Source organism: Lepeophtheirus salmonis, chromosome 9 (genome assembly GCF_016086655.4).
Source record: "Lepeophtheirus salmonis chromosome 9, UVic_Lsal_1.4, whole genome shotgun sequence".
NCBI lineage: Eukaryota > Metazoa > Arthropoda > Copepoda > Siphonostomatoida > Caligidae > Lepeophtheirus > Lepeophtheirus salmonis.
In genome coordinates, this window is record NC_052139.2 from 12,444,300 (window position 1) to 12,516,388 (window position 72,089).

The window sequence follows — 72,089 nt, forward strand, 5'->3', positions numbered from 1 at the left end:
TCACATAAATATAAATAATGGTTCAGTGGTTTTCAACACAATCTGTGTCTATATAATTGAATATTTATTGTTATAAATATCTAGTTATTAACAGACCTCCAAGGAGGTAAGCTATCAGCCCATTTTTACTTTTATACTTGGTTTGTCAACGTCAGTTCAGTGAATTACATATATTATACACATGGCACAGCAGTTCAAAGGAAACTATTGTAATAAAAAGATCTTCAGGCCATTTCTTGCAAGAAAAGTCTGTTGACTGATAAATTTAAATTACTGTGTCAAAAAATAAATGGAACAATCAAATTCATCAAACTTTCTAAGTGTTCAATCCATACTCAGCCATTATATTAACCAATTTATATTCTATTTGCTTTCTAACAGCCTACATTATCAATTTGTTCAGTAATATGAACAAGCACTGATTGAAAGAACCAAAATGCCAATTTAGACAGCAAAATTGTAGTGTTCTACAAACACCATCAACAGACGGAAGTAACGGACCGGAGTAAAGCCAATAAGAAGCCCTTTTGATTTGGGGTACAATCATACACTAAATATAAATTCCGTAAGGGATTACACTTAAAAGGATGTACATAGACATATCTATTAAAATATATCAGCACGTAAAACAAAATACACATTACTATCTATTTAAAACAAACTCCTACATCCCCAATCTTCCAGCTATCCACTTGGGCTGGCAAAAGCTGTACCAACGGCACCACATGGCCATTTTGATTTTAAATTTTTTCCGTTCGTGATGAAGGAGGAGACGGAAGGTATCCATCCAATCGCGTACAAATACGGCGTGTGCCCAACAGCTCAGCTGGCGTGCTCCCACACTCCAACGGCGTTGCCCTGTGGGCAAATAAGATTTCCTCAAGTGATACTTATATATTTTTCTTTATCCTATTTTTAATAATCCTCTTTCAGCTTGCCCATCGAACTGCAGTTGATATTGGGGAGAGAAGGAATAGATTACCCCCCCATTCGAACATCTTTGCTTTGAAAAAATCACTTACGAATTGTGAACCATTGTCCGAATGTACTTTCCTCACAAATCCAAAACGCGAAAACCACGCAAAAACTTGCCTAAGCGTATCCTCTGACGATGTATTCGTCATGTACGCCGCTTCTATCCACTTGGATGCAGCATCCATTAGTATTAAAAAATATTTGCCCTTTATCTTGCCATAATCCATGTGGACTCTCTCCCATACATTCGCAGGTAAGAAGGGAGTGAATTATGACGCCGGGTCGGAGCACTCGCCTGACATGTGCGACAAGCTGATACAAAATCCTCAACATCATTATCGAAGCCAGGCCACCCAATCCCAATTCGAGTCACAGACTTCATCTTTACAACGCCTTGATGCGTCAAATGCAACTTTTCCATAAACTTTCTTCTCAAGGGAAGAGGGACGATGAGGCGGACACCCCAAAACAACAAGCCATTCTTGAGGGACAAACAATTCTTCCTTTGGGAGTAGGCCCTGTGGATGCCACTGTCCCATACACCTGCAAAGCTCTTGATCCTCCTGTAAGGCGGATAGGAGGGACAATTCAGAAGAGCGTGAGCTAGAGATAGCTCTACATTGTAATAATTCTGTGAAATTGTCCAGACACGGAGTATTTTAGACAAGTACGAGGGAAAAAGCATCTGTGTGGGAATGGTCGATGCCTCTCTCATGTTTGATTGACTAATCAAACGTCGACAACAGCATTGAAAATCTAGCGAGACGGGCAGAGACGACACTTGGCAAGTCTTTACTAGGTTGATAATATAATGGAGTGGTTTGTTGTCCGCCTTGATCTTGAAATGACGACCAATCAATTTGTGAGTAGTTAGCTTCGCTCTTTGATAGCTTTCTTGAAGAAAACGCCACCGGGCGCTCCATACCATTTTCCAACTGTGCTAGAACGGCCCAAGACCAATAGGTGAGGCATCATTCGACAACACCAACGGCAGAGACGGGTCATAATGAGTGAGAACATGTGAGTTTGTTATAGCAGGGTTTATATTTTGAAAACTCAGCTATCTTTTTTTTGACCACGAGAAGACTATGTCCTTTTTCATCAGTTTGTGGAGGGGAGAAGCTTCCTCTGATAGAGGCGGTATAAAATGCCCATAGTATTGTACAACGAAACGAATTCACCTCAGTACACGATGCAGGAACAGGAAAGTCCAGAACTGGTCGAATCAACTCTGGATCCAGGGATCGGCCACTTTGGGATATGTTAAACCCTAAATAAGTTAACTCCTCACCCATCAAGATACACTTGCCAGGCTTCAGAGGACCTCCATTATTCGAAATTCGACTGAACACTTCATTTAAAATACGAAAGTGTTCCTCCATATTTCTGGAGAATATGAGGGCATCATCTATATAAACCTTGACACCCCGAATACCACTCAGTAGCCTCTCGTGAGCTGCCTGCACAATAGCACGAGCCGAGGCCAGACCATAAGGTAAGACGTTATATCTATAAAGTCCTAACTGTGTATTTATAATTAAAAACTCTTTTGATTTTTCTTCCAATTCATATTGTTCATAACACCTCGAGAAATCCAATTTGGAGAAGACCTGGCCTTAAGCAAGGTCTGCAAACAATTCATCTGGATGAGGGAGTGGGTCCAACATCTTGTTTACAACTGGAGAGATGGTTTGAGTAAAGTCGGCACAAACCCGAACACTTCCATCTGGTTTGAGGACTGAAACGATTGGAGAGGCCCATTCTGACGAATCAAACTTGGAAATGGTACTGCACTTCTCCATCTCTCGGATCTCCACAGCGACCTTCTCACAGAGTGCGAGTGGCACTGAACGTGCTCTGATGTAACGGGGACAAGCATTATCTTGCAGGTGGATCACTGGTTGCGTATGTTTCATTGTGTTTCCTTTAAAGTCATCGAATATAATGTAATGTTTCTTCTTTAAAATTTCCATACGGGATGCCGTAGAATCGCCAGCCGTACATGCATTGGTGGAATTGCTCAGCTTCACCAACAATAAATCTAGGCAATCACTAAAACCAAGGATTGGCTGCATTGGCTGCCCAATAGGAGAGACAATAAACTTACGAAGCACCGGGTCCGAACCATTTAATGCAACCAAAAACCTGATATAGCCTAGAGACTTGACCTTTCCCCCCACCATAAACCTCTATTAGACCCATATTCTTGATCACCTTTGACATATCAACCAGATGTTACGGTAAGATATTCACGTTGGATCCAAGGTCGATTAACAGTTTAACTCTTCTCCCATTTATCCTCAGGAAGGCATATGCCCCATCCCCTACTCCATCCTTCAACTGGAAAGAGATGGATGAACTAGACGGTGCAGATGACGGACAGCATACTCTAAAATGGCCCATCTTCCCACACCAGGAACACTCCTTGCCAAACGCAGGGCATTTTTACTTCTGGAAGACTTGGTTTCTTCCACAAAACTTGCAGTTCCCTCTGTCCATCTTTGGATTAGCCTTTTGCATCGACCACGTCCCTTTGGAGGGACAAAGACCTTTTGGCCCCTTATACTCTGATGCCATTACAGTTTCACTCAATCCCATTTATTTGGCGTGGTTGATGGAGGTTTCCAATGCGATGGATAATGGCAACACATCGGTCAATTTGGTCCTGCCTCTCTTGAAGACAGTTTGACGGAGCTGTAAGGACCACGTGTTCTTAACGTCGAGAATAATTTCGTCTTGCAACGAAACTTTGCAGCTTCCACACGCAATGCGACCAAAGTTTGCCTGGCCACGCAACCGAGTCACTTAATCATCCACAGGCTCCCTGTTTCATCTCAGACACCCGGATGCGTTCAAACAAAAGATTTTCTGTTGGGGAAAAAGCATCCAAAATTGACCTTACCGTCAATGTGAATATATTCTCCTCAAGCAAAGCAACATTTTGTATGGTGTTGAACCATTGTTGGACTTCTGTCCTAGCACAGTGAAGCAGGAGAGATTTTTTAAGTTTCCGGAGACAATTCCCCAAACAAGGACACGTATATATTGAATTTGTCCCAACATAACGACCATCTATGGCCCCTTCGTGCACCATCCATAACGAATGGAGAGGGCTGCCGTGCCCCCAGCTGTCCCGTCGTACTTGAAGCACCATCTCCAGAGGCTTGAGCCCCATCGTTGAAATTGAAGGACTTGGGATCACAGCCACAACCCTTCGATGTACTATCTCACCAATGACATCAGATCCATTTTCTTTTTACCCTTCAACTTGTCCTCGCTTCCAAGTTCCAACCTGGAACATTTGCATCTCAGCTCAGCGAGCGTGAGCTTCGGTAGTAGTTTCACTCCAACAGACGGAAGTAGTGGACTGGAGTAAAGCCAATAAGAAGACTGATTTTGATTGGGGGTACAATCATACACTAAATATATATTCTATATGGGATTACACTTAAAAGGATGTACATAGACATAACTATTAAAATATATGAACACGTTAAACAAAAGGTATATATCTATTTAAAACAAATCCCCACGTCATGAGCTAAAAGACAAAACATAACAAAAATATACTATGCTAAGGAATGAATGCTAATTAGAGATATCACATTGATGATGGGCCCCTTTAAGAACCTTTGGGTATGGTAAAAAAATTACCACTGTTACCCCTCTCTCTGAACCTCCTGAAATTACTCAGATGTTGATCTTTAATTTTTGTAAGAGTCCACAAAGTACTTACACTTATAACTCCTGATTGAACCCTCATAATTACTTTCAATCTTTAACGAGCACATTTAAAAGTTATTACATTATACTTAGTTGTTCTGTAGTAAAAAATTAAATAATAACGATAACAGTTTATGGAGAAAAATAAAAACCTTTTTCAGATTATCAAATAGAAAAACCAACTTCTAGGAGATATCTCAGACACGTATTTTAATACCATATCTCACTGAAATACTGTTTTATTAGTTCAAAACGAATAATTTTAATGTTACTTACGTTAATTAATTACTTATTGAATTGTTTACTACGAGACTTTTCCATACTTGATGAATTACAGTAGCAATTTAAATTATAAAATATATGCACCCATAATGATGTAATTTAGTATTAATGTCTACAAAATTTACAATTCATCACCAGGTGTTGCTTTTTCTTTCTTTTAAATATCACACATAAGAAAAACATATGGTAGTCGTTGTTGACAACCTATGTTATTGAATTATACGAAATTAATATTGTTTAAAACAAATAAAAACAACTTTACTTGATATTAAAGATCAAATAAAAGAATATTATATTGAATATCATGAATCAAATTTATTATATATTATGTTGCCACTCATACTTGTTTTAGAAAAACCGTTCATATGACGATTCCCAATATATATGAATAAAAATATTTTATTATCAGCAGTTTTGTTGGCTCGTTATAATAAAAGTATGCTAAAATGTTATGTTTTTTTCTCAAAATTGGTTAGGGATTATAACTGCATTCTTTGACGAATTATCAACATTTCTTAGAAACAAATTATACTAAATTAACCTTATGGATTATTGCAAAATATACTTAAAGTAGGTAAAATTTATCATTACAATGAAATAATAATATGTTTTATTTGAAAGGAACCATAATAGGCCAAATATATGTACCTAAAATCAACTAAAAAGCAAAATAAATACAATTGAACCAGAAATTATAATGATAAAAATTATTAAAATTATAAGAATGAGTGAATTTATTTTACAAATTTAATAAGAAGTATTCTTTTAAAACTATATTTTTCTAATTACGGGAATAAAAAAAAAAGTCGACAAACTTAGATGTTCATAGATTTATTATAACTGTCTTAGACACAAATATGACATAGTCAATTGTTTTACCATCTTTGCATCCCTTAGTTACGGTTCTAATATGCTTACTCATCCTACCTACATTAATACATAGTCATCCAGAGGCTCTTCATCTTTGGGACATGCTGCAGATATGAGTACAACTTGACGCAACTCTCTGATATAACTTCTATTGTATTTTCGAGTTCCTTTTATACCATTAAACATTAATTCTTGATTTGAATGATTTATTTGTTAAACATTAGGATTTTCACGTAGGTATGGTAGCAATAAGCAAATCTATCATCATCCAAATTGAAATCCTTAGAGTTGACATGTTTGTGAGAAATAAAGGAGAACAAGGAGCAGGTGGGAGTGAAACATATGGTTCTACTGAAAGACTCTTTTTCATATCAGCTGTTTTTTATATAACTTTTGGGGAGAAAATGGAAGACTCCTATAAAGAGGACAACTTTCTATATTAAAAATAGCATTAGTATATGGAAAATATTGTAATTTTATTTTAATTTATTTTATTAATCATTTTTAAAACAATTACCACAAGAGATAGGAGAGCGTGCTTACTTCAAAGGAGGAGTTATTACGACGATGATCACTTATATAATAAACAAAAAAGAAGATAGAGCATATATTTTTCTTTATTAATTTCTTACAAAGGTTATAAAACTATTGGCTCTCATAATGACCGCTCTAATACAAAAGTTGCAATAAGGAAGATGTCTATAATTTACATTGTAATAGTCAAGTGTATTACTAGATCATTTGAATATCATTTATATTTTTATTTAATGGATCATATATTTTTATTCTTTATTGACTAAATTTAGCTTGCAAATTGTGTTTTTTTTTATAAAATTTGACAAAGTCTTGCAAAACTTAATTCAAAACCTTGAGTAATCTGTTTTTTTTTGTTTTCAATTAAAGAAATAGGAACTCACAAAGAGTAACAAAAGATTTTTGTTTCCCAATGTAATTCGTTTAGAACATTTTTGAAAATTAAAAAATAATTAATATATTTACGTGTTTATTTGTTTTAGAATGGTGCTACTTTATACACACAAAAATATTGACTAAATTTGGTTATCAACCATCGATTTTCTTGCTTTTGGTCTAAATTGCAATTAGTTTAATATTATTTAACATTTTATCAAGTTATTTTTTAATAATTTTTATCTCCCATGGCTAACCCATGTTCCTCAATACTCAATTGTATGATAGTAAATGACAGAATTTCCAAGAAAAATTAAAAATATTGTCTCTTACATGAAACCACGCCCTCCCCAATACCCCTTCTACAACCTTATTGCCAATGGTAGGGAAAATTTCACATGATAAAAATAATATAACTGAATTTTTTTATTTTAATAAAAAAGTCTGGACATTGTACACTCCAGCTGACTTTAATATGTCAAACCTATTTTTTTTGTATTTGAAAAAGCGAATGAAAATAATATTAAAAAAAGTACCTTAGTATGTAAGTAATCCTCAATCCAAATTATATTATAATAATATTATTAAAAATCAAATCATCTCTATGTTATAAATGAAACAAATGTCACTTTTTTAAGAAATGGATGTGTTAAAATGCAAATATCATTAAATTATTATATATCTATTTATTAAAGTAGCTACATATTTTTTTACCTCAACAATGGCCAAGGTACATCATAACAGTAGATTAAATATTGTATGAATCATGATACAAAGGCAAGATGAAATTCACAACTTAAGACTCTCGGGGTTTCCTTTATACATATATGCTGTCTAACAAAAAGAGTGCGTTGATTTTTTTTTTAGAAGTTATTTCTAATTATTACCATTGTTGTGTATGTCAACCATCTCCTATAAATACAGGTGATTTTGCAATTCAGCATAGACATTTGTGTTTCTACTGTAAAGAAGGTAAGATGATCCATTTTATGCGTTAAAGCAAACTTGCTTTATAATCTTTGTAAATTTTTTTGTAGTCCACAATGAGAGGAACGTTTTTAAATATAGCCTTTATGGCAGTCTGCTTTTCCCTTACTCAAGCAACACTAATTCTTCCAGCTATCACAATCGGTGGTGGAGCTCTTGCAGGATTAGCTCTTCTCAAAGCAGCTGCCATTAAGGGTGGTATTATTGGAGCTATTATCGCTCGTGGAAGTGGACGAGGAGGTAGACGTGGAGGTAGACATAGACATTACGGCAAACGTTCCATCGATGAATTTGAATCTGTTTTACTCTCTGCCTCTCAACGCGATGCTTCTGACTGTGCTAAAAAATTAGTCTGTGAAGTGAGTGGACTTACTTTGGAGGATATGAACTCTGAGGAAACCATGATCGCTCGTCTATTCAATCCTGATCATTTGGACGTCACGAAAGCTACAGTTGAATTCGATTTAGCTGCTCAAATTGGAAAACGTGTTGGAATCCAACAATGCTCAGTCATCTATGAAAGATGTCCTCACAGCAGACGTCAATTAATTGACATTTTCAGAGATCCCCGATTGGGAAATGAATTCTAAGTATTAGATGTGCCATGTCCAACCTTTATACCAAATTTTTATGTATCCTCATGTAAATCAAATTTATAGATAAATCTATAACAAAACAAATATATCTACTATTTACCATTTAAAATTGTCTTTTCTTTCTAACGGACTAGTTAAAAACCTTATAGAAATATCAAACATATTTTAAATATAGGATCTATGACATGAAAATCTATAAATTATCAACGGGGTTTATCCTCTTCCCCTTCACGTGCTGTAACACAAAGGTTCTTTGTAATGCAACTCCAACATATGATTATGGAATACAGTAGATTTTATTCGTAAGAATCTTGGAAAGAAATCTTTTTTTAAGAATTTACGGTACCCTGTATCTTTAGAAGACGAGGCACTCACAAGAAATCAGCTAACTATGCATGATATTTGTATTCCCCTTGTTGTGTTATGTACCGGGAACTTTACTTTCCTCATATGAAACATACATGCTAAACATTTGGCCCGTTCCTTGGCATTTCAAAATAATTTTTTGTAATTAAAAAAAAGACTTTTGGTTGTCAAGTTGTGATGAATGGATTAAGGAAAGAATTTATCTAGTAATTGGATACATAGGGTTATGTCATCTATTTCCCGAATAGCTGATCGAAGAAAATTCAGGGCTCATATTCAAATAGCCACGGGAATTATGTTTTTGGGACTTCATGTAAAGATTGTGGTATATTATTCAAGACTAATAGACGTGCTTTTTCGGAAGGTCCTCTGATTATTTATTAATTTACACCTGAGGGCTCTAGAGAAAAAAACCATTTGTATAATTACGGCTTGAAGACCAAACTATTTTTAATTGTTTTGATGAAGGATGCGTAAGGAATGTAATATATTGCTTGAGAGGGTGCTATTGATTTGAAATGTATAAGACGTGAGAGCCTTACCAAGATGTAGGAGATGGGGTCGGGGGAGCAATATTGCCAAATCCCACAAAAAATGTTAGAAAAACATGGGAAATTAATTTGCTATGCTCGGGTAATTAAAAAAAAGTAATAGCCCGAAATGTTTATTGAACTAGTTTTTAACATTTGTGTAAATCTCTTCCATGATTATCATCTATTAGGTTTACCCCTACATTGAATAAGTAAATCAATGTGTTAATTTTCAGACAATGAGTGAAAGAAGCAAATGGAGTAAACCATATTAATAATCAATATATGTGGCCTGTAAACACAAAACCAAGCAAAAATTATTATTCTCAAAATTGAGTTTGAATTACATAGCATTTTATACACATTACCTTTAATGTCTATTCTTTAATTAACCTTATTAACCATTCAGAGGCATCGCAAGTTGCATTAAAATCAGGCAAAATTGGTCACCACAATAAAAGAATGAGAAATTGACAGTTTTTATTTGAAAGACCATATTGTCGTCAAATAAGGTTTCAAAAATCACTAAAAGGTACTAAATTACATCTGAAATTCTTGGCTATCTGAACCTATCCCACAAGTTAAAAAACAAAGCCAATTATATATTCAAATTTGGCTTTGAAATATTGAGTTGAATTTATATTTGAACTAAAACAAATAAATTGGGAATTTTTTCTTTTCTTGATTCAAGATTGTTTTTTTGTTGACGCGCTACATATGTACATTGGTTTTCGATTAAACAATCGTTGGTAAATACAAAAAAAAATTATGTGAGTTTAGCAAAAAGGAAAAATATTATGATTTAGCATATTCATCAAATATCAAAACCTGTTTGAATATTTGGGTTCCGTTATTTGTTTGGAAATAATTCCCTTTTAAAATACTAATAACTAGTTATGAACCCTGCAATACATTCATTTTGATTTTTAAAACTGGTCTAGAGTCGGTTTACTTTTTAGAATTATCATGACTCAGAGGATTAGAAGAATACTGCCTTGTTATAGTATATAATTGTTTATTTTTCCCTCAGTATATATATCTTTTTAAGAAAAAAAATGAGACAAAATTAAGACATTTTAAGGCTATGTAACTTATGTAACAGACTTTTTTTCTCAAACATCCAACAAATTATATTAAAGTAACCAAGTATCATGATTCATAATTAATATAGTCGAAACACTCTGAGCTTAGACGAGCACAAGACTTGCTATTGCAACCTAAACAGGTTTTTTTTTTGAAAAAAACTTATATCCTAATTTTTTGAAAAGAGTTATGGATTTTGACATTTTTTTCAAAAAAAAAAAAATATATTTTATTGAATATTCAATTTTTTTTTTCCTCCAAAATATTCAATATTTGAATTTACTTTTTTTTCAATTTTTTCCCCAAAAAAAATGATTTCCTGGAAGAAGTTATGGATTTTGACATATTTTAATATTAGAAAAAATTAATGTGGGATTTTTCTGTAAATAGTTGTAGATTTTTGAATTTTTTTGCAAAATATTTAATTTTTGGATTTTTTTATTCTCCTTCACTATATATCACTATATATATTAATATTTCTTGAATTGGTGAGATCGAGTTGCACAATAAGCATTATATTATTACATTTACTCCATCTGATCTAGGAATCTTTTTGAAGTAAATATATAATAAACATACTTTATAATTCCTTCCCCTGGAACGACTGGGGCGCGAATCTACGTACACTGAGTACAAGAGAATAGTTTTTTCAGAGCGCGTTGTCCATTGAGCTACATTGTTTTATTAGAATTAAAATTTTGGCTAAAATTTAATAACTAAAATTTACCTCTTTTCTCACTAAAAAAAATAAATTTATGTAGAAAAATAAAGACACTCTTAAGCGAATATGAAGAACACGACTAACATAAAATAGATATATATATTTGTCATATTTCCAGATCCGGGGAGGCTTTTAGAGAAAATATTTACATGAATTCAAAATTTCCTCCCTGTTCTTCTTCTTTCTTTTTACATCTCTAATATTAGCATTAGTATTGTAAATTATAAGCATTTTTGTAACTTAAAAAAAGACCGAACTTCTTTAACGGACCGAATAAGTTCGATCAAATAATAGTTATAACTGTCTTAAACTGATGTAGGATTTCAGACCAAATCCCAACCTTAATTTCTACCTTAAGTAGTTATATAATTTACAAGGATTAAAAAATTAAAAAAAGTATGTATATGTAAATTACAGATAACTTCTCGATATATTTATTAGATGTTATCCTATAGAAACTTGAGGAATTTACTCAAGAGGCCAGGAGTTTTAAATAAATATCATTATGCATGAAATCATTTGAGACTGACATAATGTAGATCACTCAGGCAAAGTTATCTGTATGCATGTGTAAGTTAATGTAAAGTGTACACTCTACAATCCCTTTTGAAGTGTCTATGTATCTTTTAAAATTTGAATATTGTAGCATGAATCATCAAAATATAGATTTTTATTTCTTTTGGGAAAATTTATGTTCTGCATTGTAGTTATTTAGCAAACTGTCTGTTCCGTAATGTGTCTGTGCAGGGTTTGACTGTCGCTAACAAACAAATATTGTAGGGGGTAAGTTACAGGTACTTTAACTTCTATTTTAGTTGTTTATAAGAGATAAATACAATATTATTAAAATTATATTATCATAAAAACATATTAAGTATAATTAATAACCAATATTATTCAAATAAATTAGTTATTTCAATCAAAAAAGCTGTACATAGATGTTATCATAACAATAACAACTTTAAAAAAAGAATAAAATTTTGGTATACTTTACTTTATACTTTCTCGAGTAGAAATGAGCTAATATATATCATGTAAGTAGTTACATGTTCATGGAAATGGTGAGGTACACCGATGAATTCGTGAGGAGTTCTCTTCAATATTATTATAAGAAAATTATTATTTTGATCTACACCTAAGTACTCCGGGCAATAACGGTACTACTTCTAGTGTTTTTAAATTGGAGTTATTGAAAGGCTTCAGTAGAATGAGGAATATCTTTGTAATAGTAGTTACTCATTTTGTATAATAAAAAGAAAATTTAACCAGTTTGACTAAAAATTTAATAGTATATGGATAATATGATAGACATCAAAACTTTACTAAATTGTTAAAAATATGCTACAATAACAATAAAATTATTTGTACAAATAGATTGAGTTTTAAGTTTTAAGTATTAACTCAAGTGTGAATGTTTTACGAGTTGTCAATATGATCACTATAGACTGCTTGATAATTCCAAATTTTTTATCTAAGACAAACCCATGTAGTCAATGTGTACCATATATAGTAGTCGTGTAGCATGTATATAATGTTCCCTCATATATACCATAAACATATTTTGATCTAAAAAATAATATATCTGTCGTATTAAAAAATACTAGAGTAAGTTTGCCCGTCGTTTTCCAATACATTAAAAAATTAAAATGAATTCTGAACTCTTCTGCATCATATAAAACAAAAAAATAAAGACTGTGAAATTTTAAGAATTATTCTCGCTGTATGTTTTTATGTATCTTAGCACAATAAAGGCTGATGAAAATCTTTATGAAATAGTTAGTCTTTGTCAAAAAATTGTTTTTGATAAAAAAATATATTTATTGAAAAGTTACCATGGTCTAGATGACGAAGCCTTAAAAAGGAAAAAAAATCAGTAAAATCCATTCATAGGTTTGAGTGTTACTCTTGGACAAACATATACATTGCATTTAATATATAAATTGAAGGTGTGTGCATAAAAAATCGAACATAAATACAGGGAGTACTGTTTTTATTTTTACATAGTCAGCACTTTAGAGAATTACTCCTCAGTGATCACCAATGATGAAATCCAATGTAGAATAGCCTTATAAAAAAACGGAAATCAACATGGTAACCTTGAAAATTTGTAGAATGTTTAAGAGGAGAGAAAAAATAATGCTGATAACGTTTCATTAGGTCAGCTACAATCAGCTGTTACAAGAAAAGATGGAGAAAATGATGTAAAATTGGACATTTACTTGAATTACTCTGATATCGGTCCCCAATTCTACTCCGAGTTTATTTTTCGAATAGTTAATTCTAATTTTTAACATGTTTTTGCGTGTGTCAATCAACTACTATAAATACAAGTGATGTATGAACACATGGAACAAAAATATACTTTTTTGTTGTTATTTAGTCGAGATATGGTTTGAATATTAATGAATAACCTCACCTAGAAAATGTATGTACATACATACATAAATTTACACACTAGAATACTAAAGCTTGCAAATTATGTTTCGACATAAAAATACCGTCTAAATTGTAATAAATACTAAGCAATTGTTATTGTGTAAAGTAAAACGACAAACATTAACTTTTTAAATGTTATTATATACGTAGTGCGTCAACATAAATTTAATCTATAACAAAAACTAAAAAAAAAAAGAGAAAGTCCAATTTTTTTTTTACTTCATATTAACAAATAGTCGAATATTTTACCCAATTACCTCAATAACTAGTCTTTTGAAATCAGAGACAAAAAAATTATTATCAAATCATTTTTATTGACATCAAATTTAAGAATCAAGTGTGAATCGAGCTTATACCAATTTTGTAATGTACGAGAAATTATCCCCTTCTTCCATCAACAAGTAATTCTTATTAGCTCAATGGAGGCGCTGTAAATTACCTTTGAAGTAATCAAAACTGAAAGTCCCAGTAAAAAAATGAGAAATTGATGTGTTATAATTTGAAAGTTCATATAGGGACTAAAATAAATATTTTAATCCAAATAAAGATAACACATGGAACAAAAATATACTTTTTTGTTGCTATTTACTCGAGATATGGTTTGAATATTAACAAATGACCTCACCTAGAAAATATATTTACATACATAAATAACTAAAATTATAGGGTATCTTGAAAAAAATTGAATATGAAGTCACGAAATAAATGTGAATTGTCTACTTTTCTTTATTTGTGTTCAAGATTAATTTCATGTTTTGTAATATTTATTTATCTAGTCAGAGTGATAATTTATGACAGTTTGATAAAATATATACAGCTGTATTTTCCAAGACTTTTTTTAAGTGAGAAAATTAGATAAAAAGAACATAATTTTATAAAAAAATAGAAATGAGATAATTATCTTTTGCTATAAAAAAGTAATTATGATGGGCCAAATTTATTGGCTTTATTCTTTTTAGAAAAAAAAAATATATAAATTACATTTTTTTCCCCCTCAATTTAATGTGAAAGCCTTTGAATAATATTTTTAGCATGCAATTTTTCATGGGTAATTCAGTAGTTCCTATTGAGACTATTTAGATACGTCTAATAGATAAACTTTGTTCTTACCGAATAATTCCATCGATCAATTGAAATTCTGGCATAGTTTAAAGTAACTTGGGTGTTGTAAGATAATTATGACTCTCATCAACATATCCATATATTTATATTTTTGCTTTGTTTCTGAGCAGTGACATCTGGGCAAACAAAAGAAGCAAGGTTTCTTATGACAAAAAATTTAATCGAAACAAAGAATATGAAGGTGTAACTTTCTTTAAAATTTATATATATTAGTTTATATTGTACATACTTATACTTATATGACATGACCCTTGGATATATACAAAATCATCTATGTATATAAATCTGATCTCCTTACAAGTAGGGCTTCATTAATATCGATTCTAATATAATTAACTCAAGTATTACAAGACAACCATTAAAAATAGTATAGTTTATGGAAAATGAGATAAAATGAAAACATCAAAGGAAATACTTTTTCTTTCGGCTGCTCTCTTTAGAGAAGTCTCTGAATGGACTCAAATTCAGTTCAAATAATTTTTACTGGGCCTTCCTTTACTCTACATTGCAAGTAAAGGCAGTGATCTCCAAATTGATTGTTTAGTTGGTTTTTTCACTTGGCCCTTCGGTTTGGGGATTTGGATCTGAAGTGTGATACATCTTTTTAATAGTGACTCATACAATAAAATTATATGATGTAGTATATTATGTTGTGTTTGGGGATCAAAACTCAATACATCTACTGACTGTGCTAAAAAATTAGTCTCTGAAGTGAGTGGACTTACATTGGAGGATATATACTCTGAAGAAACCATGATTGCACGTTTATACAATCCTGATCATTTGGACATCACGAAAGCCACAGTTGAATTTGATTTAGCTGATCAAATTGGAAAACATGTTGGAGTTCAACAACGCTCAGTCATCTATGAAAGATGTCCTCACAGCAGACGTCAATTGATAGACATTTTGAGTGATCACCGGTTGGGAAATGAATTCTAAGTATTAGCTGTACCATGTCCAACCTTTATACCAAATATTGAATTTATCTTCATCGACAAATCAGATTTATTGTTGCGTCTTGACGAGGGAGACACACACACTTATTTATAGTAGGAGAGATCCAGGATGACCGAGAGACAAATGAGAAGAAGAAATGGCGTGGAGGAATAAGATTACACTGTTTATAAGATCATATGTATTGTTTATAATACAAAACCATACTCGTAATTTATTTACAAAATAAGAGACTATTTATAATACGTAAAACACAGTACTTTAATACACTAAAGAACATACAAGAAAATAAGAACAAGAAAGGATGAACTACATAACATTTATATATAGAGAAAATATATTACAAACCAACTAAATTGATATGTTAATTAATTCATTGAAAACAAAATGAAACTCAAGTAAGCCATTAGAAAAATCTATTATACTAAAATATGCATATATTTTTTCTCATACATTTTAAAAAATTTCCAAACTTTTGAATCTTCTATCCCTAGTCTCATTGATAAGAATCTACTTTACATGCTAAATAACAAAAGGTGAGACCTTGTCAAAATTCACATTTGTTTGCCCAATGATAATGCCACAATTTGAACTATCTTAACTCATGATATATTTAAGTTAAAGAAAATCTGAGACTGATTGCAATCTGATCAAATTGAGCGTATATTTTGTAAATGAGAAAATCACCTATCAAAAATATTTTATGCAAAATAACTAAAAATGTATTTTTAGTATCTATATTTACAAAGTAAAGAGTTTTTATCTTTGTTCATAATTTAATCGAGATGTGCAACCTAAAAATGACCTCGTAAGAGAATGCAATTTGGGTATGAAATTTTTATACAAGACCACAAATTTTACCGTTATCAGAATACGTACAAAATTGTAAAAAGAACTGAGATCTACTTATAAGTAGATTGATGACTTTTTTGTTCCAAAGTTGGATGAAACCTTTCAATTGTATCAAAAATAATAAAATAAAAATAATAAAAAAATTCTCGATAACAGATTTGATACAAAATAAAAAATTACAGATTATTAATCAGCAACGTCCAATACAAATGTAATAGAATTAAATATGATCGTAAATGATATTTTATCATCACTTGTGTTTTTTATTCATGAAGTTCTAAGCCTTTTCACACAATGTCGTACATTAACATTTTAAGCTGATAAAGCTTGTAGCTTAAACTACGAAACTTTAGTAGCAATAAATTCTTATATACTAAATTAGTATTTAATGTTTAAGTTACTCATACAAATTAATTGATTTTATCTACAAAATTCTTTTAAAATCTTATTTAGTTGTCTACAACCACAAACAAATATCCTTGTATACGAATTTTAAGTACACCAAAATATGTGTTATTTACTTTGTTTTCTAAATTTGGTATTGAAAACACTTTAGATTTAAAAACCCTTAAAATGTTACGTTTTTTTATCATGAAGTATGTTTCATAATAAATTGTCGAGGCATTATTTTTGGAGTACAATAAACTCCAATTTTCTTTCTTAGCGTTAGACGGTAACCATATGATGATTTCGATTTGATTTTTTAGATGTAGAGAGTTTTTATAATATAGTAGGTCAGAAATTCAAATTTATTCCCTGAATTTATATTCAATTTTTTTTAAGATACCCTAGAATTTTAGCTAATCCAAATTATCCCATTACTCACTCCGACTCTGTCTCCAACAGAATAGGCACCGTCTCCGACATCACAGCCCTGCTTTGTTTAAAAGCTTTAGCTTAGTACAACTGGGTCTAATAATTTTTTTAATCCAACCATCCTCAATAATCTAAGAAAGATGTCCTCACTGTAGATATCAATTAATTGATATATTTTGGAGTCCTTAAAATTCGTATACATAGATGTGGTATGTAGACAAAAAAATCAGATTTGTAGAATTTTGTTGATAAAATCCACCAAGATTAGAAAGATTTTATGATTTTTTTAAAAATATATGCATATTTAGTATACTAGATTTTTCTTATGGCTTAATTGAGTTTCATTTTATTTTCAATGAATTAATGAACATATCAATTTAGTGAGTTTGTAATATATTTTCTCTATATATAAATCTGATTTTCATGAGGATACATACAAAATTTGGTATAAAGGTTGGATATGCTACAATTAATACTTAGAATTCATTTCCCAATCGGGGATCTCTGAAAATGTCAATTAATTGACGTCTACTGTGAGGGCATCTTTCATAGATGATTGAGCATTGTTGGATTCCAACACGTTTTCCAATTTGAGCAGCTAAATCAAATTCAACTGTAGCTTTCGCGACGTCCAAATGATCAGGATTGAATAGACGAGCGATCATGGTTTCCTCAGAGTTAATATCCTCCAAAGTAAGTCCACTCACTTCACAGACTAATTTTTTGGCACAGTCAGAAGCATCGTGTTGAGAGGCAGAGAGTAAAACAGATTCAAAGTCATCGATGGAACGTTTTCCAAAATATCTAAGTGAACCTCCACGTCTACCTCCACGTCCACCACCACGTCTACCTCCACGTCTACCTCCTCGTCCACTTCCACTAGCGATAAGAGCTCCAATAATACCACCCTTAATGGCAGCTACTTTAAGAATAGCTAATCCGGCCAGAGCTCCACCACCGATTGTGAGAGCTGGCAGAATTAATGTTGCTTGAGAAAGTGATAAGCAGGTTGCCATAAAGGCTAGAGTTAAATGTGTTCCTTTCATTATGGACTACAAAATAAATTTACAAAGATAATTAAACAAGTTTGCATTAATATGTAAAATGGATTACTTACCTTCTTTACTGTAAAAACAAAAATGACTTTTCTGAAATTCAAAATCCCCTGTATTTATAGGAGTTGGTTGACACACGCAAAAACATGTTAAAAATTAGAATTTACTCGTCGAAAAAAAAAAAAAAATCAACGCACTCTTTATTGTTACATAATATGGACGATAGAAACTAGAGATGTTCTAACTGTTAATTTTATATATATATATCATTCTTTAAGTTATTAATTTGTATATCGAAACAAACTACCCTCTTTGTGATGTTTGTTTTGTATATATTTATATCGGGTATTTGAAAATTGGTATTTGACCACTTTGATTGTTGTTCAAATAACCTTGTGCAAAAGATCATAATTTAGGTTGTACAGAAAAATTTTAAACTCTTTTTTTTAATTTACATACTGAAGATTATCATTGATGAATTTAATTTCCATCAGCTTACATTACAGCTTCCTGACCAAGTTGTTAGAGTCGACTTTAAAGCCTTTGAACTCAATATGCTACCACATAGTAGCCTCATAAAAACTCACAGGATTGAGATAAGATGACTGGGAAACCAAAATTCTTTGGATCAGAAATTTATGTTTTTATTGGTCTTTCTCCATCCTCCAGAAGCTTTCTGACCTTGTATACAGTACTTTTTCGTACATGTAGTGTTTTCATTTTATGTGTTTGTCAAAAGATATATATTTTTTTTGAAGTTTTCGATGTTTTTCCGTAAAATTTTTATTCATGAAGAAGAATTTGTTTCTCAATGTTGTGTTTTCTCTTAAAAATTTAGTGTACAAATTACATAGAAATGAAATCATATCATCTTATTCTAATAATCCTAATATCTGAAAGTTTCTAAAAATTTAGTGTACAAATTACTTAGAAATAAATTCATACCATCTTCTACTTATAATCTTAATATCGGAAAGTTTTTTAAAAATTTAGTGTACATGAGTACAACCTGAGGCAACTCTCTGATATAACTTCTATTGGATTTTTGAGTCCCTCTTATACCATTAAACATTAATACTTTATTAGAATGATTTATTTGTTAAAAAATATGGCATTCCAGTAGGTATGGTAGCAATAAGTAAATACGTCATCATCCAAATTGAAATGCTTAGAGTTGACATGTTTGAGAGAAATAAAGGCGAACAAGGAGAAGATGGGAGTGAAATATACGGAACTACTGAATGAAGACTCTTTTATATATCAGCTGTTTTTACTATATTCTTTAAGAGAAAATAAAATACTTTTATAAAGAGGATAACCTTCTATATATATGTATATGGAAAATATTGTAATTTTATTTAAATTTATATACATTTATTTTATTGATCATTTTTAAAGCAATTGACACCAGAGATAGGAGAGCGTGCTCACTTCAGAAGGAGGAGTTATTAGCACGATGATCACTTATATAATAAACATTTATTAATTTCTTAGAAAGGTTATAAAACTATTGGCTCTCATAATGACCGCTCTAATACAAAAGTTGCAATAAGGAAGATGTCTATAATTTACATTGTAATATTCAAATGTATTACAAGATCATTTGAATTTCATTTATATTTTTATTATTATTTTATTTAATAGATCATATATTTTTATTCTTGATTGACTAAATTTAGTTTGCAGATTGTATTTTTTTTATAAATTTGATAGTGATGCAAAACTTAATTCAAAACCATAAATAATATTGTTTTGTTTTGTTTTTTTGTACCACAACTTTGAAAAATAAAAAAATAATTAATATATTTATGTGTTTAATCGTTTTAGAATGGTGTTAATTGACAACCACAAAAATAGGGACTAAATTTGGCTGTCAACCATCGATGTTCTTGCTTCATTTCTCCTCATCAGTATTTTGAACATTGATTGGTTGTATTAAAATTGCATTACTTTAAACTAAGAACAATTCCAAACAAATATTGAATCATTTCAATAGGTATTATTATTAACACATCCTTGATATTTAGTAAATTTTTAATAATTCAAAAATTAGCCCATTTTTTAATAATTCAAATGAAGCATATACACAACAAACAAATATACTTTCAGAAAAAAAAAAATGTTCAATTCAAATATAGGTCATTCATGAAAAAAATGGAATGGAAGGTCAAATAATTCTATTATTAGGTTTGATTGTGGAATGAATACGCCCTTGGCTTTTCTACTATGTTTTACTCCCCTCACCATAGTTTATAGGCTATTATTCTTACCCATAATAAGGAATATTATCTCCAAAATAATAGCAAATAAATATTTTTCCACTAATCGAAACCTGTTTCTCAACGACGATGAAACTCCATTGTGTTATGCAAGAGGTTACATTTTAAATTATCAACAAAGATATTATAAATTACAGTGCAGGGCCACCACTGGAATGGGGTTGGGTTGTAGCCCCTTCAAATGAAAGAACTTTTTAAAGTTCCGAAAGAAAATCTTTGTATGGAAAAGGAAAACAAATTAATGTATAAGAAGAAATAATTTTTTTAAGGATTTCTTTGCTAGAAAAAAGTTCATTCACTTAAATTAATCAATGCAGAAGTTTTTAAATAAAAAAAAAAAAGAAAAAGCATCTCCCAAAAAATTAATACTACGGGCGACCATACAATGTCTGGTATAAGATAATTTCTAGACGTGCTACGATTTATGATTATAAAAAAAAATTCAATAATTGAAAACTATAAAATTTGATATAAATATAATTTGATATTAGTGATATTATAATTCAGTTTCGATTGGTACAAAAGAAAAATTAAGACTGGACCAGTCTTTTTTCAAATTTCTACTTGACCGATTTTAAATATGAACTTTTGCTGATGTCACGTCTGTTTCAAAACTGTGAACATCTACATCAAATGAAGTCAAAAATGTAAATGTGTCGATTTGTCATATTTTAAAAACTTTAAATAACTTGGGATAATAGGAAAATCGGATCATAGATTGATACTAAAAGAAATTGTAAATATACTGCGACCAAATAAATATATTCATGAGCCACCAACAACTTTGTTAACTTACACCCATTGACGAAGCAAGTTGACGCAAAAATTGGTTGCACAGCTAATATATCATTTGCTATACCGGGAGGAATATTGTAGCCTGAACACTTACAAATTCAATAATATATCAGGGCTGAGTGTTTAAAATGAATTCATATTTCGATATATTAAAGCATAAATAGTTAATTACAAAACCAAACAAACCTGAGCTCTAATGCTTACGTACAAATCGAGAAAAGGACAGTTGAACGTGATTGACGAGTTTTCATTCACACACTCCAAGCAGGTAAACGTCTGCAGGACTACTGTCTACGCCGTCAGCAAGTCCAAAACGTTGGAGAGGAATAGGGGTCTGTCAAAAAGGCCAAACAGGACTTGGAGGAGTTAAAGAAAACAGACAAGGTCAGCCCTCTCTAGTCTATTTTGGGGGTTCACACCAGAGTGTTCAGATAGCTATCAAAAAGTGGGGCCCCTCCGTTCAAAGACACTTTTGCCCCCCCTACAGCCCTGACACTAACCCTGCTAACCCCCTCGATTACATCTTTTGGGTGAATGTCGACAGGAAAACCTCCAGTGTCCCTCACCTAAACACCGGGGCACACAAACACCAATTTCAACCCCCACTGGGATGCCATGACTAATCGGCAGCAGATGTTCTGGCTTCCACCTCCACTTGGAAGTAATCATTGCCTATAAGGGCGACTACATGATTGATTAAAAAAACTTAAATACACATCTACTTTCAAAATAAATTTTGTTCAAATTCTATAGTTAATGAATAATTTATATATTGTTGAAGTTTAAAATCCAATGTGTTCATATTTTAATCTCTCTCCACGACTTGATAACAGAGAAACTCGTACAATCCATATAAAAAAAACTAATATAGTTGGAACCCTAACATTATAGAAATTATTCATTTTTTTTATACAATATGGGGTGAGTGTAACCCCTCCTGCATAAAAAGTCTCTGAGGTATTAAAGATATTTATCTTTCTTCAATTCAAACAATTGCTTTTGTACATTAAAAATTGAATGAATAAACTGATGCTCATAAATCACAAAAAACCAAACTTTGGAGCTAAATTGCAATAAGTTTGATATTATTTAACATTCTATCAAACCATTTAATTATAATATTTATTTCCGATGTCTAACCCATGTTCCTCAGTACTCCAATGCATGATAGTAAATGACAGAATTTCAAAGAAATTTTTTTTTAAATATTGTCTCTTACGTGAAACTCCACCCTCCCGATTAACACTTCTACAAGCTTATTATTATGTAAATATTAAAAAAGTACCTTTATATATAAGTAATCCTCAATCCAAATTATATTAACTATTTATGTTTTAAAACATTAATATTATAAAAAGTTAAATCCTCTCTTTGTTGTAAATGAAACAATTGTCACTTTTTTAAAGGAAGGAATGTGTTTAAATGCAAATATAATAAAAAATTATTATATCTATTTATTAAAGTAGCTACATATTTTTTTTGCCTCAACAATGGCCTAGGTACATCATAACAGTAGATTATATATTGTATGAATCATTATACAAAGGAAAGATGAAATTCACAACTTAAGACTCTCGGGGTTTCCTTTATACATATATGCTGTCTAACAAAAAGAGTGCGTTGATTTTTTTTTAGAAGTTATTTCTAATTATTACCATTGTTGTGTATGTCAACCATCTCCTATAAATACAGGTGATTTTGCAATTCAGCATAGACATTTGTGTTTCTACTGTAAAGAAGGTAAGATGATCCATTTTATGCGTTAAAGCAAACTTGCTTTATAATCTTTGTAAATTTTTTTTGTAGTCCACAATGAGAGGAACGTTTTTAAATATAGCCTTTATGGCAGTCTGCTTTTCCCTTACTCAAGCAACACTAATTCTTCCAGCTATCACAATCGGTGGTGGAGCTCTCGCAGGATTAGCTCTTCTCAAAGCAGCTGCCATTAAGGGTGGTATTATTGGAGCTATTATCGCTCGTGGAAGTGGACGAGGAGGTAGACGTGGAGGTAGACATAGACATTACGGCAAACGTTCTATCAATGACTATGAATCTGTTTTACTCTCTGCCTCTCAACACGATGCTTCCGACTGTGCTAAAAAATTAGTCTGTGAAGTGAGTGGACTTACTTTGGAGGATATGAACTCTGAGGAAACCATGATCGCTCGTCTATTCAATCCCGATCAATTGGACGTCGCGAAAGCTACAGTTGAATTCGATTTAGCTGCTCAAATTGGAAAACGTGTTGGAATCCAACAATGCTCAATAATCTATGAAAGATGCCCTCACAGTAGACGTCAATTAATTGACATTTTCAGAGATCCTCGATTGGGAAATGAATTTTAAATATTAGATGTACCATGTCCAACCTTTATACCAAATTTTTATGTATCCTCATGTAAATCAAATTTATAGATAAATCTATAACAAAACAAATATATCTACTATTTACCATTTAAAATTGTCTTTTCTTTCTAACGAACTAGTTAAAAACCTTATAGAAATATCAAACATATTTTAAATATAGGATCTATGACATGAAAATCTATAAATTATCAACGGGGTTTATCCTCTTCCCCTTCACGTGCTGTAACACAAAGGTTCTTTGTAATGCAACTCCAACATATGATTATGGAATACAGTAGATTTTATTCGTAAGAATCTTGGAAAGAAATCTTTTTTTAAGAATTTACGGTACCCTGTATCTTTAGAAGACGAGGCACTCACAAAAATCAGCTAACTATGCATGATATTTGTATTCCCCTTGTTGTTATTTACCGGGAACTTTACTTTCTTCATATGAAACATACATGCTACACATTTGGCCCGTTCCTTGGCATTTCAAAATAATTTTTTGTAATTAAAAAAAAGACTTTTCGTTGTCAAGTTGTGATGAATGGATTAAGGAAAGAATTTATCTAGTAATTGGATACATAGGGTTATGTCATCTATTTCCCGAATAGCTGATAGAAGAAAATTCAAGGCTCATATTCAAATAGCCACAGGAATTATGTTTTTGGGACTTCATGTAAAGATTGTGGTACATTATTCAAGACTAATAGACGTGCTTTTTCGAAATGTCCTCAGTAACATATTCTCTGATTATTTATTAATTTACACCTGAGGGGTCTAGAGAAAAAAACCATTTGTATAATTACGGCGATAATTCTGTTCGATATGTCATTGAAAAATAAAAATCATACTCCTAAAACTATATTGATCGAGAATGATTTATTAAATGTTAAGAGTTACCAAGAAAAGATTATAACTATAGGAGTACCCTTAATTGCAGAGGATATTCGTGCAATTATACTTTTACGCAAGCAATGTACAATGTATTCAAATTGAAGATTCCTTTTACAATCGAAGGTGCTTGAGACTGGGCCTGTGATCTTATTAGATATTATCCATCAAACGCATTTTGACTTTTTGGACTTTGCGGGAATTATTATTTTTTTTTTATAAAAAACGTGAGGAAATGAGATATTTGTTAGTTTAAAAGCAAATTTGCACTTAATGTTAAAAATTTATATTTTATTAATTTTAGATACTAATATTTTTAAATTAGATACATTAGTATTATGTGTTTATAAGCCTTAATCTGGGCAATAAATTTTAAAATATAACCTACACCAAATTGGATGAAATTTTTCAGACTAGTTGTCTAATAAAGTATTATACATACCTTTCAGAAGTGGTAGGTATTGGGGTTTATTTTTATTTATTATGGAGTATTTTATTTGTATAACTTTTTAAATAAAAATTCGAGTGGGCTAGAAAAATGTACAACAACACACATACCAAAAAAAATTAAGTAAATAATAGAATTTATCAGTTTGTAATGTTTTTAAACAAAGAGAAAAATCGTCCCCCGAATAATTTATTTACTTTTTACTAATCATAAACGAGGCCTGATAAAAAGGAAACCTGAATTTTTTAACTTCAATTCCAAATTCAATTCCCATTCGATTCTTAAAAATATATTTGTGGTATGTTGGTATACATGTACAGAACATTTGTATTGTTTGTTTCTTTTTGGTAAATAAAAAATGGAAAGATAAAATCAGTTTTAAGAGATTTTTGTAAAACTTATAAAATATTCTTTATTCTACAAAAAAAAATTTTAAATGACTATTTTTAATAATTAACATCAGTTCCAAAGTTTTCTAATAATTTTACTCTAAATTAATTTTTTCTTGAAATTTTCTCAATAGTGGAAAATCGTGCCAGCACACGAAAAGGTGTATAACATTTTTATTTTTCAAAAACAAACCAACGCTGCAAAAAAATGATATTGTCAATATACGTTGTGGACATGTGTACCATTATAATACATAAATAAATTTGTGAACCGAATGAGTATTGAAGTTGAAATTAGGCAATAATAGTTTCGTATTTATCAAGCAAGTATATATAATGATTTAAAAAAGTGGATGCTTAAGCATTTTTAGTAACAAAAAAATTATATTTTTTACCTCATTGAGTAGAAACTTTTTGATAACTTTTTAAAAGATCGAAATTACTTTTGTACGTGATACCTAGAGAGTTGGGAAGCAAACCGTGGACTGATAGTTAATGTTAATGTTTTCATTAATATAGGAAAGTTTAGTGATTATTTTTACACATTCTGACTTAGCCATTCTTTCTGTATAAACAAACTATGATAAACATTTCGTCAACAAAAGTAATTAAAACCTAAAGGGTGTGCATTTCTGATCTCCTAGATGCTGAAGATGAATTACGGACATTGGGAGGTACTCCAGGAGCCTGGGTTTCAATGTGGATACGATAAAAGATGATGAAAAAGACCTCTCTCCAGGAAAGCAAGAAAAGGAGGGCACAATTCAAGGAAGGATCCAGAGCTCCTGTCCAGCTTTGGGAAGAGATCAAGGAGGACCCCACTAAATTGATAAATCACCTCACCAACGACTTCTCCGTGGCTATTAGGGCCATCAGGAGGGCCTTGAAGGGTGACTCGGAATTGTTATCATACACGAAAAAACCACACCACCTTCTTAGAGGGTTATGAAGGCCAAGAGGCTCAAAAGTCCATATTTTGGAAATGTCGTTGATGTGAAATTTAAAAGATTTAGGAACTTCTACCATAAAAAGGTATATTTAAAAAAAAATTAAGTACAATATCAAACATTTTTTTGGGTTTTATAGATTATATATACTTAATTCACTTTTCCTTTCAAGACCAAAGCAATTTTACAATTATTGCAGAAGAAAATTTCAACATTTCCAACATGAGATCAATATTTTCTTTTGATCCCTAATTTAGGTCCTTTACATTCTTGTACTGGGATAATGTGGTCTTGAAGACTAAACTATTTTTAATTGGTTTGATGAAGGATGCGTAAGGAATGCAATATATTGCTTGAGAGGGCGCTATTGATTTGAAATGTATAAGACTTGAGAGCCTTACCAAGATGTAAGAGATAGTGTCGGGGGAGCAATATTGCCAAACCCCACAAAAAATGTTAGAAAAACATGGGAAATTAATTTGCTATGTTCGGGTAATTAAAAAAAAGTAATAGCCCGAAATGTTTATTGAACTAGTTTTTAACATTTGTGTAAACCCCTTCCATGATTATCATCTATTTAGTTTACCCCTACATTGAATAAGTAAATCAGTGTGTTAATTTTCAGACAATGAGTGAAAGAAGCAAATGGAAACATTTTAAGTATAATTAATAACCAATGTTATTCAAATAAATTAGTTATTTAAATCCAAAAAGCTGTACATAGATGCTATCATAACAAAAAAAACCCTTAAAAAAATATATGTATACTATACTTTATACTTTCACGAGCAGAAATGAGCTAATATATAATATGTTATGTAGTAGTAGTATGTTATGTAAGTAGTTATGTGTACGTTTGTTCATGAAAATGGTGAGGTACACAGAGGAATTCTTCGGGAGTTCTCTTCAATATTATTATAAGAAAATTATCATTTCAGTCTACGCCTAAGTACTCCGGGCAATAACGGTACTACTTCTAGTGTTTTTAAATTGGAGTTATTGAAAGGCTTCAGTAGATTGATGAATATATTTGTAATAGTAGTTACTCATTTTGTATAATAAAAAGAAAATTTAACCAGTTTGACTAAAAATTTAATACTATATGGATAATATGCTAGATATCAAAACTTTACTAAATTGTTAAAAATATGCTACAATAACAATAAAATTATTTGTACAAATAGATTGAGTTGTAAGCTTTAAGTATTAACTCAAGTGTGAATGTTTTACGAGTTGTCGATATGATCACTATAGACTGCTTATTAATTCCAAAGTTTTTATCTAAGACAAACCCATGTAGTCAATGTATACCATATATAGTAGTCGTGTAGCATGTATATAATGTTCCCTCATATATACCATAAACATATTTTGATCTAAAAAATAATATATCTGTCGTATTAAAAAATACTAGAGTAAGTTTGCCCGTCGTTTTCCAATACATTAAAAAATTAAAATGAATTCTGAACTCTTCTGCATCATATAAAACAAAAAAATAAAGACCGTGAAATTTTAAGAATTATTCTTGCTGTATGTTTTTATGAATCAAAGCACAATAAATGCTGATGAAAATATTTATGAAATAGTAAGTCTTTGTCAAAAAATTGTTTTTATATATTTAAAAGTTACCATGGTCTTGATGACCAAGCCTTAAAAAGGAAAAAAATCAGTAAAATCCATTCATAGGTTTGAATGTGACTCTTGGACAAACATATACATTGCATTTAATATATAAATTGAAGGTGTGTGCATAAAAAATCGAGCATGCATACAGGGAGTTACTGAGCCCAAATAATGTCATTCCTGGATGATTACTCATTGATCTCACCAATCAAAGAAAAGTTTCGATACATTTATTGAAAAGGAAGACATTTAAGACGCCAAACCAAAGTCTTGAGTTGAGGACTCATCTTTAACAAAGAGCGTGTGAAGTTCAAGCTCAGACAGGTAGTCTTCTAGAGGCTAAAGTAATCGTTGGGTCTAACTGGTAGCATTTTAAAAAAGAAACCAAAAATCAACATGGTAACCTGACAATTTGAAGAATGTTTTAGAGAAGTGCAGTTTAGGTTTCCATGACATTTCAATAGATCAGCTACAAACAGCTGTAACAAGGGGGAGATGTAGAAATAAATAAACAAAAACTGAGTGTAGGAATTACCCAGATGTTGATCCTCGAATATACTATAATTCTAAGTCCAACTAGGAATGCAATTATAACTCCGCAACAAATCTTCAGGCTTACTTCGGGTTTTTTATGACCACATGTTAATGTTCAATCGGATTTCGTATACATCAATGATAGCTTGTACGTAGTAGAATAAGAAGTTCAGGAAACTCTTCAGGAATTAAATAATATTGACAGCAGCTTAGAAAAAGAAAACTCACTCATCAATTGGCTAACTTTAAACAAACAAGGGAGCTAAAATCTACTCATCACGTAATATTATGTTGCTTTTCTCACGGTGTCATTAATATTCTTTCATTCTTGAAAAGATGACATCAAAGTACTGAGTAGCTACATGGGATGATGCTCATAAAAATGGAGAGTAAATCTAATGGTTTGTTGAGGAGGTGCTCGGTACTACCACAAGTAATTAATAAGAGCATAAGACCTGTAACATATGGTTAATTGAAGGACAATCAAAGAGGTCAAATACCCGGTATAAATATGAAGAAAGATACATACATCACATAGGTTTATATAGATATACTAATTAATAACTTAAAGAAAAACAGAATATGTAGATGAAATTAATAGTTAGAATATCTTTAGTTTCTATCGTCCATGTTATGTAACAAAAAAGAGTGCATTGATTTTTTTTTCGAAGAGTTAATTCTAATTTTTAACATGTTTTTGCGTGTGTCAACCAACTACTATAAATACAGGTGGTTTTGAATTTAAGAATATACATTTTTATTTTTACTGTAAAGAAGGTAAGTAATCCATTTTACATATTAATACAAACTTGTTTAATTATCTTCGTAAATTTGTTTTGTAGTCCATAATGAAAGGAACGCTTTTAACTCTAGCCTTTATGGCAACCTGCTTATCACTTTCTCAAGCAACATTAATTCTGCCAGCTCTCACAATCGGTGGTGGAGCTCTGGCCGGATTAGCTATTCTCAAAGTAGCTGCCATTAAGGGTGGTATTATTGGAGCTCTTATCGCTAGTGGAAGTGGACGAGGAGGTAGACGTGGAGGTAGACGTGGTGGTGGACGTGGAGGTAGACGTGGAGGTAGACGTGGAGGTTCACTTAGATATTTTGGAAAACGTTCCATCGATGACTTTGAATCTGTTTTACTCTCTGCCTCTCAACACGATGCTTCTGACTGTGCCAAAAAATTAGTCTGTGAAGTGAGTGGGCTTACTTTGGAGGATATTAACTCTGAAGAAACCATGATAGCACGTTTATTCAATCCCGATCATTTGGACGTCACGAAAGCCACAGTTGAATTTGATTTAGCTGCTCAAATTGGAAAACATGTTGGAATTCAACAATGCTCAATAATCTATCAAAGATGTCCTCACAGTAGACGTAAATTGATTGACATTTTCAGAGATCCCCGATTGGGAAATGAATTTTAAGTATTAACTGTAATATATCCAATCTTTATACCAACTTTAGAATGTATCAAATTTATACATAAATGTATAATTAATTGTAGCATATCCAATTTTTTTACCAAACTTTGTATGTATCCTCATGAAAATCAGATTTATATAAAGAGAAAATATATCATCAACCAAATTAATTGATATGTATGTAGTTTATTGATTTGAAGACAAAATGAAACCCAATTCAATCATAGAAAAAAAATATATTATATATATGCATATATTTTTTAAGAGATAAGAACTTACATTATTACTAAATAATAGAAGTTGAGACCTTTTCAAAACTCAGATATGTTTTTTAAATCTTAATAACACAATTTGAATTATAGTAGCTGATTATATATTTATGTTATACTTTTTTTTTTGCAAACATTTTTTATTATATAATTATTACCAGAAGTATTTATTTACCTCACTTGGAGATCAGCCCTACAAAATAATTCACCAAAAGGCATTAAAACAAAGTTAAATAAAATCTGAAACTTATCACACTGAGCAAATTGAGTATATATTTTGTACGTGAGAAAAAGAGCTATCAAAATATTTTACACGAATAACCCTTAAAGTAAAGAGTTTTTTGTCTTTTTTTATAATTTGATCGAGATGTACGACATAAAAATTACCTCATAAGAGAATGCAAATTTTGATTATTCTACTTATTTTCTACTTATAAGTAGATTCATGACTTTTTTGTTCAACAGTTGACTGAATTTTTCAATGGATAAACACTACTAAAAAAATAATTATAAAAAAATTATTGAAGACAGATTTGACACAAAATAACCAATTACAGATTATTAATCAGCAACGTCCAATACAAATGTAATATAATTAAATATGGAACATAAACTGATATTTTATCATAACTTGTATAATTAAGTGAGGAAGTTCTAAACCTGTTTACACCATATTATACTTTAACATCTTTAGCTGATTAAGCTAGTAGCTTAAACTGCAAAACTTTAGTACTCAATAATTCTTATATGCTAAATTAATATTTAGTGTTTCAGTTAATCATACATAATAATTGATTTTATCTACAAAATTCTTTAAAATCTTATTTAGCTGTCAACAACCACAACCACATATCTAGGTATATGAACTTTAAGGAGAACAAAAGATGTATTATATATTTTGTTTATCTGAATTTGGGATTAAAAAATCTTTAGATTGAACAGCCCAAAAATTATTTACTTTTTTATATGATGAAGTATGTCTCATTGCAATTGGCCATTGACCTTTTTGATATAACACAATGCGACTTCTTCATTTCGGACCACTTGAAAGATAAGGTCCGCGCCAACAGACCAGCGTCGATTGAATACCTCAAAAATAGAATTTGTGAAGCTATTGAGGGCATACATGAGTCACTTTGCAATTTTTTTATCATAAAGTGGATACGGACTTGTAAGCGTAGCTGTGGCGGCTATTTTGCTGATACTGTTTTGCATTAATAATGCCCTACGTTTATCTTTATATTGAAATAAACATCTGATCATTTATCTCAAAAAATGCAATTTTTCATTGAATATCATAATAACAACTCTTATTGGAAACCCCTTTATTATAACCATTTCAACAATATATAAAATAAAATTTTATTTTATATGACCAAGAAGGTGCAATGGGCTAACAAATATTCATAAAACATTAGAATACAAATAATGAAGCATAGTGTTTAATAATGTTTTTTATTATCAATAATTAATTATCATAATCCACTTTAATTAGACTGAGAAACAAATAATATTATCTTTGAAATAGCTCCATTGTGATTTGGACTAGATAACAAGCACAACTACTTGTGTCTAACGTAAGAAGAAGATAACTTGAAGCATATTTGTTGCTCATCAACATAAAAGTATACTAAAATTATTTTTCTTAAAATTGAATGTGCATTACTTTTGTAAAGTACCATAAATTTTCCCCTTTTTCTATCAACAAGTTATTCTTATTAGCTTAGTGGAAGCGCCGTAAATTGTATTTGAAGTAATTAAAACTGAAAATCACACTAAAAGAATACGAAATTAAAGGACTTTATTTGAAAGTTCATATAGGGACTAAAATAAATATCTTAATCCAAATAAAGATTATTAGCTATAGCTATAATTCTAGGGTATCTTGAAAAAAATTGAATATAAATTCAGGGAATAAATTTGAATAGTCTCCTTTTCTAGATTTGTGATCAAGATTATGTCTATGTTTTGTAATATTAATTACTATAGTCAGAGTAAGAATTTATAATAGTTTCCTAAAAAATATACAGCTGTATTTTACAAGACCTTTTTTTAGTGAAATATTAGATAAAAGGAACATTATTTAATGTAAAAAAATTGAAATGAAATAATTATCTTTTGCAATAAAAAAGTAATTATCATGGTCCAATTTTATTGGCTTTATTCTTTTTAGAAAAAAATGAATTACATATTTTTCCCTCTCAATTTAAAGCCATAGCCTTTAGCTAATATATTTTAGGACGCAATTTTCCATTGGTGATTAACTAGTTCCCATTCAGACTGTTAAGATTCGTCTAATAGATAATTTTTGTTCTTACCAAATAATTCCATCGATCAATTGAAGTCCTGGCATAGTTTAGAGCAACTTGGGTATTGTAAGATAATTACGATTCTCATCAATATATCCATATATTTATGTTTGTACTTTGTTTTTGAGCAGTGGTTTCTGAGCAAACAAAAGAAGCAAGGTTACTTATGACAAAAAATTGAATCGAAAAAAAGAAATTGAAGAATGAATATATACTTATACTTATATGCCATGCCCCATGGATATATACAAAATCATCTATGTATATAAATCTGATCTCCTTACAAGTACGGCTTCATTGATATCCATTCTAATATAATCAACTCAAGTATTACAAAACAACCATTCAAAAAAAGTAGGGTTTTTTTAGAAAACTAGATAAAAATAAAAATATCAAAGGAAATACTTGTTCTTCAGGCTGATCTCTTTAGAGAAGTCTCTGAATGGACTCAAATTCAGTTCAAATAATTTTTACTGGGCCTTCCCTTACTCTACTTTGCAAGAGAAGGCGGTGATCAAACATATTAATTTTTAAGTTGTTTTTCCCTTTGACCCTTCTGTTTGAGGGATTTGGATCTGATTTTAATACATAATTTTAATGGCGACCCATACGATAAAGTTATATTAGGTATTAAATTATGTTGTGTTTGGTGTTCAAAACTCAATACATCCCTTATTGTTGTAGTAAATTATAAATTATTGTGTTTTCATTGAAAGACTATAGTTCTCAAGAAGGATATTTAGCTCAAGATGTAAAATTTATTCATCTCTTATTGAATCTAATAGGAAAAGAAGAAATTTTTATGGTTCCAAATAAAACTTTGCGATTAGAATTTAGTTAGATTCAAAATTATGCTTAAAAAAATAATAAATTTTTATAGTGCATTTTTAAATATATTTAAGGTTTTGATAGGATACAAAGTTACTTTTGTTAAATAAAAAACCATTAATAATAATATTATTTGAATGAGTTAGCCATTTGATACAAAATCCAACTTTTTTGATTCGCTCTTTCATAATATGCTCTAAATTAAAAATCGAAATTAGAAACTTTCAGATTTTAGGACTATTAGAATAAGATGATATGATTTTATTTCTAAGTAATTTGTACACTAAATTTTTAAGAGACAACACATTATTGAGAAACAAATTCCTCTTCATGAATAAAAATTTTACGTAAAAACATCGAAAACTACAAAAAAATATATATATTTTGACAAACACATAAAATGAAAACCCTACAGGTACGAAAAAGAAACTCATATTGAAAGCAATTTACTCTATGCTTGGAATGATATTGTCACATTGGTCCATGTCGCTCAAAGCTACTCTGACATTATTCAGAACCTGAAAGTTAACTGTCATACAGTATACAAGGTCAGAAAGCTTCTGGAGGATGGAGAAAGACCAATAAAACATAAATTTCTGATCCAAAGAATTTTGGTTTCCCCAGTCATCTTATCTCAATCCTGTGAGTTTTTATGAGGCTACTATGTGGTAGCATATTGAGTTCAAAGGCTTTAAAGTCGACTCTAACAACTTGGTCAGGAAGCTGTAATGTAAGCTGATGGAAATTAAATTCATCAATGATAATCTTCAGTATGTAAATTAAAAAAAAGAGTTTAAAATTTTTCTGTACAACCTAAATTATGATCTTTTGCACAAGGTTATTTGAACAACAATCAAAGTGGTCAAATACCAATTTTCAAATACCCGATATAAATATATACAAAACAAACATCACAAAGAGGGTAGTTTGTTTCGATATACAAATTAATAACTTAAAGAATGATATATATATATATGAAATTAACAGTTAGAACATCTGTAGTTTCTATCGTCCATATTATGTAACAATAAAGAGTGCGTTGATTTTTTTTTCCACGAGTAAATTCTAATTTTTAACATGTTTTTGCGTGTGTCAACCAACTCCAATAAATACAAGTGATTTTGAATTTCAGAAAAGTCATTTTTGTTTTTACTGTAAAGAAGGTAAGTAATCCATTTTACATATTAATATAAACTTGTTTAATTATCTTCGTAAATTTGTTTTGTAGTCCATAATGAAAGGAACGCTTTTAACTCTAGCCTTTATGGCAACCTGCTTATCACTTTCTCAAGCAACATTAATTCTGCCAGCTCTCACAATCGGTGGTGGAGCTCTGGCCGGATTAGCTATTCTCAAAGTAGCTGCCATTAAGGGTGGTATTATTGGAGCTCTTATCGCTAGTGGAAGTGGACGAGGAGATAGACGTGGAGGTAGACGTGGTGGTGGACGTGGAGGTAGACGTGGAGGTTCACTTAGATATTTTGGAAAACGTTCCATCGATGACTTTGAATCTGTTTTACTCTCTGCCTCTCAACACGATGCTTCTGACTGTGCCAAAAAATTAGTCTGTGAAGTGAGTGGACTTACTTTGGAGGATATTAACTCTGAAGAAACCATGATAGCAAGTTTATTCAATCCCGATCATTTGGACGTTACGAAAGCCACAGTTGAATTTGATTTAGCTGCTCAAGTTGGAAAACATGTTGGAATTCAACAATGCTCAATAATCTATCAAAGATGTCCTCACAGTAGACGTAAATTGATTGACATTTTCAGAGATCCCCGATTGGGAAATGAATTTTAAGTATTAACTGTAGCATATCCAGTTTTTATACCAAATTTTGTATGTATCCTCATGAAAATCAGATTTATATATATTACAAACCAACTAATTTGATATGTTAATTAATTCATTGCAAACAAAATGAAACTCAATTAAGCGATTAGAAAAATATATTATACTAAAATATGCATATATTTTTTCTCATATATTTTTAAAAAATTTCCAAACTTTTTGGATCTTCTGTTCCTAGTCTCATTGATAAAAATCTACTTTACATGATAAATAACAGAAGGGGAGACCTTGTCAAAATTCACATTTGTTTTCCCAATGTTAATGCCACAATTTGAATTATCTTAACTGATGATATATTTAAGTTAAAGAAAATCTGAGACTGATTGCAATCTGATCAAATTGAGCGTATATTTTGTAAATGAGAAAATCACCTATCAAAAATATTTTATGCAAAATAACTAAAAATGTATTTTTAGTATCTATATTTACAAAGTAAAGAGTTTTTATCTTTGTTCATAACTTAATCGAGATGTGCAACCTAAAAACGACCTCGTAAGAGAATGCAATTTGGTTATGAAATTTTTCCACAATACCACATTTTTTTTTGCAATAGCCGTTATCGAAATACGTACAAAATTGTAAAAAGAACCGCCATAGTTGATATTAACATACACTTTAGTAGAAAAAAGGTCTTAATTCTAAGTAGATTGATGACTTTTTTGTTCAAAAAAAAATCTTGATAACAGATTTGATACAAAATAACAAATTAGAGATTATTAATCAGCAACGTCCAATACAAATGTAATATAATTAAATATAGAACATAAATGATATTTTATAATAACTTGTGTAATTTATGGATGAAGTTCTAAGCCTTTTCACACAATATCATACATTAACATCTTAAGCTGATAAATCTAGTAGCTTAAACTACGAAACTTTAATACCAATAAATTCTTATATACTAGATTAGTATTTAGTGTTTCAGTTAATCATACAAAACAATTGATTTTATCTTCAAAATTCTTTCAAATCTTATTTAGTTGTCTACAACCACAAACCCATATCAATGTATACGATTCTTAAGGAGAACAAAAGTTGTATAATATATTTTGTTTATCTGAATTTTGGATTAAAAATACTTTAGATTGAAAAACCCTAAAAATGTTTAAGTTTTATTATGATGAAATAAATTTCATAACAAATTAACAAGACCTTTATTTTACGGAGTAAAATAAACTCCAACTTCCTTTCTATGCGTTAGACGGAAACCATACGATGATTTCGATTTAATTTTTCAGAAGTATCAATTTTTATAATATAGTAGGCCATATATTCACAGTTGAATAAGCCTTCACCCTCAAAAACAAGTGAATCTAAGGTTCATTTATTTCTTCACTAAATGTTTGATATGCAACATATTGTAGTACATCATTAGATTTAATAAACAGTGACACACACCTAATCATCAGGTATCATCATGTATACAAAAACTTTACCAATTATCTTTGGAATTTGTATATCATAAACCTTCTTATTAAATGCGAGCTCCATCTAACGTAAAAGAGAGTGCATTAAAAAAGAGCTCCCTTTTTAATATTAGTAGTAAAAAGAAATAAATAATTCTTCCAATAGATGGATTTAGTAAGGTGTATCTTCTGTTGTATAAGTTTGTTGAATTTACACTAGATGAAGTCAGAAAGATAACATTTCTTAATAAAAAAAACCTCATTTAACAGTTTGTGATTGTTTAAGCGCTTGTCTAAGATTGTACCAGGAAAGAGAAAATACGAAATATTTGAGTTTTTGTTCGATAAAGTCGAAAACACACGTAAGACGATTTACAACGATCAATTTTGGTTAATCGATTCCATTCCAGTAATTTTGAAATCAAAAATAGCATTGTTTTGATTGTCATGGAGATAAACATTGACAAAAAAAAATTTAATTAATATTAACTTTATTAATGATCCTTCATTTTTCTGGATTTTTGTATTATTAAACACATTTTGTAAGAACTATACTCAAATAAATTTATGGATCATTTAAAAAAAAACTATAATGACCAAAACCTACTGTTTTTGAAAATTGTAATGCTCATTTTTTTGTCCTATGGTTTAAATGGTTACATATTGTAATTGTGTATTTAGTCACTCGTCTTTAAAAAATCCTGGTTGTTTGTTTTTTTAACTTTTCTGCCTTCTGTTTTGGTCTTATATTATTATTATTTAAACCACATCTTTTATTTATAGGTATTTACGTCATCAATTTTTTGTTGTTGGTTTGCTCAATATATAAACAATCCATGCTTAAAAATTAGTATGCTTAGAGAATTTGTAATACTCCATTAAGAATGAATAAATTAATCTTTAAAAAAATGATGAAAATTGCAATTTGTAAGCAAAATCTTAAAAATAACCTCATAATATGTTGCTTGAATTGTTTTTTGTTATTAATATGTATAATTCTAAAATATCACTTATGGTACCACGACAATTGCCCAATGGTAAATTGACCTGAGCGGAATATTGTCAGCAAAAGACCAACTTTGTAGTTACCTTTGAACATACAAAGTCAATTAAAAATATGAAACACTAAAAGACAATTTAGTTTTTTGCAAAAAAAAAATGCATCACTTACTTTTATCAGTAAAAGGCTTAATTTGCAATATTAAACTCCAAATAACATATTTTTTGGCAATTTTAAATAGTATTTGATTAAAAATAAAGGAGGATGACTAAAGTTCATATTTATCTTTAACAAAAACAATCTCATCTCTATTATCATTCACAAGTTCATAGAGAAGACAAGTTTCACCATTGTATTTTAGATTCTTAGAAAATGCAAAGAATGAAAAAAGTAAGCTGAATAAACTTGTGTCTCTAATGATCTTATGTTCCAAAGCCCACTTAGTTTAAAAATTTTTAGTGTTTCCAAAAATTGAGGATAAAATTTTATGTGTACCACCTTGATCAATTTTACTAGTACCATCATATACATTTATTAACTATAATTCAATGTTAATTTTATTATTGATCCGTTTTGTAGTAAGGGGAGGTGAAGTAAGTTGATAAACGAGTTCTTTTTACATCCTCAAAAGGTTCAGAACCATCTATGTTGGGTTATATTTTGCAACTAAGTAGCCAAAAGGATTAGCTAACAAAGTGTACTTATGCATGTATATGAAATTCTTTTTCATTTTTCAATTATATAAACATTGGCAAATGTATCAACTTACCTCGGGGTAGGTGTTAGCTAATACATGTCATGGGAAAAGTTGATACATGTAATTGAATGACTGATTAAGATAAAAAACAATTTAGAAAAATTGATATATTGACGATATGAACATTATCAAGTCTATTCAAATTTATTCCATAATTAGGTATATATCACACACCTATATCATACACTGTCATGGCTTTATAAAGACAATTTTAATTTTATTCATATTACTTTCCAAATACAAAAATATTTCACTTAGCTCAGATAATAATCATAATTTAAACAATAAATTATCCTTTTTATTCACATTTTATTGGTTTTTTTGTTAAGAATAGAACATGATACCTTGCAATGTATATTTTTGAATTGTTTTTGTTGGGATATAGGTAGTAAGTAACTATAGGAGAGACTTCACTTATTGTTGACGATTTGCCATTTTGTATTGGACTACATGAATTTTTGAAGAATTGGACGGCAAAGATTCTTTACTCTTGGTTGGCATTTTATATTCAGTAATTTCAAAAGGTACGTAATATCATAGTTTAAGGGGAATATAACCATGTTTTTAAAGACTGATAGATTATATAGAATTAAAGCTTGAAATATTGGTTGGCTGGAATGCTGAGACAACTTATAGATTGAGATTCTTTTCCTGGATTCCTTTCGGTAGGCGTCCATGCAATGATTGAAGTAATTTTTAAGTGGAACATAGCAGGTAACATCCAGTGGCTGTAGTCTATATGCAGTACTTAGCATATAATTTAATGAGAAGTTAAAATAGTGTACCCATCAATATGTTACAAGTAAAGAGCTTGGAATTATCAATATTTCTCTCATATTTAGTGGGGTATCAACTTACACGGGGATAGTGAATTGCCCCACATTATCCTTTTGGAACTATTCTTTTTTTTTTTTCATTGATATGTTTTGTTAGTTTTCGCAGATATCATTTATAATAAAAAACATGTTTTCTTTGTTTTAAAAAAAATGAACAAACATATGTCCTTGAGAAAAAATAAATAGCTCAGGAATGTTTTATCAAGTACTCGCATAATTTATGTTTGAAAATTGTTCTTTGAGCTTGAAAAATAAATATCTTATTGTTAGGCCCGGTTGTACTAAGCTAAAGCTTTAAAACAAAGCAGGGTTGTGGAGTCGGAGACGGTGCTTTTTCTGTTGGAGTCAGAGTCGGAGTGAGTAGTGGGATAATTTGGAACGACCCCGACTCCGGCTACAATAATTATAATAGTTTATTTAAATAAAACTAATTTATAATCTAAGGCTTACGTTGAGTATTGTTATGGGTTTTTCCTAAATGATTATAAAAGCTAGGTGAGGAAATTGTTGCAGTGAGAGATTACGAGTTCATAAATTATGTACAAAAACTTATGAATGTAGTATCAATATACGTAGATAGATTTTGATCCATTTCATTTGTTATTCATCTTTCTTTTTTGTTCTTTTTTTTTTAATTTTTTGTATGTCCAGATAAATTGGGAAAATCTTTAAAGGTTAATAACGAGTAAACTAAATGGGTTGGAACTATTTTTTTTTTTATAATTTACATGCTACATTCAATGATCATTCAATTATTTATAACGAAATCCGCCTCGCTTGAAAACTTTATGAGAATGACGGTATTAATTATGTGTAGCAAAGAAAAGACATACTAAAGTTAAATGTTTTATTGTGTTGACAAGTAAATTTTACTTGAATCTACTTGTTTTTCTAATGTAGCAGTTCTGTCCTTGACTAAAACTTAAACTTTGTTCTTAATAATATAGAAAATAACTCCATAAGAAATAATCAGTGCCTCTCTGTTTTTAATGAGTGCATTAACACCTAACTACTCAATACTTAAATGTTCTCTCCTCAAGAATAAAAAAATAATAATAAGAGCTTAATAAAATAAAATATTATATAATTTGAGGGTCCGCGGAAAACTTTAACTCGTTGCTAAAAACTATTATTTTTATTCTAGTTTTCGATAATACCTATTGCCCAGCTTTGCTTTTCTGATGGATTTCCAACATTAAAATTGATATAATTTTCAATGATGGATAATTGATAACAAAAGTTGCATCTTGCTTTCAATGTTGCAAAAAAGATTCAGCTGTCAATATCACTTCTCCAAGTACTGTATCCCAAAAAATGAATTTCGTACAAACTACTTTCAGTCTAATATTTATTTATATTTTTGAAAATATTAATAAAGCAATGTTTGTCTGTATCGATGTTTGTTGACTCCTCCTTTTTGAGGGTGTCCTTAAAATCTGGAAAAGTAATACTGCACGCATTTTTTAGTTGGAAGAATACAATTGTACAAGATAGTAATTTGAGAGCTTCCAAATTTTGGAGCACAAAAATTACTAACGTGGCATTTTCTTTCTCTAAACAAGGTACATTCTTTTTTTTAAAAGGAGAACTGTTGCGGCTTAAGATGATAATTTGCATAGTTATTTAGCCCTACGTCAGTGAAATGGGGTATTATACACATTGAGATTTAAAAAAGCAGCTTATTTCCACTCCGAATCTATATTTTATCAACAATACTTTTCTATATGCTCCTGAAACAGTAAATCGGATTATATGCAATATTATTATTGTTTACTATTTATTTGTATATTTACCAATTTTTAATTGGGGTTTAGTCACTTAATAAACTGTTTTACTTCAAAGTCGATCCTTTGGTTTTCCGTTTGATTTCTTGGATTCATCTGCTTTTCGATATGAAAACTGAAGCAAATACGAATAATTACAAAAATATAGTTTTTTAATTATTATTTTACATAATATCTCATCAAAAACTAATGGTTACTAATTTGATTCCCAAAATTTACATAAAATAATGATTATTTCATAAAAAAAATTATTAAAAAAGAAATCCGATATGAGACACCATGCATTACATTTACAATAATTTTTCCCTAAAAAAACAATTGCTGCACCGACTGCATGAGTTTAGAAAACGTATGTTCACGTTCAGTTTGTGCTAAATTTCTTTCTTCTCTGTTTTCGAGTATTACAGTCACAAATTATTTTACTATGATATTTTATAAAACTATAAGACTCAAGACATAAATTCATACTGTCGTTTTTTGTATCTTGACGGATAAACTTTATATATATATATTTTTGCAAATAACTGTAAATTTTTGAAAAAAAATGTAAGAAACTACAGGTTTTTGAAAAGTTTTGGAAAAAAATGTAATATTTAAAATTGAATTTTTGAAATTTTTGGTGAACAGGTGTGATTTTGAATAACTATAGATTTTTTGAGGGTTTTTTTTCAAAAAATTTAAACATTGAAATTTCATTTTTAATTGATATTTGAAATTTTATTTACACATTTTTTTCAAATAAATTAATTTTCTGTGAATAGCTATGGATTTTTGAAATTTTTTGGCCAAAAATTTAATATTTGAAATTTTATTTCCAAAATTTTTTTTTTTTGTGAACAACTGTAAAACTGTAAAAAATTTCATTTTTGAAATTTCGTATTTGATCTTTTTTTTTCCATCCTCCCCAAAAAAAAGAAACTTCCCTGACCTTTGAAACAATATTTTCAGTACTTCTATCTTAAAATTAAAGATAGGACGGAAACAAACTTTCTCGGATCTGGGGCGGTTCGAATCTATATTATCTACAATTTTAAAGATTTTAATATAGGGTAATTTCATATATTACGATTGATACGCATTTTATCCTAGCCAAACTCCATCAAACAAATTTTTAACACCACTTCTATACATTCGTTTCTGTTTAGCATTCAACTACTTTGCTGAAATAACAATATCAACAGACCAAATAACAGACCTACTTCCATACATGTGAAGTCGGATAAAATGTTAACAATTAAAAATCTTAATAACTGTATTCAAATCACTTAAAATTATTTATCTGCGATTCAACATTTCAAATTATTATAAGCCTACTGCATATCTGTTAAATTAAATTATATCAGATAATCAGGTATTTGTGGAGTAATTCGTTGAAACATTAGTGATGAAGCACGATGTTTCCTCCTTTAAAAAAAAGTGTATTTTTTTGTCAGTTGTGAATGTTTTTTGCTTATTTTCATGCTGTTAAAATTTTGTTAGTGGAGTTTGTCTAGAGCCAAATGTGCATAAATCGTATCGTGTGAAATTAAGTTATGTTAAAATCTTTATTATAAATCAACCTTAATATTAGAGGCTAGATTTCCAACTTCTAACACCTTATCTGAAACAAATGAATCAAAGCTCATTTGTTAGTTTATTCCATTAATTTCTAAAAATTATGATTTTTTTAGGATAATTACAATTTTGTTTCGAACTATGTCTATTTGTAAAATAAAATTATTATTAGCTGTATAATTTTATTTTACTATATTTATATTTATATTACCCCCCCCGCATAATAAAAGCGTCATTACGGCACTGAAACTTAAAAACACCGTTTATTTATACTGCTCCTTCTGATGATATATTTTGTCTATGAAAAAAGAAGATTTTTTTTAGTTACTGCATAATAATATTTTTTTGTCTATTTTTCATAAAAAATACCATGTTCTAAACAAAATTGTATAATATAAAATCATTTAATTTGATACTTAGATAAAATTAATATGTTTTGTGTGAAAAAAAAATTAAAAATGTTTCCTTGAACCGATTTATCATGAAACATTTTACCATCAACTAATCTATCAAATTTGAAAAATTTGCTAGATAAAATTTTTAACTTTCCTGCATATTTTAGATTGGTTATACAAAGATTACGTAGAAGTTATCTTTTATTTTCAATTTTATTAATCAATTGATCACATCATGTTATCTATTGATAACAAATTAAGTAAGAAAATATTTTATGACCAATGTAGAAACAAAATCATATATAGTTTTTGTTTGAACGGTATGGAACTTTAAATATATATATATATAACAATACTAGCAAATATTGAAATTGCAGTGTTTAGAGGTAGCCAGAAGTTACAATATAAAGAAAATAATTATTTGGTTTTGAGTAGATCAAAACTAAACTACATATTCATATTAAACCAATATAAACTGGTCCAAGAGGAATTTATTTTACAAAAGTATTGGATATATTGGAGAATTTGACTTGTTATATGTCACTGACAAGAAAAAAGTTCTGGAAATACATTCCTATATCTAATTTAATAAGCTATAGATAAAAATAAATCTTGGATGGCAAAAACATTCATAAAATTTAGTATATGCATTTGAATTCATGTGTATAAATGCATACTAAAATTCTCTAATAAGGAATGGAAGTAACAACAAATATTGAGTAAAATAATAAATACCAAATTGATTCTGTACTTTAAAATTTTATCAAATTTTTAAACATAACATATTAGTTGATGAATTTATGCTTTATAAGAAATTTGATCATTTTACGATAAATATAATAGTATAATCTTATTACCTAATTAGAAGGTACTATGCAATGAAAATTTCTTTAAAAAGAAGTATTTCTATAACAAAAACATTTAATTCTGTAACTTTTTCTAAAATTCCGTTATTATGCAGTTCGCTGAGTAAAGCATTTTTTTCCCACAGAGATAACATGTTTTAGTATAAATGGGCAGAAGAAGAATATCTTCAGCTTTTGGGTGGAGTTAGATTCATTAACTTTTTTGTTTATCAGAGGGTATATTAGCATTAGGTACAAGTTATGTCCCTCCCCCCCTACATTTCAGAAGGCCTCAATATACCTTCATAATGTAGATATGAATAACATATGACGTTGGAGTGGCTCAAATACTAGTATTATGAACTATTTTAAACAAGTAAATTATATAATAATTCTGTGTTTTTATTGAGCTCTGCTTCTTGATCGGAAACAATATCGTTCAGCTAAGTAATGGTTGGAAAGTGTTATGGGAACTCCGCTTCATAAAACCAATAAAAATAATAATATACGATGAACGTTTGAAAAGTACGTGCAACCTACAAGTGCTGGTGTGTTTCATGGTTATGTAGCATCTCTTGGGGAAAAAACACACGAACTTTCACTCGGATTGGAATATTACTGTCTGTTTGATTCGAGGAATCGGTCGGAAAATGATGGTGAGTGTCTTTGGGATTCGCAAGGAATGATCCTCATAGAATATTTGGAAAAATGGTTAAACATATTATTCAACATTATTGGAAAGAACAACACCCAAGATTGGCCCAGCAAAAAGTTATTTCCATCATGACAATGCACCAACTCACACCTCAGGAGTTCTGATCGCAAAATTAATGGAAATAGAGTTCCAACTCGAGATGCACACAGAACTAGCAATCTGATGCACCTTCACTCTTCTGCCATCCATCACCATATCAAGGAGTTTCCTAATTATTTCTGGAGTAGTCACCTCCTCACGCCTTCCAGAACGTTCAACATCACTTGTGCCCACATAGTCACTCCAAAAAATTTGAAACCAAATATAAACGGTAATAAACGAAGGCACAGAGTCCCCACAATGTTTGTCAAGCTTCTTCTCAGTTTGCTGAAGGGGTTTTCCTTTCATAAAGTAATGTTTAATCAACACACGAAATTCTTTGTTATCATTTTTTGAAAATCACTCCGCTTCCCTGATTCAAACTAAGGTCAAACAAAAAGAAATAAACTGATATGGATAAAGATTGGTGTGTGTTCTTCCAAGAGATGCTACTAAATCAACATCACCTCGATACGCGCTAGTATCTTTGACTTTGCACGGGTTTTTCTAATTACCCTAGTATGATTTAAAAAAATCCAATTTTGAACTAAAAAAAACGTGTTTTCTTTTTTTAAGCCCGGGACTTGTCATATTGTTTTAGGGTTCTTTAATAAGTAGATGGCTCATAAACTACTTGATAGACTACTTTTTTTAGACAAAGGATTGAACATCATATATTATTTTACGTTAAAGTGAATATGGTTCTATTGATAAAGCTCTGAAGTATCTGACCCAAACAATTTCTTGCGGAATATCAATCCAAGCATAAGCTAATCCTTGCTGACTATTGCAATAACATTGGATCTTCACTCCATTCACGCCAAACGTGGTAAATTTAAGGAATTCCAATGAGAAAATATTTGGACAACCCCTATGTTTTCACAGACATTTGAATACGTCAACATAAAAAAATATATATATTGCTGTAGTTAAGTACCGAGACTGTTGTCAGATTTTAATATATTTTATAATATTAAATAAAAAATTAAAAAAGCAGGAAATTGAATGAATGCCATAAAAATATGACTTTGGTTTTAAAAAATGTCTTTTATAAATGAGACAATAAATTTGAAATATTTTCTTTTTTTTGCTTTTATTACTTACATTCGGGCAAAATTGAAGAAATCATCTACCCTAATAGGCATACTCAATTTTAAACAGACAACAACATCATATTGCTGTTGGTAAAAGAACAAATCCGTGGGTATAAATATTTAGATATTATCAAATTGGTATAATAAGACGTATTAAATGACCATACCAATTTACAAAATGTATATAAGCAATTCAACTATTTTAAATTTCTATTAACCAGTTATATCCTAATATATAAATGATTTGAAATAGACAAGTTGTAAAATAAGAAGGCATTTAGTTAAGTATATAATTCATCCCGCAATAATTGCTTAGGGTTGAAATAATTAAAGAAACAAATTATATTTTCTTCCAATTCATTCTCTTAAAAAATCTGATTATGAAATTAGATATTCTGGACATAAAAAGAGAAACCCCTAATCAGATTTTGATAGATACATAGTAAATAGTTGTACTCCTTCATTCTTAATGGAAAGATGCTTCCAAGTCTAGTAAACTAACAACCCATAGAGTAACGTAGAGTTCAGTGGACAAAGTGCTCGAGAGATGTGATACTCTTGAACTCAATGTGCGTATGTTCGATTCACGGTCGCTCCTAGAAAAGGAAATGTACTTTATATTACAATTTATTTCCCTAAATACATTAAGATATTAACAAATGTTTTGCTCTTACATGAGGGGAGCCATAGCAAAATCAATCACTCAAACATCTCCAGCTTCAAACATTGCATCCAACCTGGCCCTAAATCTGGTACAGTCCTTGATGAGGAACTCTTTGTCAATGTTGATCACTGCCTCGACTATGAAATTCCACAGTATTCAACAGTCTTATAAGCACGTTTATTGAACTTTCTCTTCAATAATCCCAACACATAGTAGTGAGCTAGTAGGTTATATGTACATTCATTTATATGGTGTATTCCATTAATTTATTATTAGCTATAAGCCCTAAACGTAGTATTAATTGTTTCTAAGCCATGAGACAACTTGAAAGCCTCGGCCATATCGTAAATAGTTGATTTGGGTAACTTCGCTAACTCAATAATATCTGTAGCGGTCTTTTTGGCATGGAGGTGCACAATAATGGCAGCATAGCGTTTGCCTTCGGAGGACATCTCAAAGATTTGTATTTTTATTTTACACAAATTTGTCAGCTAAATCTGATAACACAGTTGCATAAGTATATATCTTAGGCTTGCCATGATATTGAGGTCTAAACAAGTTCCGGATTTATAATCCCACCCCCATTTACATTTTATTTGTGGACTTCAAAGGCAAGTCCTGGGTCAGATGGAGTAATTGTATTAGTGTTGAGTCTGGCCTTATTTAGATCTGCAGTTCTGTTTAGTTCTGTCCTGCATAGTAGTCCTAAAAATATATAAAGTTATGCCCTGGATGACGTACCTCAACTGTATTTATTCTTTTTTATCCGTTCTAGTATGGACAGTCCGAAGGACCGATGTTCTTAAGACTGAACTGGACCGAATAAATAAGGACCGACACAGCAATAATTATATACTATAATTTTGCCTTATATATAACGAGTGACTCTCCATCAACCAATTAAAGGAACAGAAAAAAAGTAAAACAGCACTCATACTCAAGGCTGGCTTTACTGTGAACAGGGTATATGGCAAATAGAAATGGGCGGAGCCGTTTTCGTTTATGTGTATCCTTCGCTGTGTGAAGATTTCCAGACACCCCTTCGGACTTGTTTGTACCCTAGATTGTCTGTCAGGATTCGATGAATTTTTTTTTTTTTTTTTCAGTAGACAAACTTATGGCTGTAGTCTAGTTTAAAACAGCTTGCTGAGTTGGGGAGTGTTCTGACTAAGTGTTGGAGAGTTCAGGATACATCTCTGTGAATGATTTTCCCATCCTCTAGCAGAGGTAGACAAAGCTTCAAAAACAAAAATTATACATCGTGCTGCAGTGAAATAACAAACTAGTATATTTGACGCATATGCCTCGCCACTTAATACAAAACTAAATCCTTTATTTACACTTCAGGTCGTGAGAAAAACGATGATCACATAATTTTTCATCAAGCGTGTATGTGAAAAAGTTGAGGCACATGCAAAATATTGATGGGTCAATCTAGTATATTTAAAACAAGTGAACATTTTGCTATTCTTCATAATTTAGGAATTGTAAAATGAAACAAGATATACTTATGATAACATCACTTATTTAAATATATGATGACAACATTTTTCAAAGATTGCTCTATAGGACAGATTTGCGTCTTATTCGAACGCGTCCTTAATATTCCAAATGGAACGTCAAAATTTAGAGACTGAGACATCACTTTTATTAATTATTCAAATGTTCAGCTTTTATTTGAGTCTGAAACACATTTTCAATCATCATAAAGAAATAAAAGGTTCAGCCCATTGATTATTCTATGTAATGGTATAAAATTATCAAGTATTGCTTGACAACAAACTTTATAGGAGGCCATGTGTATGTAATGGTCAAAATTATTGAGGTATAAAAAAACTTATAATGAACGAACAATTATTTTTTTAAACCTGAATTCTATTGACGCTTGTTTTATTTTTTATGAGCACCACCCTTTTGTAAATGGGTTTTAATAAGGAAAATAATAATATGCAGTCATTATTTTGTGCATTCAAATATTTCAGATTATGTAACAAAAGTATTTACTTAAGAATATGAAGGTTTTTTTTTTTTGCTGCATCAACCCTTGGGATTCCCCAGAAAAAGAAAAATTCCAAATAAAGAAGAAAACAATACGTTTTTTTTTTAATACATAGGAATAAGAATAAATTTCTACTATAAAAATGGGTTACCTTCAACTCAAGCCTAACAATTTCTTCATAACCAACGCCAAGGTAAGATCTCTCGTATATTTTTTAAGTAAGGAGAAAATAACTATTGTGTATTTTTAATCATTGTAGAAAGTTATAAAGATCATCATATCGAAATGAAAGGGATTATTTGGATATTAACCTTACTGGGTTGTTGCTTCATGTTTTCTGAAGCACTCCTTCAAGGAGGAAATGGAGTAGGACTCCTTAAACTTGGTCTTGTAAAAGGACTTGTGGCCGGTGCTCTTCTTTCTAATATTGGGGGAAGACAAGGAGGATTTGGAGGAGGAAGACGAGGTGGAGGCCGTAATAATAGAAGACACGGCGGACGATTCGGCGGTGGAAGACTCGGCGGTGGAGGATTCGGTGGTGGAGGATTCGGTGGTGGAGGATTCGGCGGCGGAGGATTCGGGGGTGGAGGACTCGGAGTTGGAGGATTTGGAGGTGGAGGATTCGGTAATGGAGGATTTGGAGGAGTTTTATTACGTCGAAAACGAGCCATCAATGAATATGAAGAAATCCTTTTATCTGCCTCTCAAGAAGACCAAAATGACTGTGCAAAACGATTAGTATGTGAGATTTCAAGTCTTCCACCTACGGCCATGAGTCTTGAGGAAGTTCAAATCGCTAGTGCTTTTAATTCGAATTATTTGGACATCTCAAAAGCCACTGTTGAATTTGAACTTGCTGCACAAATTGGGAAACGTGTTGGACAGGAGCAATGCTCAGTTGTTTATAAAAGATGTCCCTATTCAAGGACTAAACTTATGGAAATGTATAACGAAACAAACGTTGAGGATGAATCCTAATTTTCTATAATTGTATGCACTTTTATAACTAAAAAAAATTATAGCTTAGAAATTAATAAACAATTTTATATATCTAATATAAACAGCCTATTTAAATATATTATCATGAGAAATAGGTACTAAGTAACTCGTAAAAATATACTTTTTCCAAAATATATATAATTATTTTTATATGGATGTACTTTAACATCCACTATTAATATTTCATATAGTATATCTCCTTACGCTCTTACACAAATCCCATTTCTACACATATCATAAAAATAAATATTGCAGGCGTTTACATATAGCGCCTATATATACATTGCACACGCCTGTACTATTTATACATTTTTATTCATTAGATCAAAATATCTTCCTACCCGAATATTCGTTTTCCTATATACATACATTCAGACATTCATACAGACAGAAATACCAACTTTGGATTAACGATAAAGATAATAATTTTTGTAATGAAATCAAAGTTAGTCATTGCACGTTTTAGCTGCAATTTGACTGATATAAATATCCACTACATAATTTAACAGTACATTCAATTAAATATTAATGAAATGTCTATATCTAAAGTGACATGAAACAAAGAATATGTATGTATAAATTAGCCTACGCAATTCCCATTCATTTACCTGTCTATTAATAATATTAGTCCATATTATCGAGTTATATATACGACTTAAGAAATGAACAAAAGCATATTTAACTCTTGTAAAAAAATCCTTATGAAAACATCAAATTGATCTGGGAGTATATTTTTTTTAATAGAGATGCTTTAAAAAGTGAAAAAAATTAATGAGTTTAAGATCAACATTATTGAATGCCAAAAATGTAGAATTGTACAACCTTACAACCAACAAAAGTGAAAACATATTGAAGCCATGGATTATTTATTTCAAAAGGACGTGAATTTGCATACTTGTGGGGCTTCAAACATCAGGATATTCATACCTAAGCATCATTATTTCTTTTTAAATGAAAAGGTTCTCTGAATTTGAACGTTTCTTGTTTGTAGGAAAGAAAATGGCACAAAAAATTTGTAATTACTAAAAAATAAACTTCTGTTGTATTTTATCTCCTTTAAAAATCCACCTCTTGATCTTAATGATCTTAGGTTCGATAATCTGTCGTGTCTAGAGAAGGAAATTTAAATTATATATATTTTTATAAAAAGATTTTGTTGTCCATGAGTCGTGATAAAAATCCGGTGTAAGTTTTTTAGCTCGGCGTTTCTTTGTAATGGACATCTGAAGAATTAATATTCTTTTACTTAGCTTTTGTCATTATTATTTAAATCCTGAGTAGTGACCCTTTTTTTCTACTGCATACAACTATATTCAAAACCTAATTGAACATTTGTGTGTGGCAAGGTTGAGTCTGGCTCAGGTTCAACAGTTCTATCAGTCTCGGTTCTTTCATTTCAACGGTTTCGGTCTTGGTCTGTTTTCTGCTTGAATAGTCTCAGTTCCGTCCCATTTTGTCCTGTCCTTGATATTGGTCTGAAAAAACCTACCAAAAATTAAGGTATTCTCTACATTGTATAATTTTTATTAATATTATAGCAAATTTTTTTCAATTTACCATTTGACTTAGTTTATTAAAAGGTTAAGTACCTTTAAAACACGTGAATATTTTACCATTATGTTTAATTTACGCTTAATTAAAATATTTATTATTTTTGGAACAATTGACCCTTAAAATCCCGGATTAATGGATAATGACATCACAGACATAATAAATTTGGGAAGGCTACAACTCCAAAGTATCATTTTTATATATCTTACTGCAAAATTAGATTTATATTTTTTTTTTCTGTTTTAAACTGGCCTCCTGAATCGATACATAAAATACCCGTCTCCGACCTTGAATCCAACTGCAGTATTTTGAATGTCAAGGACTCCGACTCAACACACAGTTATTTAATAATATATTGTTTAGCCTATATCAGTACTATTGAGTCAATTGAGTTTAGAGACTATAAATTTAGATCTCGTTTATAGCCATAAGTAGTTATTACTTAAATAATTGTGCCAGGTATAAAGAAAATATTTGGAATATAAGATATTTAACAAAATAAACAACAAAATATATCTATTGTTAATACATTCATAATTTTCTGAACATAATTTATACACTCGTAACCGAGAAACAACAATACAAACAATCTCTCACTGCAACGTCACTCATTAATCTGATGACAATACTATTCGCAGGGCTAAGTAATGAACTAGCATGGCTAATGTATATACTCTACCCAACATAACAATTTAACTTAGAGATGTTCGGAAATCGTAATTGTATAGACCAGGGGTCACCAAACTTTTTTTATACGGTGGGCCTGATAACTGAAAAAATGACGAGCACGGGCTGCATAATCATTATTTTATTCAATACTTGCAAGCCGGAACAAAAGCTCTAGAAAAAAAAGAGAGATTCGGTTTGAAATTGCTGGATCAAATCCAGAGAATTGATTTCAAATATTCATCAGTCAATGGACTTCGCATAATTCACTTTTGAAAATGTTTGCTGACAGACTTAAGTTGTTCAAAGGACTGATGCCATAGAGAGCGGCAAAGTTCTTCATTTTGACAAATTCATCATCAAACAAGTAGCATTAAAATACAACAAGTTTTCCTTCTCTGTGTTCCTCTTTCAATAAATCATTTGATTACAAGTCAATGAGCTCCAACTATAGTTCAACTGGTACATCATTATGGTTACAAACGAAAGGGTTCTGTACCAGATTCTGTCAAGATCTCAAAATATCATCAAAAAATGTTGGACTTCAAGTAACAAATAATTTGTTTGGAAAATCGACGTTGATATCTTCGGCGACTGTAGTGCAAAATACTTTGAAGCAGTGAAAATGGGAAAAGTTTGTTCTTTCCAGTTGTGTTTTCTTCAAAATCCCCTAATTATTTTATGAAGATCATTATGGGATTTTATCTTTTACCTAATGTTTTAAGTTAAATTTATTTATGTGGAATATAATGTCTCCCAAAAATGACAGCTTTGACAGCCAGATAGGAGCTGACATTTGTTGATAAGTTCTATCTTTTTCATTGAGAAATACATTTTTTTTGTTTCGGAGGTTGTAAAAACGAACAAGAGTTTACTACAGCTCAGCCCCATGACTGCAGAGTGATAATGATAGTCACAGAAGTCCGAATCAATTTCTTCAAGTAAAGTTGGGAACTGACTGTGATTGAATACATGTCCTCGAATGAAATTCACTACAGAAATGAGTGGATTTTATTCACAAGATGCATTGCTCAGAGTTATTAGATGTTAATGAAAGGAGCAAAAATACAGAAAACTTTGTTCTAATCGTATATAATGTTAGAGTTTTTGGGGTTGATTTTAATCTACGGTTCCTTTTTATATGTATCACACTTGCATTATATGCAGGCTTGTACCCGTTCATTTTTTCCCGTTCAATCGTTCATTTTGAAAAAACTTTCCGTTCGCCATTCATTCGTTTATTTTTCCCTTTAATTCCTTCGTTTTTCCTACTGTATGTTTTCTTTTTATAAGTATCGCACTTGTATTATATGATGCACTTTTATACCCGGCAATATATACAGTTCCTTGGTGTCAAGGAACAGACAAGCATTACTTTAATAGTATAGAAAACAACTTTCCAACAAATCCTCAGTTAATTTTCTGTTTTCCATAAGCACACTCTCAAGTATTTCCTCCATATTTCATACATCGGAAGATGTACTCACAAACTCAACACTTTCAAGGACTCAAAAGAAAAGTGGTTCCACTATAGAATGGCTACTTCAACCCTTTTTACGAATAAGATAAAAATTCTGTCGGGCCAGTCTAAAGACTCCTAGACATCTGTATTCGAATTGCTAAAAAGGTTTCTCGTAATGTCACCGCTACACAAAGATTTCACTTCAAAATAGAGTACCTAATCATGAAAGTGTTATTTATTCTTTACGCATCAAGAAGTAAGAACTCTTGCATACCTATTCAAACAACATATTACTGCCTAAGGGAATAACCTAATTTTTATTATTTACAATTATCATGTGGTTATATATAAATATCTATCCATTTTATAATCATTTTAAGTTACGTTAATCTGTAAGAAAAGTTCTGATACCATTTTTTTAAATTTTTTTTAATAAAGTAAATATGACATTCCAGCATTTTGGAAAGAAAATTTAATCTTGTTGCCCAACTATTTAAATACTCTATTTTCGAATTAAAATTATACATATATTATGTATATATGTAACTTTTTGTATTTGATTATAATCATTTTATTTCTAGTTGCATAAGAATTAAGCAGTTGCAAATTGTTGCATCTTTCTACAGCAATGTTAATCTTTTGTATTCAATTACAAAAAAATACAGATAAAGGGTCAATTGGTCTCAAAAAATGTGTTCTGAGTTTCTTTTCTTCACCTATTTAACGTATACACATAAAATACATTAATTAGGGTTGTATTTGTTCTTAATATGGGACTTAAAATGGGTCCAGCCCCATCTTTTACCCTTTTATAGCTCCTTAAAAAGGAATCAATTTACAAATATTATAGTAAATTATTTCAGTTTACCAGTTGAATTAGTTTTGTAATTTGTATTAGGTTGAGTCATAAAGAATTTGAATTTCCTATAAAAACTTGATTCTTTATAAAAACGCTAAAATGCTAAATAGTAACCCTGGGATGCTATTACATCGTAGAAGCGGTTTCTTAACTTGTTCAAAGAGTTCTTCTTCTACACCTTTTACATCGACCGCAGCACTCCAGACGGAACCTCCTCAGAGCCGTCAAACTGACCTCTCGGAGTAGATATTTCATCTTCTTGAACAAGAAACGGTTATTCAGATATTGGTTGGCCCTATAAGGGAGCTGTTTCACACGCCAGGCCACTCTATTGGTAATAAAGTCATGCGTATCCTTCTCTGCGTGAGAATATTCAGATTCAAGAGCTGTTTATATCCTGGATCGTCTGTCAGGATCTGTTGCAACTTTTTGAGTACTCAGCCGAGTTTTGTAGTCGAGCCCGGGGATTATCTAAGCAATCTTTCCTCTGTAGAGTGAGAGTGACAACCTCATGACTGATTTTCTCGTCTTCCAGCGGAGGTATACATAGCTGCAAAAAGAAATGAATAACTAATACGTTTCACGCACATGCCTTAACACTTAGTACCAAAATGAAATAAACTTTAGGGTGTGATAAAAACGATGATAACATAATTTTTCATCAAGCCTGTAGGGGAAAAAAGTTATGCACTCGCAAATTGTTTATGGCTCAATTTATTATATTCAAAATACGTGAATATTTTCCCATTGTTCATAATTTGGGGCTTATTAAAGTTTGAATAATGTCTCTTATAATTAAAGAAGATTGATTTAAGATAACGTCACTGGTACAAAATCTATGATGACATAATTTTTCAAAGATTGTTCAATGGGACGGATTTTGTTTTTGATTGCCACTCGTCTAGTGTTGGATCAGTCCCAGGACTAATCCCTAATACATCAGTCTTTCAGTTCTGTAGTCCTAACTAACTTTTATTTTATTTACTCATAGCTGAAATGGAAGAATATAGGAACTAAGAAGATGATGAAAAAGGTAATGAATTATGATGTAACTTCAGCTAGTCAATCAACGTAGTTAGTAATGTAATTTTAGCTGATGTAGTTTTTACAAAAGACCGATAAGGACAGGTGCTAGGACTGGCAAATTTTATTAAGGCCTGACTGATAGCACTGCAGTCTTTTTAGTCTTTTCTAGATCGATACAACACCAAATACGTCCATACAGAATGTCAAAATTTGGAGACTGACAAATCACTTTTATTCATTATTCAAAAATTCAGCCTTTATTTATGACTGAAACACATTTTAATCATCATAAAGAAATAAAAAAATTTACTCATTGATTATTCTATTGAATGGTATTGAGTCTATCAAGCATTGCTTGACAACAAACTTAATACGAGAACATGTGAATGAAATGTTCAAGATTATTGAGGTATAAACAAAGTTACAATTATTTCTTTTTTTAAACAAAAGAACTTGAATTTTGTTAATGCTTGTATAAATTTTATGGGTATCGCCTTTTGTAAATCGGTTTTAATAAAGAAAATATTAGTATATACTTTTTGGTTGACGATATACAAATATTTCAGACTATGTTGTAAATATCTACTTTTAAATAAGAAGATTGAATTATTCTTTGTCTTTGACCACATCTACGTTTGGGATTCCCAAGAAGAATAAAAATTTCTAATAAAAAAGAAAACGATACGTCTTTTTTTTTCTTTAATAATTAGAAATAAAAATAAATTTCTACTATAAAAATGGGTTACCTCTCACTCAAACCCAATAGTTGTTTCATAACCAAAACCAAGGTAAGATCTTTCTTAGATATTTTCAGTGCGCAGAAAATAACTATTGTAAATTTTTAATCATTGCAGAAAGTTATAAGTAAATCAAATCGAAATGAAAGGGATTCTGTGTATATTAACCTTACTGGGTTGTTGCTTCATGTTTTCCGAAGCACTCCTTGGTTCTGGAGTGGGACTCCTTAAACTTGGTCTTGTAAAAGGATTTGTAGCCGGATCTCTTCTTTCTAATATTGGGAGAAGACGAGGAGGATTCGGAAGACGAAGATTCGGAGGTGGAAGATTCGGAGGAGGAGGATTCGGCGGCGGATTCAGTGGTGGATTTGGTGGTAGATTCGGTGGTGGAGGATTCGGTGGTGGAGGATACGGCAATGGAGGATTATTGTTTCGTGGAAAACGAGCCATCAAGGAATATGAAGAAATCCTTTTATCTGCCTCTCAAGAAGACCAAAATGACTGTGCAAAACGATTAGTATGTGAGATTTCAAGTCTTCCACCTACGGCCATGAGTCCTGAGGAAATTCAAATCGCTAGTGCTTTTAATTCGAATTATTTGGACATCTCAAAAGCCACTGTTGAATTTGAACTTGCTGCACAAATTGGGAAACGTGTTGGACTGGAGCAATGCTCAGTTATTTATAAAAGATGTCCTTTTCCAAGGGCTAAACTTATGGAAATGTATAACGAAACGAACGTTGAGGATGAGTCCTAATTTTCGATAATAAAACTAAAAAAATTATAGCTAAGAAATTAATAACGAAATATATATGTAATATAAACAGCCTACTGAAATATATTATAATGAGAAATAGGTTTGAAGTTACTTGTAAAAACATACTTTTGGATTGATTGTTGTTTTTGTTTCTAATAAATACCAAGTTTGACAAAAAAAAACTTTTATGGTAGATAGTAATATTCATAAAGGTAACTCTATCACACCTGTTCTAAGCAGATAAGATATAAATTTTCCCACCTTATTTTCCAGATCAAAAGCTACACTTCCAAACTTTTGTAAATACTATACATTCGGATCAGATCCATAAGATTGCTTTAATTCCTTTTTGGTGATAAAGACCGGTCAACAGTTCAAAAAGACTCAGTATGACATCATTTGATGGATTTAGTAACCAAGTACACATTTTGGAAATGACACTATCCAAAATTGAAAAAAAAAATCCTTTTGATTTATTCTTTTTGACTTGAAGCAGGAGTGTTGATCTTATATTTATGTAATCAAGTCCTTCTTGGAACACATTCTCCTCTTCCAACTCTCATACAGAACTGAAGAATGACCAAATACCACGAATCAAAAATTTGATGCATCCCACTTCTCATCTTCCAACACCTTATACATTTTTGACGAGCCAGAAGAAATATTTGGATCTCCCTTTTATAGTTTCACTGAGATACCCTTCAGCAGTTTCTTAGAGATATATGGGATACACAGTTTTCAAAGGTTCTGATGGAAGCAACTATTGCCTAAGCACGGGAGAGAGTTTATCGATTCAAGTAGTAGGACTCCTCCAGTAAAGATTTGTTCTCTATCGTCCCAGTACATCTGAGGTATGACCATAGTTTCAGAAGAAGAAACAAGACTCTTTGGGTCACCAAGGAAGTTTTCCATCCTATCAAATCTTTCACCCAAGTAGACCATTTCATTAGAGTATTCAATGCGATATTTTTTTTCTATTGATATTTCCTTTGAGTCTCTTTAGGAAACGCGGTCTAGGGCAGTAGATGGTATACTTACTTTTTTTATTTCAAGGTGCAGATTTAAAATAATATATACCATATCAATGAATGGCCTATCGTCGTAAAAACATTATTTTTTCCTCGTATCTTAATATTTCCTAACTGTACTTATAATTTGTTTAGTAATTTTCTTAACTTATTTTCTGTTTGAATCTTCTTATTGTTTGGGGGAAGGGCTATTGCCCCAAATCCTCCCCCCCCCCCTATCTACGTGAAACCTGCTGAGGATTTGCTATGGAGATATAATTGTAAGTCCTTGTTGGTCTCTTAGAATTGAGTATCGACATTGGAGTAATTTTTGCCTTATTTCCTTATCGCCCTCCTCCCTTGTCACAGCAGATTGAAGCGGATCTCCTCAAAAACATTTTTCAAATTTTTAGGGTTACCATATTTATTTTTGAATTCTTTTTTTTTAGCATGCTCATCATTAGATACTATTTTCATCACTACTGATGCGTACTTTTGTCTGAAGGAGCTTACACTGAAGGAACATGAATTCTGAAAAATTGTTGTCATATTCGTAAACATTCGTAGATGCATTCACCCTTAACCCAAATCGTTCTCCGAATATTTTCCGACACATTTATCACCCTAGACGCTTGGGAGCCAATGATCTTTCAAAATACAGATGAATCAATGTAACATCTTCTGATTTTGCGTGGAATCACTAACAAAAAAATCATTACATCTTCCAGGACAGAACCCGAATTGAGTTTTTGGAAACTTGTTATTTATAATCGCTGTTAGTCTTTCTCTTATACACACAGATTAAATTTTAGACTCAGTTTCGATTAGTGTTAATGGTATTGTCTTTTTCTTTTTTTTTTTGGTATTAAAATTATATAACCCTTTTTTCGATTGTTTGAGAGACCTGGGACAAGAAATGAATTGTTGAAGAGTTTTGCAAGGTATACGGTTAATTGTGGAAAATTCTTGTGAAATTCAGCTGTGAGTCCGGTTATACCTGCAGATTTTTTTACCTTAATTTTTTTAGATATATATTCCCAGATTTTCAATGGTGTAAATATCTTTGTCAGACCCCTCTACTCTTTTTCACAGGTATCAAATTTTCCTTTTTGGCTTTTCTCTCAGTCTATTTCTTGACTGTATATAAGCGTTTATAAAATTTCATAATGAATTTAATTTTCTGGTCTGTGGTGCATTTTCAGTCTCAATGATACTGAGTATATCAATTCGATTAGTTTTTCTATTTTTTTAATGGATTTAAATTTTTTTAATTTATATTTTCATTTAAAGTACGGGTTCTAATTCAGTCACCTTACATTGTTTAACAGTGATTAACGTTTCTAAATCTTCTCATAATATACGGTCTTCTTTCTCTTCCAATTATTTTTGATCGATCTCTTCTCTTCTTTGCCTCAGTCTTAACAACAAAAATTAAAGTTATTTTTGGGGTCTTGTAAAAAAGACTTAATATTTAATACAGTCCATCCAGAATTTATATCTTGATAAATGTCCTCAATTGCATTGGGGATTTCCAGGGAAGCATTAAGGCCTTATCTGTTGATCGATGGGTAGATACGAAGTTATATTTTTGAATTTTCCAAAAACTGCTACTGAAGTGTCTTCAAACTTTTTTTTATTGTGGGCCTCATAACGGAAAGAATGACAAACACAAGCCACATAATCATTCTGTTCAATACTTGCAAGCCAAGACAAAAGCTCTGGGGAAAAAAAGAAAAACTAAGTTTAGCATTTCATGTTAACCATGGGGGAGAGGTGTGCAACAACGACAAAAAAAAACATCTTTATATAAGGAAAAAATTATCAAAGAATTGATGTTAGCAAAAAGATAGTTACATCAGACATAGTGGGCACGAATCTTAATGTTACAAACTAATTAGCAAAAATGATTAGTGAGATTTGTGATACTGACGTTTGGCTTTCAAGGTATCCTCAATGTTCGGTTTGGAATTACTAGATCTGATCAAGAGAATTACACTCAAATGTTCATCTATCAATCGCCTTCGATGTACTTACTTCACATTATTCACTTTTGAAAATGTTTGCTCACAGACATAAGTTGTTGCAAACACTGACGCCATACTAGCAGCAAAGTTCTTCAGTTTCAGAAATTCAAAATCTGGTAAGCAGCATTCAAATGCAATAAGTCTTCCTTCTCTGTACTTCTCTTTCAAGAAATCATTTGCAAGGTTGTGTTCAGGTTCAGCGGTTCTATCGGTTCCGGTCTCGGTTCTTTCATTTCAAAGGGTTTGGTCTCATTCTCGATTCGGCTTTATCAGCCTTGATTCCGGTCTTTGGTCTCAGATTTTGTTTAATACAGGCTCAGCTCGGTAACAGGCACCTGAAATATGTGGCGTCGCTAGAAAACTTGAACCCAGAAAATGTTATTCGATACAAACAGGACCAGGGACAAACAGAATGCGTAGTGCAACAAGTTCCAGTGGGGGTCCCCGAAAACTAAGGCTGCTGAAGACAATGATTTACATAGTAAAGTTTGGGAAACCCTGGCTTGAGAAATATTATAGTTATCATAAGACAGGACGCCGACAAGATTAGTAGTAGACCTGGATCAATAATCTATTCCATCCCTCCTCTTTTTCATTTATACCATCTGATGCCTAATACCACTTTTCTAGATCCATAAGAAGCCCTTAGCTATTTGGAACTTAGATACAACTGAATCATTAAAAAAATCATTGGAAAAAGCTCCAATTATTCAAAAAAAAAAACACCTCAGAATATTGAATTATTGATTAAAGATAATCTATTTTTAATAATATATATTGTATTTTCACTATATATTCTATATAGGAACTAAATCACAAGAACCAAGACTGTTATGCAATATATTGCGGTCTTGGATCCAGTCTTGATTCGACTTGTCGGTTCCGGTTCTAGCAGTTGAAGAACCGGAACCATTTGAAAGGCTAGAGCCATAAGAGCAAAACCTTTGTCGGTTGTTTGCAAGTGAATGAGGTCTAACTGTAGATTAACTGGTACATCATCAAGGTGACAATCAAAGTATTCTGGAACAGAAAAATAACTCTCAATCTGTCAAGATCTGGAAATCCCTTCAAAAAATGTTCCTTCTAGTCCGAAATAAATTGTTCGGAAAATCGAGGTTAACATCTTCCACGACTGTAGAGTAAAATTCTTTGAAGCAGCGAAAATGGGAAAAGTTTTTTTCTTTTTAGTTGTGCTTGAAAAAATTACAGATTTCTCTGAAATCCCCTGATAATTCTATAAAGATCACAGAAGAGGTTTTCCTTTTTTTTTCATTTTAATGTTCCTTTAATTGATGAGATGGAGTTGCACAGGTTAAGACTAAATAAACATTATAATATTACATTTACTCCATCTAACTTAAGAATCTTGGGGTATGTCCATATATATAAAGTATATTTATTTCTCTAGAAATAACCGGGGCGTGAACCTACACACATTGAATTCAATATCACACTTGTATATATCAATGTAGTAGAAGCAGCACCCAACAATGTCTACAGTTTTTAGGGGCCGAGTAACAGATAAACTTTAATTTAATAGTATAGAAGATAACTTTCCAACAAATCCTCAATTACTTTCTCTCTTTCATAAGCACACTCTCAAATCTTTCCTCAATATTTAAATGTTCTCTCCTAAATAATACAGATAACAGCTTGATAAATTAAACAATATTGTTCAGGTTGGCAATAACAACAAAACTCGCATGTCTTCTATTTTAATATGAGACGCTGAATTTGAACAAAAAATTAGGAAAAACATCGACAGTTCACAAAAAAATATATTGTTAATTATTATAGTAGTTATAGCTCAACAAAAAAACTCACACGCCAAAAAATTCTTTGGATTTACAAACCCAAATATTTGTAGTCTCCTTTTCTTTTCTAATTATTCTTTTCTTTTGAATTTTAAAGAAAAACGAGTAAAAACATCGACAGTTGACAAGAAAATACATTAGGAAAACAACACGGATTTTTGCAAAATTCGTCCTAGTCACATTCTTTTTTACCCCTGCCAACAAAGTTGTTGTCTCTGTAAGGCGTAATAAAGTTAAAGAAAGTTATTTAATTGGATCATTTTTTTTCTTTAATTTCTTCGTTTTTACTACTGTAGATTTTCTTTTTATAAGTATCACACTTGTATTATATGATGCACTTTTATACGCGGCAATATATACAGTTCCTTGGTGTCAAGGAACAGGCAAGCATTACTTTAATAGTATAGAAAACAACTTTCAAACAAGTCCTCAGTTATTTTTCTGTTTTCCATAAGCACACTCTCAAGTGTTTCCTCCATATTTCAATGTTTTCTCCTCAAGAATAAAAGAATAATGATAACAGCTATATAAAATAAAATATATAACACTTTTCTGGTTGCCAACAACAGCAAAACTCTCACCCCAAAAACATCTTAGGATTTACAAACCGAAATATTTGTAATCACCTTTTCTTTTTTTAATATGAGGCGCTGAATTTTAAAGAAAAACAAGTATAAACATCGACAGTTGACAAGAAAATACATTGTAAATTAGTTCAAAAGAAAACAACACGCATGTTTGCTAAATTTATCCTAGTTGGATTCTTTTTTCACCCCTACCAACAAACTTTTTGTCTCTGTAAGGCGTAGGAAGGTTATATAAGGTAAAAAGATACTTGAGAATTCATTTACAGCACACCTATTATTATTTATTATTTTTTCAAGCCAGACAAATATATTTATAGAGTAGAATAAGTAGTATATTTGCGTGTTTGTTCTATTACAACTCCACTACAAAGGGGACGTTGACCCTTTTTAGCATCGTTACAAGGAAATAAACTGGATTTGAAAGATTTAATTTGTAACATTTATAGATGCTACATGCTTTTTTGATGTTCTTTTAATTAGTCAGATGAGTCAAAATTATCATATTCCATTTGCTCCATCTCACCAAGGAATTGTCTTTGAAGTCCATTAAGTATTCTTCTTTCTCTAGGAGTAACCGGGATACGAACATACGCACATTAAGTTCAAGAGAATCATTTTTCCCGGGCGCGTTGTCTTTTGATACTACACGGAGATCCCTGTACGACTACGTTATTAAATTTTGTATAAAGTAAAACTGGCTACAAAAAAACTAATTTTAATACAAGTCTTCCTCTTTCATGTACAGCAAAGAATGTCAAATTATCGTTTTCACTCACAACTTATACAGTTGTTTCTTATTACTTAGGCCTGGTCAACTCAGGGACGTTGGATATTTATCAAATTTTTATAGGGAGTAGCAACATAACTTACTTTTTCCAAAAGACAATAGTAGAACAAATTTTGTAAATCACAAAAGTTTTATTTTTGTTTTATAAGAATAGTATAAAATAACTGTTCATACTCTGAATAAACCAAATTTTGTTGTTTTAATACGTGGTGATTTTTGTGTTTCTCCAGAAATCATCCTCATTAAGAGGTTTAAGAGGGGTATTTATTTTATACAAAAACATCCTTAATTTAATTTATAGCATGGTTGGTTTTGAGTTTGTGGATAATTAGTTGGATAAGTAATTAGTTATTAGCAATTCCTTAAAATGTTTAAAAATGTTGATTTTACAGAAAAACATCCGTTTCCAAAGACTAGATTACTAAATATTACGCAAATTTAGAATCCTTGTATAATTTCAAATCTTATGGGACTAACTTTTTTACTCTAGTATTATTATAAGGAGAGTTATTTGTTTTTAAAAAAATTGCAAATTTCAAATTATGACAATGAATTGAAAAAAATTGTTTTTGTACATATATTAGACATTAAAGTACTTAACTGATTTCCATAAATTGTGCAAATAAAAACTCAAGAGATAAACTGCAATTAGTTTAATTTTATTAAATATTCTGTAAACCTTTTTTTGGCTATGTATATTTTGGATGGTGAACGTACTTTCCTCAATAGTCCTAATAGCTCTAGTGGATCTGACCCAAACAATTTCTTGTGAAGTATCATCAAAGCAGCTTTGCAGCTGCCATAAGCTGCTCCAAGCTGACTATTGCTACAGCATTGGCTCTCCTCTCCATCACACAACAAATTTAGGTAATGGAAATTCGAAAAAGAATGAAGTTAAACAAACTTGCCCTCAAAATATTGCTCTCCCATTTTGCAAAAATTTAAAATATTTGGACAATCTTAAGGTTTTCATAGCCATGTGATGACGGCAAGATAAAAAAACGTATTTTTTTGTTGTTGAATACCCTTGGCTGTTTTTAGATTTTAATATATTTTATAATGTAAAATCAGTATAAAAAAAGCTGGAAATTATATTACAGCCACAAAAATTTGGCTTTGATTGAAAAATGTACTTTATAAATACGACAATAAAATTTAAAAGTTATCAAATTAAAAAAATAAAAGAATTTTTTTTTGCTTTACTTATTAACATTTGAGGAAAATTGATGTTATCCACATAAAAAATCATTTTATCTTAATGAAGATATGATTTGCAACTTACAAGTTTCCTTGATAAGTGTGCCTTTAATTAGGTATATAATTCATTTAGCAATGATTACTTAACTTTTAATTAAATCAAGAATTACATTTTATGGTCTTCCAATTAATTCTCTTAAAAATGTAATAATGAAATTAAATATTCCGGCATGAAAAGGGAACCCCCAAATCAGGTTTTAATAGATAGATTGTTAGTAGTTGTACTCTTACTCTTAAAGATAGATGCTTGTAAATACCCACGTAAATGTATCAGTTATTAGGGCATAAACAAAGTAACAAAGCACTATTATTTGCAAGATAGTGCCGAGTCTAGTATACAAACAACCATAAGAGAACGTAGCTCAGTAGACAAAGTACTCGGGAAAAATGATAATCTTTTTTTTATTCATTAATTGACCACAGACAAATATTTTACAGATTGAGAATTGTTATATACATATACAATAAAACATCCTTAAAATATACACATTTTATCTTATAGTTGATGTAAATTCAATAGTACGAGAAGAATAAAAGATAAAAGAAGAAACATATCATTTCATAATTATTTTTCCCCATTTGCTCTCCAGTTAAAAAACTTTGCACTGCAGTAGTTCTATTTTCTCTCTTTTTTTTCTGTCATTCCGTTTTCCCTTCTCTTCTGACGTTAGAGCGCGGGAATCTTGTTCACTTATTATGGTAATTAAAAACAGAGGAACTAGCCATCCCGAGTCCCTCTGGTATAGAGGATTCCCAGGTCTGTCGGTAAGCTTTATACACGGTTCATTATTTTCCTGTTAAATGATAATCTTGAACTCAATATCCATATGTTCGGTTCACAGTTCCTGGTGGAAAAGGAAATATCCTTCATATTACAAAATATTTCCCAAAATACATTAAGGTATTCACAAATCTTTTGCACTTACATGACGACATGACGGGGTCCATAGGGAAGTCAATCAAACCACCAACTCCCAGCTTCAACCACTGCATCCAACCTGACCTTAAATCTTGCACATCCCTTGATGAGGAACTCCTTGTCCGTGATGGTCACTGCCTCGAGAATGGAAGCTCGCAAGGAGTTAACAGTGTTATGTGCACGTTTATTGGACTATTTCTCAAAGACTAACACATTATAGTCCAAGGGGCTCAGATCCGGCAAGCTAGGAGCCACTTGTCAATTCATTTTAATCATGTATTCCATTAATTTAATTAACCGATAATGAGTCTTAATTGTAGGTGTTCCCAAGCCTTCAACCTTCTTAAAAAGCCTTGGCAACATCGTAAATTTTTTTTTGGGTCAGCTTTGTAAACTCAATAATCTCCGTGGGGTGCACTCGGCAAGGAGGTACATAGTATTGCAGTATGGCGTCCGTATTCGGAGGACATCTCAATAATTTTGTATTATTTCTAATACAGTTTTGTCAGCTAAATCTGATGAGCAGGCTTTCATTAGCATATATTGTAAGGTCTAAAGATTTTCTGGATTTAAAATTCCCCGTATTACATACTATTTATGGACTTCAAAGAGAGGTCCTAAGTTAGGTAGATTAATTAGTATTGTAATTGTCCTTATTTAGGTATGCAGTTCTGTCCAGTTCAGTCCTTCATATCAGTCCTAAAAACTTATAAAGTTCGGTCCTTGATTACCTAACACAACTGACATAACGGAGCTGTACCGAATAAATAAGGACCGACACAACACTAATAATTTCCCCTTATACCTAACGAGTGCAACTCCACTCCATCTAACCAATTAAAGGAGCATTAAAAACAAGGTAAAACGACACTCATACTCAGGGCCAGCTTTACTGTGAACAGGGTTTACCGCCAATATAAATGAGCGGAGTCTATTCTTATTTTTTTAAATTTGAATTTAATTTGGACTTTTTTTAAGTTAATAAAATTTGAAACTTTTTTCGCGTGTACTTCCATTTATTTTAAAACATTGAATTACTTTATTTCATTTATTTGGTTCTTATTGCCCAACTATTTACATACTCTATTTTCGATTTAAAATTATACATATATTATGTATATATGTAACTTTTTGTATTTGATTATAATCATTTTATTTCTAGTTGCATAAGAATTAAGCAGTTGCAAATTGTTGCATCTTTTTACAACAATGTTAATCTTTTGTATTCAATTACAAAAAAATACAGATAAAGGGTCCATTGGTTTCAAACAATGTGGCCTGAGTTTCATTTCTTCCCCTATTAACCTATACACATAAAATACATTAATTAGGGTTGTATTTGTTCTTAATATGGGACTTAAAATGGGTCCAGCCCCATCTTTTACCCTTTTATAGCTCCTTAAAAAGGAATGAATTTACAAATATTATAGTAAATTATTTCAGTTTACCAGTTGAATTAGTTTTGTAATTTGTATTAGGTTGAGTCATAAATAATTTGAATTTCCTATAAAAACTTGATTCTTTATAAAAACGCTAGAATGCTAAATAGTAGCCCTGGGATGCTATTACGTCGTAGAAGCGGTTTCTTAACTTGTTTAAATTAGTTCAAGAGTTCTTCTTCAACTCCTTTTTCAATGACCGCAGCACTCCAGACGGAACCTCCTCAGAGCCGTCAAAATTGACCTTTCGGAGTAGATATTTCATCTTCTTGAACAAGAAACGGTTATTCAAGTATTGGTTGGGCCTATAAGGGAGCTGTTTCACACGCCAGGCCACTCTATTGGTAATAAAGTCATGTGTATCCTTCGTTGCGTGAGAATATTCAGATTCAAGAGCTGTTTATATCCTGGATCGTCTGTCAGGATCTGTTGCAACTTTTGAGTGCTCAGCCGAGTTTTATAGTCGAGACTGGGGATTATCTAAGCAATCTTTCCTCTGCATAGTGAGAGTGACATCCTCATGACTGAATTTCTCGTCTTCCAGCGGAGGTATACATAGCTGCAAAAAGAAAGATTCTCCATCTCACAGCAGTGAAATGACTAACTAATACATTTGACGTACATGCCTTAACACGTAGTACCCAAATGAAATAAACTTCAGGGCGTGAGAAAAACGATGATGACATAATTTTTCATCAAGCCTGTAGGGGAAAAAAGTTAAGGCACTCGCAAATTGTTTATGGCTCAAGCTAGTATATTTAAAACACGTGTATATTTTCCGATTATTCATACTTTAGGGATTATTAAAGTTTGAATGAGGCCTCTTAAAATCAAAGAAGATTGATTTAAGATGATATCACTTATATAAATATATGATGGCACCATTTATCAAAGATTATTTTATGAGACAGTTTTTGAGTCTGATTTGAACATGTCCTTAATATTCCAGACGGAACGTCAAAATTTTGAGACGGATTTATCTCTTGTATTAATTATTCAAAAATTCAGTGTTTATTTGAATTTGAAACACATTTTTAATCATCATACAGAAAATCAAGGTTCAATCAAATTGATTAATCTATGTAATGCTATAAAGGCTATCGAGAATTGATTGACAGTTAATTTTATAGGAGGTTATGTATATCATATGGTCAAAATTATTGAGGTAAAAAAAAGATATAATAAATCACAGAATTCTAAACACATAGGAGACTCACGCTTTTATTTTCCCCTTACTACAGGTTCAAGTGTTACGTGCTTTGATTTATTTACTTAGTTTATTATATTTTCTTATAGAGATCCTATAGCGGCTTTGCTATTCATAATTGCAGTACATCCTTTTCTCAGTCAAATAAATAATAACAAGTTATTGAGGAAAAGCCAACCTAGGGAAGGTCTTTCTGTATAGGCCTACGCAGACGATACATCTGTATAAGAAATGGAAACACCGTGTTGACAATAGCATAATTCATAGAACTCAATAGAGTTTTGTAAGACATCATGAGTTGCAACAAGAGAGCAATTATATCCCAAATATATCAGTGTACCAGTTTCATAAAGAAGCTTGGATTTTAAAGGTGGGATCGAATTGATCTATCCGTGATTTCTAAATGCCTACATATCATACGTCTAACTGAATTCGAGGAAAATTTGTGCAAGGAGGTGGACAAAATTCGTCTCAGATTCCTTGATCTCACCAGAAAACGTAACAGCACGATGAGGAGAATAATGTCTCCGAAGAGGTGGGGAAGTCTAGGAATTATTAGTTTCCGAGACTTATAGAAAGATATGTTAGCCGAGTGGTTGGTGAAATGCTTAGAAAGAAAGGACTTATGGGACCGCTATGTCATAGGTAATACGCTAAATGAAGAGAACTGCCATCAAGTCGATTTTTCAATCCCTAAGTGCAGTTGCTTATATAAATAAACTTATCCCTAATACAAAAGAAACCTTCAAATTGTTTGAACTATCTTGTGGCGTAAATGTACCTCTAGTTGATGCATTTCTCAGAAGTGAATTCTTCACTTCTGTTAATGGAACGCTTCGGAGACTTAGTGAACAGAAAGTATATTTTCACACTAGCTTCCAATGACAAGATACATCATCACACAGTGATCCTGAAAGTTCAACTATATATCTCGCCATGAATGCATCCACCACCAAGCTTGACGGTGGCGTGATAAATATTTTAAGAAACTATATAATCATTCTTAATACAATTAAGCTTAGGTCTTTGGGGATTTTAATGAATGTTTGTATGTGTTTTATTTGGTTTTTTATTACTCTATTGTATTTTTATGTAATATTCCAAAATCTTTGAAATAAATTCTGGTTATGAAAAAAAAAAAAATAGTAGACTTTAACTTAGGCTGCTGTATTAATGTCATAATTTATTAAAAACTGACTATACGTTTAAATTCTGAAGAAAAAAATAGTCCCCCCCCTCACAAAAAAAGTGTGAGTCCTTCATGAGTCTAAAATTACGTGCAATAAACGAACAATGATTTTTTTAAAAATGAAATTACATTAATTTTACTTGTATAAATTTTTTATGAGTATCGCCCTTTTGTAAATTGGGATTGTTAAAAATAATAATAATAACATGCACTCATTGGGTTAAGGATACAAATATTTCATATTATGTTACAAAATATCTTTTTTTAAAGCAGAATATTGTGTTTTTTTTTTTGCCCGCATCAACGTTTGAAATTCAAAAGAGGAAGAAAAATTTCAAATTGAAAAAAAAGTGATATGTTTTTTTTTTAATAATTAGGAATAAATATTTATCTTTCTACTATAAAAATGGGTTACCTTCCATTCAAGCTCAATAATTGTTTCATAACCAACGCCAAAGTTAGATCTCTCTTAGTTATATTTTCAGTGTGTAGAAAATAACAATTGTGAATTTTTAATCACTCTAGAAAAGTAAATCAAATCGAAATGAAAGGGATTCTTTGGATATTAACCTTAATGGGTTGTTGCTTTATGTTTTCCGAAGCACTCTTTGGAAGAGGATCTGGAGTTGGACTCCTTAAACTTGGTCTTGTAAAAGGACTTGTGGCCGGTGCTCTTCTTTCTAATATAGGGGGAAGACGAAGAGGATTTAGAGGACGAGGAGGATTTAGAAGACGAAGAGGATTTGGGAGACGAAGATTCGGAAGTGGTCACTATAATGGGAGACGAGGTGGTGGAGGATATGGCAATGGAGGATTTTTATTTCGTGGAAAACGAGCCATCAATGAATATGAAGAAATCCTTTTATCTGCCTCTCAAGAAGACCAAAATGACTGTGCAAAACGATTAGTATGTGAGATTTCAAGCCTTCCACCTACGGCCATGAGTCTTGAGGAAGTTCAAATCGCTAATGCTTTTAATTCGAATTATTTGGACATCTCAAAAGCCACTGTTGAATTTGAACTTGCTGCGCAAATTGGGAAACGTGTTGGATTGGAACAATGCTCAGTTATTTATAAAAGATGTCCTTTTCCAAGGGCTAAACTTATGGAAATATATAAGGAAACAAACGTTGAGGATGAATCCTAATTTTCTATAATAAAACTAAAAAAATTATAGCTAAGAAATTAATAAAGAATTTTATATATCTAATATAAACAACCTATTTAAATATATTATAATTATAAATATTATAACTCACTACCTGTTAATAAATTAAACAATTTATGTCCAACCCGGTTCATTCCGTAAAATATTATTTTTAAATATATACTTTTTCTAAAATATATTTAAATTTATTTATTTATTTGTACCTTGTAGGGGATTGAAAAATGTTTTTGTTGTTTACAAATGCAAATTTCACACAAAAAAAAATGAAAGATATTAAAATGCATTATTCAGAAAGGTAACCAACCCTATTACACTTGTTCAGAGCAGATAAGAGATAAATTAGCTAAACCTTTAAAAATTTCTCACCTTAATTTCCGCATCAAAAGCTACACATCCAAACTTTTGTAGGTGCTATACTTTCGGATGAGATGTATAAGATCGCTGTAGTTCCTTTTGGTGATAAGGTCGGTCAACAGTTCAAAAAGACTCAGTATGGCATCATTTGATGGCTTTAATAACCTAGTACTCATTTCTGAAATGGCACTATTCCAAATCGAATAAAAATGTTTCTTTTGATATAAACTTTTGGACTGGAAGCAGGAGTGTTGATCTTATATTTATGTAATCATTTCCTTCTGGGTACGCATTCTCTTACCTCGAATCAAAAATTTGATCCATCCCACTTCTCATTTTTCTCAGGCCTTACGATAACGTGAGTCAAAAGATGTTTATAGCCAAATAGGAAATTTTATTCCTTTTAGTAATCAATTTGATATTTTTTTATGGAAGTGTATGTGGCCTCTTTCCTATGAGTCTTTTTTTGGAAAACGGTCTACGGTAATAGATGTTATACTTACTTTTTCTATTACAACGGTTCAGATTTAAAATAACATACCAGATAAATGAATGGCTTACGGACGTATGAACATAATTTTCTCCTCTTATCTAAGTATTTCTTCATTAAACTTACTATTGTCTCACCACAATGGCTAACGTCATTAACTGAAGTAATCAATATTGCTGCGTATTAAGAACCAAAAGAGTTCTTGAATGATGAAGATATTTATGAAATCATCATGGGCTTATTGAACAAACTATGTACATCCCCAGAGTTGAAGTCAATTGATTATTCAAATTTGTCATTCATCATAGAACAGATAGCATTACTCTTCAAAAACTCAATAGAAGGAGATTTTCTCTCTGTTAGTCTTCTGTGGCAAAATGTTAGTACGGCCTTCCTAATCAAATATTCAAGTTGAATTGCCTTACAGTTCCATGTCACAAGTATCGTAGAACTTTGTCGACTGTAGTTCCGTAGATACTGAACTACCTTCATCTATAGTTAAATATCTTGGAAAAAGATCAAACACCTTAACAGCAGAGAGTGTAATGTCAATCTTATAATCGATGGGGTTTACTCCGCAGAAAGAGTCGAGTTTGTTAGAAGTAAGTTCTTGGGATGCAAGAACAACCAAACGACTAAAAAGGTCCTAATATTTATGATCAAATCCGTTCGAGGAAACTACATGGATATGATAGCACTGATTCCAGTTGCCAAATTAAACGCTGAATTCCTCTACCATCATTCCTCTACTCTTTTTAAGAAAACCCTCTATCAAATCGGATTTATTTTCGTGGCTGTATTAGTTGATAACCACCCTGTCAACAGGACGTTCTGCACACATTTTCTTTGTGGTGGTGAGCTTTAGACTTCAATTACTCACCGACACAACATCAATAGAAAAGTTCATCTCATCTTCGATCCTGTTCACAATTTTAAAATATTTATAACTGCTTCCAAAGACAAGAATACTTCAGCATTCCCCAGAACTGTTTAGGAGTTAAATCATCATTACAGCCAAATTTTGCTCACATCCGAGAAATTCACCATAAAGAGTCAAGAAAGAGCTCATAAACTACAATCCAAGCAATGGTTGATACTGTGTGAGATCAAGGTCACAAATGTACAAGCATTCTCGGCAAGATTTCTCAAATCCTCTTCAACGAGATGAGCGAAAATTTGGTTTCTCAACTCAATGTCAACATCCCATAGGGAGGGAAGAAAAAGATCATCTGAAAACAAGCTCAAATCTAGAAAGGTTGGCAAACTTCATTCTGATAATGTTTAAGTTATGAACATTAATTTTTCTGGTGTGTGCATCTATTTTTGAAATAATTAGTGTACATTATTTTGGTGATATATTGCAGATTAATTAGTCTTGAATTCTTATTAATTATCCTATTATGTATAAATATTCATAGATTCTTACTCATACAA

General features: G+C 31.0%; 4 protein-coding genes and 2 long non-coding RNA genes across 6 annotated transcripts; 5 read left to right on the plus strand and 1 right to left on the minus strand.

Moving 5' to 3' along the window:
* Positions 1-7,626: 7,626 nt before the first annotated feature.
* Positions 7,627-8,451, plus strand: LOC121124212 (uncharacterized). Its single transcript, XM_040719354.2, has 2 exons — positions 7,627-7,731; positions 7,797-8,451. Exon 2 carries the CDS (start codon positions 7,803-7,805, stop codon positions 8,334-8,336), a length of 534 nt encoding a protein of 177 aa, XP_040575288.1. The 5' UTR covers positions 7,627-7,731; positions 7,797-7,802; the 3' UTR covers positions 8,337-8,451.
* Positions 8,452-23,006: 14,555 nt separating this feature from the next.
* On the plus strand, positions 23,007-23,815 carry LOC121124078 (uncharacterized). Its single transcript, XM_040719202.2, has 2 exons — positions 23,007-23,094; positions 23,161-23,815. Exon 2 carries the CDS (start codon positions 23,167-23,169, stop codon positions 23,698-23,700), a length of 534 nt encoding a protein of 177 aa, XP_040575136.1. The 5' UTR covers positions 23,007-23,094; positions 23,161-23,166; the 3' UTR covers positions 23,701-23,815.
* Positions 23,816-26,084: 2,269 nt separating this feature from the next.
* LOC121124319 (uncharacterized) lies at positions 26,085-27,094 on the plus strand. Its single transcript, XR_005866284.2, has 2 exons — positions 26,085-26,466; positions 26,554-27,094. It is a non-coding gene; the product is annotated as an uncharacterized lncRNA (long non-coding RNA).
* A 13,468-nt stretch (positions 27,095-40,562) lies between these two features.
* Positions 40,563-43,443, minus strand: LOC139906306 (uncharacterized). The gene is made up of 2 exons (XR_011781740.1): positions 41,022-43,443; positions 40,563-40,958 (listed from the first exon to the last, which is right to left on the minus strand). It is a non-coding gene; the product is annotated as an uncharacterized lncRNA (long non-coding RNA).
* Positions 43,444-48,415: 4,972 nt separating this feature from the next.
* LOC121124435 (uncharacterized) lies at positions 48,416-49,417 on the plus strand. The gene is made up of 2 exons (XM_040719587.2): positions 48,416-48,549; positions 48,616-49,417. Exon 2 carries the CDS (start codon positions 48,642-48,644, stop codon positions 49,332-49,334), a length of 693 nt encoding a protein of 230 aa, XP_040575521.1. The 5' UTR covers positions 48,416-48,549; positions 48,616-48,641; the 3' UTR covers positions 49,335-49,417.
* A 6,151-nt stretch (positions 49,418-55,568) lies between these two features.
* On the plus strand, positions 55,569-56,510 carry LOC121124499 (uncharacterized). Its single transcript, XM_040719660.2, has 2 exons — positions 55,569-55,707; positions 55,774-56,510. The coding sequence occupies exon 2, from the start codon at positions 55,799-55,801 to the stop codon at positions 56,411-56,413; it is 615 nt and encodes a 204-aa protein (XP_040575594.1). The 5' UTR covers positions 55,569-55,707; positions 55,774-55,798; the 3' UTR covers positions 56,414-56,510.
* The last annotated feature ends 15,579 nt before the right edge of the window (positions 56,511-72,089 follow it).

Coding starts and splice junctions, on each gene's coding strand:
- LOC121124212 (XM_040719354.2), top strand. CDS start 7,803: ATGAGAGGAACGTTTTTAAATATAGCCTTTATGGCAGTCTGCTTTTCC.
- LOC121124078 (XM_040719202.2), top strand. CDS start 23,167: ATGAGAGGAACGTTTTTAAATATAGCCTTTATGGCAGTCTGCTTTTCC.
- LOC121124435 (XM_040719587.2), top strand. CDS start 48,642: ATGAAAGGGATTATTTGGATATTAACCTTACTGGGTTGTTGCTTCATG.
- LOC121124499 (XM_040719660.2), top strand. CDS start 55,799: ATGAAAGGGATTCTGTGTATATTAACCTTACTGGGTTGTTGCTTCATG.